At 42.8% G+C, this 50,802-nt stretch overlaps 3 protein-coding genes across 3 annotated transcripts in view; 2 read left to right on the top strand and 1 right to left on the bottom strand.

Annotated features, from left to right (window-relative positions):
* Positions 1–1,562: 1,562 nt before the first annotated feature.
* Positions 1,563–22,932, top strand: LOC311120352 (actin-related protein 2-A). Its single transcript, XM_084194969.1, has 9 exons — positions 1,563–1,668; positions 3,040–3,150; positions 5,827–6,042; positions 18,067–18,139; positions 18,359–18,495; positions 19,111–19,260; positions 20,284–20,429; positions 21,038–21,170; positions 21,576–22,932. The coding sequence occupies exons 1-9, from the start codon at positions 1,621–1,623 to the stop codon at positions 21,744–21,746; spliced, it is 1,185 nt and encodes a 394-aa protein (XP_084051095.1). The 5' UTR covers positions 1,563–1,620; the 3' UTR covers positions 21,747–22,932.
* A 5,366-nt stretch (positions 22,933–28,298) lies between these two features.
* Positions 28,299–31,780, top strand: LOC311120340 (E3 SUMO-protein ligase ZBED1-like). The gene is made up of 4 exons (XM_084194961.1): positions 28,299–29,677; positions 30,556–30,659; positions 30,814–30,892; positions 30,985–31,780. Exons 1-4 carry the CDS (start codon positions 29,278–29,280, stop codon positions 31,332–31,334), a joined length of 933 nt encoding a protein of 310 aa, XP_084051087.1. The 5' UTR covers positions 28,299–29,277; the 3' UTR covers positions 31,335–31,780.
* Positions 31,781–45,996: 14,216 nt separating this feature from the next.
* LOC311120344 (sprouty-related, EVH1 domain-containing protein 2-like) overlaps positions 45,997–50,802 on the bottom strand; it is a 26,621-nt gene continuing 21,815 nt past the window's right edge. Inside the window, exons 5-6 of the mRNA XM_084194963.1 lie at positions 50,181–50,348; positions 45,997–47,999 (exon numbers count right to left, since the gene is read on the bottom strand). Of these exons, the coding sequence (XP_084051089.1) occupies positions 47,187–47,999; positions 50,181–50,348 (981 nt within the window). The 3' untranslated portion in view covers positions 45,997–47,186. The remainder of the gene's footprint in view (positions 48,000–50,180; positions 50,349–50,802) is intronic.

Here is a 50,802-nt window from a genome sequence, read left to right as displayed (position 1 = left end):
GGCGAAGGAGATGGGACTGTATGGAAGGGAGTTTAGTCCAACGGTAGTTATTCCTGTAAATCCACCATGGCTACTCCCGCCTCCAGTAGTTGATCTAGAAGTGTTGGAGAGACTACAGAAAGATAGGGAGGGTGTTGATCCATCTGATTTGTTTAAGAGACGTCTGGATACCGTGTATCAGGATTTTGTGGCCATTTAAACAGATGGTTCAAAAGATCCAAGGACAGGACGTACTGGGTCAGCATTTGTAGTGCAGGAATTTGGGGTGGAAGTCAGGAAATGTATTACAGATCATCTGGCGGAGCTGATGGCCATACTGTTGGCCTTGCAGTGGGTGGAGGAAGTCAAACAGAGTAGTTATTTGCTCTGAATCATTTGCAGTGTTAATGAGTCTCCAGTCCTTTAGCTCACAGAGCAGACGAGACCTGCTTTATGATGTGCAACAAACCCATGGAAGGATTAAACAGATGGGGATACAGATAAGATTTACTTGGGTTCCAGCCCATGTGGGGGTGGAGGGGAACGAGGCAGTAGATGCTCAGGCTAAACAAGCACTTGGTAGTGGGGATATTGACGTTGAAGTGTCAATGAGCAAGGCAGAGGCAAAAAGACTGATATATACAGTGATGGTGCAGAGATGGCAGGAGCAGTGGAATAGAGATAATAAGGGAAGGCATTTATTTCAAGTACAGAGGAAAGTCGGGGAGGGGAGGACGGCAGGACGGGACAGAAGAGAGGAGGCTAATTTCACTTAGATTAAGGGTGGGACACAGCCAGTTGAATAAGACATAAAATGTGATAGGAAAGCATCCAACAGGAAAGTGTGATTATTGTCAGGAAACAGAGACCGTGGAGCATGTATTGCTATAGTGTGGGCAGTATCAGAGGGAAAGAGAGAGGATGAGATCTAGTATGAGGGAGAAGGGGATACAGGAAATTAGTTTAAAGAGTATATTGAGTAGAACGTCATTAGATATAGTCTCAAATATTTTATCTTTTTTAAGAACAACGGGGCTGGCAGGTAGGATTTAGTTTCTCCCTGTCTCTGGCCCACACTCCAGTACAGTAGGTGGCGGTAATGCAGTATAACGTTGGATGCCAACCGCTGATGAACCCCACAGAAGAAGCAGACGACGACATTGAACACCACACATTGGCTGCTGTTGTAGTCTGAGTGATAGAACAGCTATTTCCATGTTAAAATGTTATGGGATGCATTTTCTCCATTGTTTTTGATGGTAGGACACTCTGGTAGGCCTACATTATGATCAAATAGCCACAGTAGCTTACTTGGCCACTGTTAAAACTGTAACTTAAAACGTGTACAGCCTCAGTGTTCACAGTAAACGTGCGCTGGAAGTTGCACAGAACATTCAAGTTTGCGCTAAGCATGCCTGAAATTTGCTCAGTGCTGAAAAAAATTAGAGGTTACATTGATTGGCACTAAAAAGGGGATTTGATACTTATTTTCTAGGAAGGAAAGAAGGATGAATGCCATCGAAAAGTATTCGAACACCCCGCCCGCCCTCCGGAAGATGCCACAGACAGCCAGGGTGGTGACTTCCGGCTTGCCGAAGAAAGTTGAGCTGGGGAGGTTTGCTGGCTCCTGAGTTTTGCAAAATGGACAGCCAGGGAAGGAAAGTGGTGGTTTGTGACAATGGAACCGGGGTAAGTTTATGAGTGGAAAGCTGCATATTACTGATTTCTATTAATTCCGTATTTTTCCAAGGCAGAATGACAGAAGAAAACGTTTCTCTGAAACAGGAAGTGGATGATGTGTCGCTAGCACGCTAACGTTAGCTAGCTAAATCGGTAGGCGACGCTAGGCAGGAATGTCAGTCCGTTTCTACAATTATCTACTGCTAGCTATTTCATCAATGTCTTCCAATACATTGATGAAATACATTTCACGGTGCAAATTTTAAAGCGGCCTTTTAGCTCAAACCTAGTAAATCGTTTGATTTAGTTTTCATGTTAGTTAGTTGGCTAACTAGTCTTGTTAGGTTGGCTAACTAGCGTTAGCTAACTACATTTTCACAAAATGTTTTTGTCGACAGGTTTTTCAGCTGTTGAATGCATTATTGTTTTTATTTTTCACTTGTAAATTCACATTTGTTTCTGCTGGTCCCTATGCCTCACGTTCAACTACATAATTAGTTAAGCTAGCTAACGTTAACCATAACCCATGCCTTTGTGTTAATAGCTAGCTGGCAATATCCTGTAGGGTATCCAGTATTTTTAATGGAATGTTATAAAATAGTTGCATCTGGAAAATAGCGCCAGCGCTGCGTTCCTCATGATAACTGTGTTTCTAGGGATTCTGAGGTCCCTCCAGCATTTATACTGGTGGGTTTAGACTAGGACCTAGGTAGTGAAAATTGCTTACATATATAGTACTCAGATCCTTAAAATCTGGACACACCAAAGGGGTCCTAGTGGTTGTTTTTGGACTGGACTTCTGACTCTCAGCAGTTCGAGGGGATGCTGGCTTAGTGTGTATGTAGCTAAAAAGTGCTCACTGTGAAGGGCTAAAGAAATGAGTCAAGCGGAAGTGAGACCAGTTTCTGAACCACAGCTATGATTCGAAGACACAACACATTCACTGTTAGGTTAGAGCCTTTGACCCTTACTCAAGCCTACTGAAGCGAACATCACAAATGTTTTCAGTAATTGCTCTCTGATGCCCGAAGAAGTGTAGACTACAATTTTGCCATTGGTCATAACTTAATCTCTCGTTACTTCTGTGTAACCGAGATTAATCATAATAACTAGGCTATTTTGCTTTGGGGAGTCAAATAAACCCTCTCTCTTCCACGTTTGCCTCATCTCTCCACATCCTTTCCCACCTTTCCTCTCCACCCACTCTCACTCTCTCTTCCTCCTTTCTTTTAATTCAATCCAGTCCAATACAAACAATATTTATTGACATGGAAGGAACAGACCAGTTGCCAGGGCAATATACAGTGTTAATATAAAACATTTTAATATATGACCTCTCTCTCTGTATCTCTGTCTCTCACGTATCTCTCTCTCTCTCAGTTTGTGAAGTGTGGCTATGCAGGCTCCAACTTCCCCGAGCACATCTTCCCTGCCTTGGTGGGCCGGCCCATCATCCGCTCCACAGCCAAAGTGGGCAACATTGAGATTAAGGTAATACTACTACGCTCCCCTCTCCTGTCCAACACTCCATCGTTGGTTCAAAAGTTACCCCGACACAACAGCCCCTATTCCTGGACCATGAAGCATGGACTAGGCTTAGTCTAATCTATGTCTGTCATACTAGCTCCCTGAGTCTAGTAACACCTATTTTAAAATGGCTAGACAATTGAGATTTATACCCCTTCCTCTCTCTTTGTTTTATTGGCCGACTCTCTACTTTATGCTCCACCTCCTTCACCTGTCATCACATGATGAAGTAGAATAGTCGGAAGATGGTGAGTGCCGTGAATTCCCGGCTGGTGTGTGCAGGCCCATATCCGTGCCCTCCCTGGTTGCCTGACAGGGAGAGGGAGTGATGCTGTGTGTCTGGTCCTACTACATAGCTGCAACATGTTGAGGGACTTTTTAGTTTTTATTGTCCATGTTTTTTTTGTCTCTAATTTGTGTTTTATTTGTCTAAATGTTTGGCTAATTGTAACATTTTAAGTACTTCTGTGGGGGAAAATTGATTCTAAATGACTAGGCAGATAGAAACCTAGCGATTGAGAGTCCACTCCTTCACTGTTGCAGTTCCTGTTTTTCATCTGGAGTTAGTTTAGCAGAAGTAACTTGGATGCTGCACGGGGTGCGTCCCAAATGACACCCTATTCCCATATAGGGTGAGCGTACCCATTAAGCCCTCTTCCACCTTTTTGGGATTAAAATAAAATACACTTTTTCTGCTGTTTTAATGTTTCAACCAATTAATCTGGTTGTTATATCCATCACAGTTTTTATTCTTAGCCAATCAGATGTTGTAGTATTAAGTTATTGACAGTTGTGTAAGTTCCCCTAGTGGCCATTTCAAAGATGCAAAAAAAAACTTTGGTGTCGAGGCAACCCTTTGGTACCCTCTCAGATAAGTCATCATACTTTATGTAAAATTAAGAAATTAATGTGCTGATATATGCACATGCAGTGGTGGAAAAAGTACTAAATTGTCATACTTGAGTAAAAGTAAAGATACCTTAATAGAAAATGGCTCAAGTAAAAGTGAAAGTCACCAGTAAAATTCTACTTGAGTAAAAGTCTAAAAGTATTTGTTTTTTGGGCTAAGAAGATATATATATATATGTGTCTGTGTGTGTGTATATATATATATATATATATATATGTGAAACTATTTTCTATTCTCACTCTGGGCTAGCCTACCTCTTTGGTTCCAGACAGCTCTGGGTTAATGACAGCTCTGATACTTCAAAAGAGTCTGAGTATGGATGCGTGCGGTATCCAGGAAGTTAGCATCGTAACCAGGATGTTAGTCAGACCGCCAGTTGATTGGCGGGACAAACAGGATGGAAGCAGCAGGTCTTCATTGAAAACACATGGCACTGCCAGAGGGGGGCTCCCTCAGTGCCAAAACACACACTGTATCAACTGTTTCACTAACCTGGTCCTAGATCTGTTTGTGCCAACAATTGACCATAGCAGTTGGCACAAGTCAAGACAATACAAACAGATCTGGGACCAGGCTACTGTTTCTACACTTTTTCGGTCAAGTAGCTTTTGTAGGCACATGTTTCTAGTCTGCACTGATGAGTCAGGCTCAGGGTATGCCAGTGGAATATGAAACGTTGTAGTGTGTGGCTAACACTTGGCTAACCTATCATGTAGTGATTCCCAATGCTGGGTTTGCATGTAGCTCTGACTGAACCTTGCTCAAATGAGAATGAATCCTAACATGAAATGCATGCAGATTTTCAGGCAAACCTCCCATTGACGTCAATTAATGATCCATGCAAGTTACTTGCATGTATTTCAAGTTAGGATTGTGCCCGTTGTGAAATTAGATGAAAGAGTACGCTGGGCAGAAAAGGAACAGGTCTTAAGAGTGAATGCATGGAAACATGCTGTATTGAAGAATGCATTCTGGGTAATTGCTGATGGCCGTGACTGGGCTCTTTTGAGCACTGCATATGTGTACATTTCATTACTGTGTCTCATTAGGCCATCATGGAGGCAGGGTTGACATGCCCCTCCTTTACTGTCTCATTAGGCCATCATGGAGGCAGTGTTGACATGCCCCTCCATGACTGTGTCTCATTAGGCCATCATGGAGGCAGTGTTGACATGCCCCTCTATTACTGTGTCTCATTAGGCCATCATGGAGGCAGTGTTGACATGCCCCTCCATTACTGTCTCATTAGGCCATCATGGAGGCAGTGTTGACATGCCCCTCTATTACTGTGTCTCATTAGGCCATCATGGAGGCAGTGTTGACATGCCCCTCTATTACTGTGTCTCATTAGGCCATCATGGAGGCAGTGTTGACATGCCCCTCTATTACTGTGTCTCATTAGGCCATCATGGAGGCAGTGTTGACATGCCCCTCCATTACTGTGTCTCATTAGGCCATCATGGAGGCAGGGTTGACATGCCCCTCCGTTACTGCTGGGTCTGGTGAAAGGCGACTGTGCAATTAAGCTAACAGTCGGATTTCTCCAGGGTCATATTCATAAGGCACTCCACCGATCAAACCCAAACTATCCCACAGAGAACAACACCTGAGCTTGTCCAATAAGAAAAAGGCATGTTTTTGTTTACTGTTGCAAAATGCTTTGTCACGTTGTGCGCTAATGAATACGACCCAGGGGTGTCTATCTGACCTTAAACCCCTAACGTCTATAGGACCTGATGGTGGGCGACGAGGCCAGCGAGCTGCGCTCCATGCTGGAGGTCAACTACCCCATGGAGAACGGTATCGTCAGGAACTGGGACGACATGAAGCACCTGTGGGACTACACCTTTGGCCCTGAGAAGCTCAACATCGACTCCAGGAACTGCAAGATCCTGCTCACCGAGCCGCCCATGAACCCCACCAAAAACCGCGAGAAGATCATTGAGGTGGGTAGGGGTGTGTATATCGGTGGGGGGTGGAGGGGGGTGTGCGTGTAGGAAGTTGACTCCAAGTGCATAGCACCAGCTAGCTACCACTCTGACCTCATTGCCGTATGAGAACTGATGTAGGAACAGCTCTGTGAGGTTCAGTGTGTTCATCATTAACAGCGCTCTAAAGCTCTGTGAGGTTCAGAGTGTTTATCATTAACAGAGCTCTAAAGCTGTGTTAGTTTCAGTGTGTTCATCATTAACAGAGCTCTAAAGCTGTGTGAGGTTGAGTGTGTTCATCATTAACAGAGCTCTAAAGCACTGTGAGGTTCAGTGTTCATCATTAACAGAGCTCTAAAGCTCTGTGAGGTTCAGTGTGTTCATCATTAACAGAGCTCTAAAGCTCTGTGAGGTTCAGTGTTCATCATTAACAGAGCTCTAAAGCTGTGTTAGTTTCAGTGTGTTCATGTAGGATTATTTTATGTATCATTATGACGTGTAGGGAGATGCCAAAGGTAAAATGTAATAAACATGTTTGATGTTGTATAATTAAGAAATATGTTTAAATAAGAAATGTAGACATTAAGTGTATGCTATGTTTTAAATGAATGCATGTGTTCTTTCACAGAGGCTTTCAACAGTGTGCATTGCATTAGTTCTGTTTTAAGAAGGGGGCCTGCGTTACGCAGCCAATAGAATGATAGAATGAAAAGGCTTCATATAGAAAAAGCATTCATGACCTTTTGGAGTGGACATTATGTGACAGCTGGATGTTGAAAAAGAAGGGCGGTGCAGAACTAAAATAAGTTAGGAATGTGCGCATGTTTGTTTATTTGTGTGTATAAAAGAGATCTCTAAGCCAGAGAGAGACAGTTTATCCATGGAGAAAAAACTCAGGCTTTTTGTTATGCAATAAAGAGTCTAAATTCTTGAATTCACAGGCTTCCGTGTCTATAGAGATATTTTGTTTGAGTTGATTATTTCTTAGTCAAATGTTTCTACGACATATTTGGCACCCCAGACGGGACCTGATAGGGATCAGAGACGGTGTGCATCTGCGGTTGTGAAACGGCTTGGACGGACCATACAAACAAAAGCGGCCGCTTTTAAAAGGTAAGCCAAGTTCTTACTAATATAGTATAAACGTTTGTGTGGTCCGATCCGGGGCTCGGCAACATCTAAAGAAATACCAAGTAGGTCTCTCCAAATTTAAGAACCAGAAAGTTAGACACTAGGAGCTTTTGAATTTAAGAATACATGTCGCTGTTGTTTGTCAGAACCGTCTGTTCAATTGATTTGATTCATTTGATTCAGTTGATTCAGCTGATTCATCTTGCTGATTGCTCTGTCCGGGTCATTTCGACACGGGCGGCTGTCCAGCTGGTTGAGTGATCAGGAATAACATGTTAAGTCCTTCGAATACCGCTATGAACGTGTAGCAAAAGTATATCGTTTATAGGCTGCTTAGGAAGGCATAAATCCTGCGGATAAACGCTTTGGAAAGCTAAAATTCCAGAGGACTGAACGGGCAGGTCATCATCCTGTGTGTGGTGATGCCAATAAATCCTGCGGATAAACGCTTTGGAAAGCTAAAATTCCAGAGGTCTGAACGGGCAGGTCATCATCCTGTGTGTGGTGATGCCAATAAATCCTGCGGATAAACGCTTTGGAAAGCTAAAATTCCAGAGGTCTGAACGGGCAGGTCATCATCCTGTGTGTGGTGATGCCAATAAATCCTGCGGATAAACGCTTTGGAAAGCTAAAATTCCAGAGGACTGAACGGGCAGGTCATCATCCTGTGTGTGGTGATGCCAAACTTAGGTCTTGAGAAAGCTTAAGACCTAGGGGGCTAATAAATATAAATCCTGTGAATAGACGCTTTGGAAAGCTAAAATTCCAGAGGACTGAACGGGCAGGTCATCATCCTGTGTGTGGTGATGCCAAACTTAGGTCTTGAGAAAGCTTAAGACCTAGGGGGCTAATAAATATAAATCCTGTGAATAGACGCTTTGGAAAGCTAAAATTCCAGAGGACTGAACGGGCAGGTCATCATCCTGTGTGTGGTGATGCCAAACTTAGGTCTTGAGAAAGCTTGAGACCTAGGGGGCTAATAAATATAAATCCTGTGAATAGACGCTTTGGGAAGCTAAAATTCCAGAGGACTGAACGGGCAGGTCATCATCCTGTGTGTGGTGATGCCAAACTTAGGTCTTGAGAAAGCTTGAGACCTAGGGGGCTAATAAATATAAATCCTGTGAATAGACGCTTTGGAAAGCTAAAATTCCAGAGGACTGAACGGGCAGGTCATCATCCTGTGTGTGGTGATGCCAAACTTAGGTCTTGAGAAAGCTTAAGACCTAGGGGGCTAATAAATATAAATCCTGTGAATAGACGCTTTGGAAAGCTAAAATTCCAGAGGACTGAACGGGCAGGTCATCATCCTGTGTGTGGTGATGCCAAACTTAGGTCTTGAGAAAGCTTGAGACCTAGGGGGCTAATAAATATAAATCCTGTGAATAGACGCTTTGGGAAGCTAAAATTCCAGAGGACTGAACGGGCAGGTCATCATCCTGTGTGTGGTGATGCCAAACTTAGGTCTTGAGAAAGCTTGAGACCTAGGGGGCTAATAAATATAAATCCTGTGAATAGACGCTTTGGAAAGCTAAAATTCCAGAGGACTGAACGGGCAGGTCATCATCCTGTGTGTGGTGATGCCAAACTTAGGTCTTGAGAAAGCTTGAGACCTAGGGGGCTAATAAATATAAATCCTGTGAATAGACGCTTTGGGAAGCTAAAATTCCAGAGGACTGAACGGGCAGGTCATCATCCTGTGTGTGGTGATGCCAAACTTAGGTCTTGAGAAAGCTTGAGACCTAGGGGGCTAATAAATATAAATCCTGTGAATAGACGCTTTGGAAAGCTAAAATTCCAGAGGACTGAACGGGCAGGTCATCATCCTGTGTGTGGTGATGCCAAACTTAGGTCTTGAGAAAGCTTAAGACCTAGGGGGCTAATAAATATAAATCCTGTGAATAAACGCTTTGGAAAACTAAAATTCCAGAGGACTGAACGGGCAGGTCATCATCCTGTGTGTGGTGATGCCAAAATTAGGTCTTGAGAAAGCTTAAGACCTAGGCGGCTAATAAATATAAATCCTGTGGATAAACGCTTTGGAAAGCTAAAATTCCAGAGGACTGAACGGGCAGGTCATCATCCTGTGTGTGGTGATGCCAAAATTAGGTAGGGTGGGACAGGTAAAAAAGTTGGGTCATCTTGAGTAGGTGAACGGGTTAAATAATCACAGGGGCTCAAACTTTTTGATAAAGTGTAAACCAAGACTAGGTCTGCTCATCTGCTCATGAGTGGTTTACCTTGGTGGCTGTGAGTCATTCAACTGTCTGATTCATTTGGGCACAAGTGGCTACTCATCTGTGTGAGTGAGAATAATATGAAATCCTGCAAGTAAATAGCCTTTCTGTAAGGAAAGGAAATCTATTTGAGGTTGTTTGAAGCTTCTGTCTGATGGACAAAGGGTGTGCCCAATCTCACATTAGGAAAGAGAAGAATAAATGGTGCGTGGATATTCATTGACCAACTGAGTGTAGAAAATTCACGTTACCAGGAGGGGTAGAATAAATCCTGTTGGAGGAACAGGTCACATTTATTGGTGTGGTCATACGACGTCTATGCATTGTAATTTGATAAATCTGTTAGGGTATGTGTCTGACATTATATTTAGAAACTTTAGAGGTAATGCAGTATTATGATAAATTGACTACGTAAAATAATAACTAGAATAGGGTTAACACTTCAAATTTGGGCCTTTTGATAGAATAAAATATTCCTGTAGGTTATACAAAGTAATTAAGGGCGTTTAAGAACAACATAAATATGGAATAAGAGTGGTATAATGATGTAAATTGGTCACACTCTGAAGTTTGAATGATGAGATATAGAGGTGTGTTTGATAATTATATATACATTGAAATAATAAGCTTTTCTTGTATATGATATCTTGGAGTTTCGTACAACAATGCCTGTCATAGAATTTTGTAAGATCGGGGAATAGTGACCAGCCTATATGATTCTAGGAGGATTCTATGACTAAGGGAAAGGATTTGAGTAATTTGTTGTTTGTTCTGCTGAGACTAGATGGTGATTAACAGATTGTGGCAATAAAGAATAATTAGAAACATGAAGGGTTTGGTAGATATGAATAAATTGGAGTATAATGAATTTTATGTGGGTATGGTAAATATGAGGGATTGGATAAAATTATAGGTGTTGACTTGCTCAAACACGTAGACAGACGTGGAAATGGGAGAGAGTACATAGGACATGTGGTAGAATTAAGCAATATAATAAACTATCTATTATTTCAGAAGCATATATATAATTCATTTGGTTAGGTTGTTAGATCTGTTTCCAAATCAATGAATGTGGGGTTTGACTTGTTGACTGCTAAGTTGAGTACGTTGAGCGTGTGAGATCTGTGTCCTTCAAAGCTATTTTCTGATAAAGTGTGGTATGTGTTAGATACTAAAATTACTGACCATTATCATTGGAATAACAGAGGATTAACTTGTCATTTCGATAAAGCATAGATTCTGCATCGCTGAACAGAGTCTAGGGTTTCTAAGTATAGTTTAGCTATAGTTGTGGGGTGTTTAGATTGAAGGAACAGTCAGGATAAGATTGGAAGATCTAGTAGCCTGCGTCTTTTCAGACTGAAGGACTCACTTATTCAACGGGAAAGGAGGAGTGTCTATAGTCTAAATCAGAAAGGACAGTTACATTTGAATAGCGGACTGGCAATTTGGATAAGAGATTTGGCCATAATTTGAATTGTTTAGGTAGACTGGAATGAAAGTAAGGTAGTTTAATATATGAATATACATATATTATTAGTTATTGTTGGGATGTGAATAGACTTTACTAATGCCATGAATTAGTTTCCGGTTAAAAGAGAGTCATACTTGTTTGACTGTATCGAGCTGAAATAGTTATTTAAAGAAAGTTTGAATAGCTGGATGGAAAAAATTTATTTGACAAAATTCTAATTGTTATTACTTTATTCTATGGTTTGCGTGACATCAGTAATGTATGCGAATATTTGGTGAATTTTAGAATGATAATGTATTTTTATTACGTGAACTAGGGGATGCAAGGAGCGTTGGCTTTTTTGCTGAGGGAATAGCATCAATTTATAGTGGGTTCTGGATTTGTTGAATAAACAAACTTATATTTTAAACTAAAGTAATGCAATAGGCTACAATTATAACATTATCAGAAAAAGGCACTATATGCTCATCTGTGGTCCGCTGTAGCTCAGTTGGTAGAGCACGGTGCTTGCAACGCCAGGGTTGGGTGTTCGATTCCCAAGGGGGGCTAGTATAAGTATAGAAAGGTATGAGCTCATGAATGGAGTGTTGTTTGGAAAAAGAGCATCTGCTAAAATGATAATGGGTATGGAGAGGAGAGTACGTGGTAGTCATTGAATAAGGTTTTGTTAGATTAAACAAATGACAATGGTGGAAGGTGTAGTTAACTTAATAAAATGGGTTGTTATCTAGTGTCTTCTAAGTGGGAGTTTTCTTTTAAGGATTGATGGGAGTCTCCTATATTATTAGGTTAGGGGTAAAGTAGGGCGACGTATCAAACAATTTTAAATGGATGCTGGGGTTAATGATTGTTGATGAGATAGGACTGGGGATATGTATGATGTTTTGTGTGTAATTACTATCTTTGGATTGTTGATTATATGTTAACGACATGTATACTTTCTCTTCCAGGAACATGGGGATTTCTTTAGTGGGAGGTTTAAAAAGTCTGTAGGCTAGGGTGGAACTAGATAGTAAAATTAAGTAGTTTTATTTTTAGGTTGTCATAGGGAGCTACAAAAATAAATAAGGCCTGGCCATTTTTGTTTGTTTATTGTTTTACTGTATGGTGTTCAAATAACCACAAACAAACTACTTAGTATGAAAAGTTAGTTGTATAGGATTTTTATTTCTATTTGGTTTTTTTGACAGGATGGAAGTGAAATATCTTAAAGGGGCATACACATGTAATTTGGGTTATTTACTGAGGGATAAGTAAATATGTATGATTTATTTTGAAAAGAGCTGTACTAAGGAATTACAACATCTATGAAAGGTTTTGATGGTTGTTAGAAGTAGTAGACTATAGGATGAAACAATTCATTGAATGATTTCAATGACCTCTGAAATCTGTCCTGGCTTCATAGTGTGACCTGATCACCCGCACTATGAATTCTAGAGGCATGCTGAATTAAGGGGTTAGATAAAATAAGGATAATTGTGAAGAAGTTTACAAATTGGAAAAATCCTATATATAAATTAGTCTAAACAGGACAAGGATGAAGTGAGAGAGTTAGTCCTGAAGGAGAAGTATTCCTTGAATAGTGTTATAGAATACAGTTAAGTAAAGATATGCTCAAGGGTTGTCATTTTAAGGTTAGTTATTATGTTAGGTTTGATAGGCAACATTGTTTTGTTTTGTTTTTTGTACACATGAATCACGATGTGATGTATGTGTCCAAGGGGGGAAGTATGCAAGGAGTATTAAGGATGTGAGCAGTAGTAATAATGTGTTATGGGTTAGGTTAAATCATTTTTGTTTTTGTAATAGGAGGCATGGTGTAGAGGTGGTCTGTCTATGAAATAAGTGGATGACAACAAGCTGGAAGCAGGTGTGCTTCATAATCTCAAGGCTTCTCTTGACGGATGAGAGGACAGGAGTAGCATACTGTGTCTCACCTAACATAACAATGTTCTTAAGATTTTATTTTCATGAGTGAAGATAACTCTGCCCAACTGAGTAGGATAATCTGAGTATTTTCTGTGCCCTGGAGACTATGTGATGGCAAAAGACTACAGAAGAAAGAGCTGGAAAGACCCTATGTGGAGGGGCCTGCACCAGGGTTGTAGGCTACCTTAATGATGGTAAAAGTGGTGGAGACAGATACTAAGATCCATGTTCCCCACTATAGGAGTGTTCCAACCTCAGCCATTGGGTAGCATTGTTGTCTTTTGTGTGTGTCTGTGCTTGTGTCTTTGCAGCAGTAACTCTGAGCTTCCCTATGGGAAGGCTGAAAGAAGGACACTTTTCACAGACCGATGTTTATAGATTGAGAGGGACTTTGGCTGATCCGGAGACCCTAGTGACGGGGGAAGGTTAACAACAGAAGTGACCTACATATCGTTGTCCAGGTTATACCAACGATGGTACTGATAGAGGGGAGTATTGGGTATCATCTTAACCATTGTACCAGAGTGAGGGAACTGATGATTGAGAGATCCCAGACCTCCAAGACGCACCAGATATCCTTATCATTGATTAATATGTACTAGACTAGTTACCTGAGAATAAGGGGAATGGAGTACTGATAATAAAATAAAGAGCAGAAGAACAAGACATAGAAGGGATATAGGCAGGAGTAGAATGTAGATTCTTGCACAGGCAGGAACCATAACTAAAAATACAGGAAGGGATCACTATTAAAATACAAGGGTTAAATAGTATTGGTGTGTGAGAAACCAGCACAAAGAGTATGGGGAAGTCACATGGGGTAGTGTGACCTTAGGGTAATGAAAGAAAGAGACAGGTGAATCATAGACATAAGGAAAACAGTCCAATACTTAGATAAACAATTTGATGTAGTATTTGGTGTTAGATTTCCAGGGGAAAGTGTTATTAGAAGAGAGAAGTGTAAGCAATTGGTATGAGCAAAAATATAGGAATGTTACAATAAAACAATTGGGTTATATAATTTGGAAGAATTCAAGGGAGAATGTGAAACATAATGATTTGTCATGTAGACAATGTTAATAGGGATGTTTTGGATTGGAAATTAACTCAACTGAACTGTTATGATCTGTCCTTTCCTGAGGTTACAACGGATGGTGTCGTAATGCATTGCAGAGATCAATTGGCACAGAACGGTGTAAACCTCAATAAAAACCAAAAATCCTCTACTCGGCTGAAGAGGAACAACAAAGGCGTTGAAGATGTTCCTGTCTGACCCACCTCTGACCTGAATTCAACATCAAATCAAAGCAATCAAATGCTTTCTCTTTTGTGCTTTTTCTTTCAAGAATGTGAGGAAAGATGTCTATGCAAATGCAACATTCTTCCTAATTTGGGTATACTGGTTTGCACATGGACAAAACAGGATGATGGTGGAGGTGTGGTGGTTCAGGTGTGACATTGGAATATGAACTATGAAGAACTATGAAGGACATAATGAAGACGCCAGGAGATTGAGTGCCGGTAGAGGAAGGGAGTGTTTGTTGATTAAGGAGGTATTATACACTACTAAATTTATAGTAATTGGGACAATGCATTAGGGTACTGATCTGATGTAATTCTTGGTATGAGGAAGTTAATGCTAGAATTATTATAATATAAATGTACATTCGGCCAGTATCGATATGTGCCAAGGTGGAGTTTGTGTTATGTTTGGAGATGAATGTTGTACTTTTATCCCCAATAATACTGCCCCGGATGGTTCTTTCACGGAAGCAATGACTAAACTCAAGGGACTACGAAAAGAGGTTAAGGATAATGCTGGGTATGATGTTCATGTTTGGGACTGGATGGAATTAACTTTGAGAAAATGGGGTGCAATGTTTACAAAGATGGGAATAATGATAGGAATATCACTTGTAGTAATGGGAGTAGTGTTTTGTTGTATACTACCTCTGATCAAATCACTTTTGATTCAAACCACAGTAAAACAAATGACTGTACAGACAAATGTTACTATTTCAGCCAAAGAAATACACCCAGTTCAGGGAGTTCCAGGACAGTATGTTAATAAATTTGGGAAATCTTGTAATGTTAAAGGAGGACCAATGGACTGTCCATTTGGGAATCCTGAATGTCTGTATGGAGTTGTCCCTGGGGGTGGATGGGTCTGTCATGGTTACAAAGCCCAACAGGAAAATGTGGAGGTTAATTTAGAGGAGAACCTTCCTGACTTGTATCCAATACCTGACTGGGCTATGGGTCCTCATCAGGATGGGTCAAGTAATGAGGAAGATATATTGGGTTGAATATGTGTGTGTGAAGTGAAACCAAATGTGGCAAGGCTAAGAATAAGTAACTGCATATGCTTACATATATTTGGTAATTAATCTTTGTATTATTTGGGACAATATTGGAATGTCCCATAGGGGGGATATGTAGGATTATTTTATGTATCATTATGACGTGTAGGGAGATGCCAAAGGTAAAATGTAATAAACATGTTTGATGTTGTATAATTAAGAAATATGTTTAAATAAGAAATGTAGACATTAAGTGTATGCTATGTTTTAAATGAATGCATGTGTTCTTTCACAGAGGCTTTCAACAGTGTGCATTGCATTAGTTCTGTTTTAAGAAGGGGGCCTGCGTTACGCAGCCAATAGAATGATAGAATGAAAAGGCTTCATATAGAAAAAGCATTCATGACCTTTTGGAGTGGACATTATGTGACAGCTGGATGTTGAAAAAGAAGGGCGGTGCAGAACTAAAATAAGTTAGGAATGTGCGCATGTTTGTTTATTTGTGTGTATAAAAGAGATCTCTAAGCCAGAGAGAGACAGTTTATCCATGGAGAAAAAACTCAGGCTTTTTGTTATGCAATAAAGAGTCTAAATTCTTGAATTCACAGGCTTCCGTGTCTATAGAGATATTTTGTTTGAGTTGATTATTTCTTAGTCAAATGTTTCTACGACATTCATCATTAACAGAGCTCTAAAGCTGTGTGAGGTTCAGTGTGTTTATCATTAACAGAGCTCTAAAGCTGTGTGAGGTTCAGTGTTCATCATTAACAGAGCTCTAAAGCTGTGTGAGGTTCAGAGTGTTCATCATTAACAGAGCTCTAAAGCTGTGTGAGGTTCAGTGTTCATCATTAACAGAGCTCTAAAGCTGTGTGAGGTTCAGTGTGTTCATCATTAACAGAGCTCTAAAGCTGTGTGAGGGTCAGTGTGTTCATCATTAACAGAGCTCTAAAGCTGTGTGAGGTTGAGTGTGTTCATCATTAACATAGCTCTAAAGCTGTGTGAGGTTCAGTGTGTTCATCATTAACAGAGCTCTAAAGCTGTGTGAGTTTCAGTGTGTTCATTATTAACAGAGCTCTAAAGCTGTGTGAGGTTCAGTGTTCATCATTAACAGAGCTCTAAAGCTGTGTGAGGTTCAGTGTGTTCATCATTAACAGAGCTCTAAAGCTGTGTGAGGTTCAGTGTGTTCATCATTAACAGAGCTCTAAAGCTGTGTGAGGTTGTGTGTTCATCATTAACAGAGCTCTAAAGCTGTGTGAGGTTCAGTGTGTTTATCATTAACAGAGCTCTAAAGCTGTGAGGTTCAGTGTTCATCATTAACAGAGCTCTAAAGCTGTGTGAGGTTGAGTGTGTTCATCATTAACAGAGCTCTAAAGCTGTGTGAGGTTGAGTGTGTTCATTAACAGAGCTCTAATGCTGTGTGAGGTTGAGTGTTCATAATTAACAGAGCTCTAAAGCTGTGTGAGGTTCAGTGTTCATCATTAACAGAGCTCTAAAGCTGTGTGAGGTTCAGAGTGTTCATCATTAACAGAGCTCTAAAGCTGTGTGAGGTTGTGTGTTCATCATTAACAGAGCTCTAAAGCTGTGTGAGGTTGAGTGTGTTCATCATTAACAGAGCTCTAAAGCTGCGTGAGGTTCAGTGTGTTCATTATTAACAGAGCTCTAAAGCTGTGTGAGGTTGTGTGTTCATCATTAACATAGCTCTAAAGCTGTGTGAGGTTCAGTGTTCATCATTAACAGAGCTCTAAAGCTGTGTGAGGTTGAGTGTGTTCATCATTAACAGAGCTCTAAAGCTGTGTGAGGTTCAGTGTGTTCATCATTAACAGAGCTCTAAAGCTGTGAGTTTCAGTGTGTTCATTATTAACAGAGCTCTAAAGCTGTGTGAGGTTCAGAGTGTTCATCATTAACAGAGCTCTAAAGCTGTGTGAGGTTCAGAATGTTCATCATTAACAGAGCTCTAAAGCTGTGTGAGGTTCAGTGTTCATCATTTAACAGCGCTCTAAAGCTGTTAGTTTCAGTGTGTTCATCATTAACAGAGCACTAAAGCTGTGTTAGTTTCAGTGTGTTCATTATTAACAGAGTTCTAAAGCTGTGTGAGGTTCAGTGTGTTCATCATTAACAGAGCTCTAAAGCTGTGTGAGTTTCAGTGTGTTCATCATTAACAGAGCTCTAAAGCTGTGTGAGGTTGAGTGTGTTCATCATTAACAGAGCTCTAAAGCTGTGTGAGGTTCAGTGTTCATCATTAACAGAGCTCTAAAGCTGTGTGAGGTTGAGTGTGTTCATCATTAACAGAGCTCTAAAGCTGTGTGAGGTTCAGAGTGTTCATCATTAACAGGGCTCTAAAGCTGTGTGAGGTTCAGAGTGTTCATCATTAACAGGGCTCTAAAGCTGTGTGAGGTTCAGTGTGTTCATCATTAACAGAGCTCTAAAGCTGTGTGAGGTTCAGAGTGTTCATCATTAACAGGGCTCTAAAGCTGTGTGAGGTTCAGTGTGTTCATCATTAACAGAGCTCTAAAGCTGTGTGAGGTTCAGAGTGTTCATCATTAACAGAGCTCTAAAGCTGTGTGAGGTTCAGAGTGTTCATCATTAACAGAGCTCTAAAGCTGTGTGAGGTTGTGTGTTCATCATTAACAGAGCTCTAAAGCTGTGTGAGGTTCAGAGTGTTCATCATTAACAGGGCTCTAAAGCTGTGTGAGGTTCAGTGTGTTCATCATTAACAGAGCTCTAAAGCTGTGTGAGGTTCAGAGTGTTCATCATTAACAGAGCTCTAAAGCTGTGTGAGGTTCAGAGTGTTCATCATTAACAGGGCTCTAACGCTGTGTGAGGTTTAGAGTGTTCATCATTAACAGAGCTCTAAAGCTGTGTGAGGTTCAGTGTGTTCATCATTACAGAAGCGGTCCAGCTGCCCTACAGGCTCACGCCAGACCATATTTGATGCCAGTCTTTTAAAGTTCTCTCTCTCTGTTTCTCATAGGTGATGTTTGAGACGTATCAGTTCTCAGGGGTCTACATCGCTATCCAGGCTGTGCTGACGCTATATGCTCAAGGTACTAGACTAGAGGAACACAGCCTCTTCAACCCTCTCTGGTTCACTTTAAGCCCCAACTCAACACAGCTTACTCCTATTCAGAGACTGTGTGAAACTTATCGAGGGTGTGTGTTAATGATGTTATTGTGTGTGTCTGACCTCTGTGTTTGTCTGACCTCTCTGTGTGTGTCTGACCTCTCTGTGTGTGTCTGACCTCTCTGTGTGTGTCTGACCTCAGGCCTGCTGACAGGTGTTGTGGTGGACTCTGGGGACGGTGTGACACACATCTGTCCGGTGTACGAGGGTTTCAGCTTGCCCCATCTGACACGACGCCTGGACATCGCTGGGAGGGACATAACCCGCTACCTTATTAAGGTACCTCTGACCCTTCACCTCTGACCCCTGGATCTCGTACACATTGATTGACCCTCATTCACTGTTTTGGCTAAATGGAGTACAGCTATGGACAGAAGTGACTTGACTTAGCAGGTTAAGAGAATTTAACGCAACAGTTTAGGATAATTTTTCAGATCAAATTTTATTGGTCACATACACATATTTAGCAGATGTTATTGCGGTTGTAGCGAAATGCTTGTGTTTCTAGCTCCAACAACTCTCCCTGTCTCTCTCTCTCTCCTCTAGCTGTTGTTGCTGAGGGGCTATGCCTTCAACCACTCTGCAGACTCTCCCTGTCTCTCTCTCTCCTCTAGCTGTTGTTGCTGAGGGGCTATGCCTTCAACCACTCTGCAGACTCTCCCTGTCTCTCTCTCTCTCTCCTCTAGCTGTTGTTGCTGAGGGGCTATGCCTTCAACCACTCTGCAGACTCTCCCTGTCTCTCTCTCTCTCCTCTAGCTGTTGTTGCTGAGGGGCTATGCCTTCAACCACTCTGCAGACTCTCCCTGTCTCTCTCTCTCCTCTAGCTGTTGTTGCTGAGGGGCTATGCGTTCAACCACTCTGCAGACTCTCCCTGTCTCTCTCTCTCTCCTCTAGCTGTTGTTGCTGAGGGGCTATGCCTTCAACCACTCTGCAGACTTTGAGACGGTGCGTATGATGAAGGAGAAGCTGTGCTACGTGGGCTACAACATCGAACAGGAGCAGAAACTGGCTCTGGAGACCACCGTGCTGGTGGAGTCCTACCAGGTCAGTACCAGTGTCCTACCAGTCAATACCACTACCAGTCAATACCAGTGTCCTACCAGTCAATACCAGTGTCCTACCAGTCAATACCAGTGTCCTACCAGTCAATACCACTGTCCTACCAGTCAATACCACTGTCCTACCAGTCAATACCACTGTCCTACCAGTCAATACCACTGTCCTACCAGTCAATACCACTGTCCTACCAGTCAATACCACTGTCCTACCAGTCAATACCACTGTCCTACCAGGTCAATACCACTGTCCTACCAGGTCAATACCACTGTCCTACCAGGTCAATACCACTGTCCTACCAGGTCAATACCACTGTCCTACCAGGTCAGTACCACTGTCCTACCAGGTCAGTAACACTGTCCTACCAGGTCAGTAACTAACCTCTGTGCTGGTCGAGTCCAACACAGTCAGTGTTGGGCAAAATCCTAAATAGACCTCTAGTGACCAATTCACCACTTTTGGACAACATTTCTGGACCCTAAATAACAGACCAGGATAAATGGCGTTGAGCAGCTTTTTTTAGTCTGGAGCTTCAGTCCACAATAACATCTTTATGATAGATAGAACCCCCCAATGACCCCCAAGGAAGTATTTTATCCCCTTAAAAGTAGCACAAATGATGAGTAACAGAATATGCCACCACACCAGGCTAAACACTGGAGTGGGCGGAGCTTCAGGGGAACCAGGAAGTGCTGAGCAGCTGTTTCTTCCAGGGAGTGTGTGGGTGGAATATTCCTCCATGATATTATTTTCTTTCCATAAGAAGGGAACGCATAAAAAAACACGAGCACACCTTAAATGTGTGTGTGCAGCGTGTGTGTGTGAGACAAGGTGGGTAGTGTGGCTGTGGGGGCAGCCGGAGGCCTGATGCGGACTATGACATCATATCCTGTGTGGCCACAGAGCGGCGGTGGCTGGGCATCTCTCTACAAGACACTATACTACACATTCACCACACGTATGTCTGATCAACATATATATACTCCATCCTCTGACTTTCTCCCCCTGCAGCTCCCAGACGGCAGGTTGATCAAGGTGGGAGGGGAGCGGTTCGAGGCTCCAGAGGCGTTGTTCCAGCCACATCTCATCAACGTAGAGGGAGTAGGGGTGGCAGAGCTGCTCTTTAACACTATCCATGCAGCAGACATCGACACCAGGTAACTAACACACAGTACGCACACACTCTATTTCTTTTTTTATCGTCACCCCTTTTAATTTCCTCTTTCTCTCTCCCTCCCCCCCCCCGTCTCTCCCTCCCCCCCGTCTCTCCCTCCCCCCCGTCTCTCCCTCCCCCCGTCTCTCCCCTCCCCCCGTCTCTCCCCTCCCCCCGTCTCTCCCTCCCCCCGTCTCTCCCTCCCCCCCTCTCCCTCCCCCCGTCTCTCCCCTCCTCCCGTCTCTCCCCTCCTCCCGTCTCTCCCTCCCCCCGTCTCTCCCTCCCCCCGTCTCTCCCTCCCCCCCGTCTCTCCCTCCCCCCCGTGTCTCCCTCCCCCGTCTCTCCCCTCCCCCGTCTTTCCCCTCACCCGTCTCTCCCTCCCCCCGTCTCTCCCTCCCCCCGTCTCTCCCTCCCCCCGTCTCTCCCTCCCCCCGTCTCTCCCTCCCCCCGTCTCTCCCTCCCCCCGTCTCTCTCTCCTCCTCTCTCCCCCCCCTCCTCTCTCTCTTCCCCCCCTCCTCTCTCTCTTCCCCCTCTCCTCTCTCTCTCTCTCCCCCCTCTCCTCTCTCTCCCCCCTCTCCTCTCTCTCCCTCCCTCCCCCTCCCTCCCCCACAGGTCTGAGTTCTATAAACACATAGTGTTGTCGGGTGGTTCCACCATGTATCCAGGCCTTCCATCTCGACTAGAGAGAGAGCTCAAGCAGCTCTACCTGGAACGCGTGCTCAAAGGCGACGTGGACAAACTCTCGGTGAGAACAATTCTTTTAAAAATGTATTTTGTTTTATTTAACTTTTATTAATAAATGTAAGTCAATAACAGATTGTTATTCACAATGATTACTTGTCTAAGGGACAACCGGTCCCTAATGGACCTGAAGGGTGGGAGCAAGGATGTATGTTGAAAGTATTGGGACAGGGCCCACTTCCTCAACGTGGTGCAGTGTTGTAGTTAAACCACTAGGTGGAGACAGAAGAAACATCTCTGAAGTAGTCAGCTCATAGTACAGAACAGAAGTAGAACATATAATCACTGATCTACAAATCACCTTGCCTTCTGAATTACTACGCATTATATGACGAGGTCAAGATTAGCAATCCTGTGCCAAACTCCTCCCCTCAAACATGACGCTGAATTGCCCCGTCTCCCTCTGTAGAAATTTAAGATCCGCATCGAGGACCCTCCGCGGCGTAAACACATGGTGTTCCTGGGAGGCGCTGTGCTGGCGGACATCATGAAGGACAAAGATAACTTCTGGCTGACCAGGGAGGAGTACCAGGAGAAAGGTGTCCGGGTGCTGGAGAAACTAGGGGTCACCGTCAGATAAAGGCCCCCATAATGTTAGTTAGACGACCCCCCCCCCACCCCACACACACACAATCAAACATACATATATATACACACAAACACTGAAGGGTCATCATAGAGAAGTACTAGAATTGGTGACTAGAAGGGTGTGTGTATATAACACACACATGGTTTCCTCCCCCATGGCAGACTAGATAATCTATTTATCCATCTTCTTCCTCCTCTATACAACAGAATCACGGCATCACCAGAGGGAGTCATGACATCACCCCCCCCCCATGTCTTCTGATGGCCTAGTATAGTTTAGCTCATGGTTGATAGGGATTTTGTGGATGGTAGTAGAGTTCAGGGTGTATATCAAGTCTCCTGAAAAATTCACACGGTGAAAGTGATATGGTGGAAAGTTATATTTTCAGACTAGTGCAGATGAGGGTTGAGGTCAATTTCAGTGAAAACAGAATGGTCCCCAACCCTAATGCAGATGATGACTTTAGACTATTGAGGCCCACCCCTAGAACAGTTGAACCTCTCGTCTCCTTACCAATCACTTCAAACTTCCCTGTCCTCTTCATAAAGGAGTAGCTAGAAGCTGTCCCTAATCGCTGATGCAGGGTCAGATGTTATTTCATTTCCCAAATGGTTAAAGGGACCGTTGGAGATTTTGGCAATTTAAGGACTTTTTTCTACTTACCCAGAGTCAGATGAACTCGTGGACGCAAACTCCCTCCCACCAAAACAGGCTGAAATTTCAGGCGGTCTTTTCAAACAGCTCTTACATTAAAAAGGGCATATCATCATTTTCACAGTTAGACAATATTATTCCAACCTCCATAGTGTGGAAATGTATATAAAACACAGGAAAATCACGTTTTTGCCACACTGGGCCTTTAAGGTCAGGGTACGGTTAGGGTTAACTGATCCTATATCTGTGGTTATTTAGAGGCAACCATAAGCTTTCTAGGACGTCACAATCAGGATCTATCTCAAACAGGCATTGGCCAGTCCAGTATATACACAAACCATTATTAATTGAGGACTGATCATGTTTTTATATCGTCTTTTTTTTTGTATATCATGATTTATTAATTTCTCTTTTTGGGAGAGGGATGTCTTCTGTTGGATGTATACAGAGTCTCGTACCTTAATTTTTTACATAGTTTTCTTTTTTTGTGGTGCACGACCATTTTAAATGGAGTATATGTCATATGAAAATTCCTCGTTTTTAATGAAGAATTGATGATGAGGATAATGAAGTTGATTTTAAGGGACATGACCCCTGACCTTGAAATTAGTGACGGTACAAAGGGTTCAATGGTCGGGGTTCAGGGGTGGGGTGGGGTGGGGTGGCGGGAGGGTCATGATATTAAAACATGGTTAAATCTGAAGGTTGTACTATTAGGCGTGTTCCAGGTCGACTAAATTGCAGTCGCGCTGCACACAGCAACCAATGGTTACGTGCCACGTCATCGACTTCACAGTCGAGTATCAGATTGCTATATCCTACGGTAACAGTTTCCCAGACGCAGATTAAGCCTAGTCCCGGACTAAACATTTTTATTCAAATACGTTTTTAGTCCAGGACCAGGCTTAATCTGTGTCCCGTAAACCGGACCTATATGTGGTTAGCTGATATGTTGAACATCTAATCAGGCGTTGAGGTCTGGCAGGCGACTGCAGCGTAGGCAGCCTGGAACATGTCCACTGACACTGAGACGTAGTAAAAAGCTGGTATTTAAGTTCACTAGTCCGGCTCTCACCATCACAACATGATATACAGTTGAAGTCGGAAGTTTACATACACTTAGGTTGGAGTCATTAAAACTCGTTTTTCAACCACTCCACACATTTCTTGTTAACAAACTATAGTTTTGGCAAGTCGGTTAGCACATCTACTTTGTGCATGACATAAGTCATTTTTCAAACAATTGTTTACAGACAGATTATTTCACTTATAATTTCACTGTATCACAATTCCAGTGGGTCAGAAGTTTACATACACTAAGTTGACTGTGCCTTTAAGCAGCTTGGAAAATTCCACAAAATGATGTCATGGCTTTAGAAGCTTCTGGTAGGCTAATTGACATCATTTAAGTCAATTGAAGGTGTACATGTGAAAGTATTTCAAGGCCTACCTTCAAACTCCGTGCCTCTTTGCTTGACATCATGGGAAAATCAAAAGAAATCAGCCAAGACCTCAGAAAAAAAATTGTAGACCTCCACAAGTCTGGTTCATCATTGGGAGCAATTTCCAAACGCCTGAAGGTACCATGTTCATCTGTACAAACAATAATATGCAAGTATAAACACCATGGGACCACGCAGCCGTCATACCGCTCAGGAAGGAGATGCGTTCTGTCTCCTGGAGATGAACGTACTTTGGTGTGAAAAGTGCAAATCAATCCCAGAACAGCAGCAAAGGACCTTGTGAAGATGCTGGAGGAAACGGGTACAAAAGTATCTATATCCACAGTAAAACGAGTCCTATATCGACATAACCTGAAAGGCCGCTCAGCAAGGAAGAAGCCACTGCTCCAAAACCGCCATAAAAAAGCTAGACTATGGTTTGCAACTGTACATGGGGACAAAGATCATACTTTTTTGAGAAATTTCCTCTGGTCTGATGAAACAAAAATAGAACTGTTTGGCCATAATGACCATTGTTATGTTTGGAGGAAAAAAGGGGGGCTTGCAAGCCGAAGAACACCATCCCAACCGTGAAGCACCGGGGTGGCAGCATCATGCTGTGGGGGTGCTTTGCTGCAGGAGGGACTGGTGCACTTCACAAAATAGATGGCATCATGAGGAAGGAAAATTATGTGAATATATTGAAGCAACATCTCAAGACATCAGTCAGGAAGTTAAAGCTTGGTTGCAAATGGGTCTTCCAAATGGACAATGACCTCAAGCATACTTCCAAAGTTGTGGCAAAATGGCTTAAGGACAACAAAGTCAAGGTATTGGAGTGGCCATCACAAAGCCCTGACGTCAATCCTATAGAAAATGTGTGGGCAGAACTGAAAAGGCGTGTGCGAGCAAGGAGGCCTACAAACCTGACTCAGTTACACCAGCTCTGTCAGGAGGAATGGGCCAAAATTCACCCAACTTATTGTGGGAAGCTTGTGAAAGGCTACCCGAAGTTAAACCATTTTAAAGGCAATGCTACCAAATACTAATTGAGTGTATGTAAACTTCTGACCCACTGGGAATGTGATGAAAGAAATAAAAGCTGAAATAAATCATTCTCTCTACTATTATTCTGACATTTCACATTCTTAAAATAAAGTGGTGATCCTAACTGACCTAAAACAGGGAATTCTTACTAGGATTAAATGTCAGGAATTGTGAAAAACTGAGTTTAAATGTATTTGACTAAGGTGTATGTAACCCTCTGACTTCAACTGTATATTGGAGGCACTTACTCCCCCCCCCCCCCCCCCCCCCAAGCCTAAATATCATATTTTTTGTTTTCATAAATGTTCTCTCCAGTGCCAAGAGCGGTTATTGTTAACTGGATCTTTTCATGTTTTTATTTGACGTTTTGTCTCTTTTTTGTTTTTGATGTTCTTATCGTTCATTAGTATAACTGCCTAACGTCGCTGATTTAAATAAAGTGATTTATAAGAACGTTCTTGTTGTGTAGCTCTTTCTTCTGAAGGACTAAACAGAACGAACGGTTAGCAACAGAGGGGGACCTTTCCTGTCTCCTCCGACCGCAGAACATCGGACGTCATTTTGTTCATTCTCCAAAAGGAGAGCGAAGAGGGTGAGGCGTCGTCTGTATTATTAAAAAGGGAGGGGGGGGGGGGGGTTGAAGAAGAAGCACTTAAGACTTGAGAGCCAGTAAATGAGAAGCATTATTACTTCTGTCGTATATGGGTTTATAGGTCGTCCCCATGGTAATTGCAATACACGATCCCCAGGCCCCAGGAGGGTTAGCTGCCGGTGGAGGAAGGAAGGAAGCAATTTCTAGTCCATAAACAAAGTAGCCCTTAGGAAAAAATACTAAAGGGGGGGGAGAGAGAGAGAAGAGGAACTGAGCCCAGAGCAGAGGGACTAAATAGAGGATCAACACTGGAATGCATCATGGGTAAATAGTGACTGACCGATGTACAAATAATGAGTAGTTATTTATGATGCAAGGTTCTGTGGCTGAAAACAGTGTTGCACCACCAGAGGAAAAGGCTGTCTTTTCTGGTCGAACATACAGAGCTCACTCCTGGGTTGTGTTCATTAGGCATCAAATGGATTGAAACAGCCTGAAGTTGTCCAATAAGAAATGTTTGTTTTTGTTTTTCTGTTGCGTAATGTTTTGTTACGATGTGCCCTAATGAATGACTCCGATCTCAGTCTCACTGACTCCCCTCTGTTGGCCTCTCTCTCTGGTCTGGGTACTGTTCAGTAGGCACCAAACTGAAGGAAACACTGCAGGCTACTCCCTGTGTGAATAGTTTTCAGGACAATGATCTGGCTCAGTAAACCCTAGTCTATCTCCATTGGGCGCGTTCGCGCGGACCACTTTTGACAAGTGCCTTTCAAAGTGTTCCGTTATGGGGATAAAAATGGTCCCACTCCAGCCTACATGTCGACCACATTACGTTTCTGTAGTTAATCTTCACCTTCATCCTGCTCTATTGTCAACCAATCGTTTGGGTGTTTATGTTTGGCCCACGCGAATGTGACCAAAGACATGACAAACACACGTCCCTGAATCGATGGCAATACTATATTTCAGGGAGACTTACTTTGATGTGGGCGCTTGGGACAGGCAAGTTCTGCCCATGTTACATTAATGTGCGGGATAAACACATTTTGAATTCTGTAGTGTACAGAAAACGTTGTTTTATTTCGCCTGTTTCCCAAGTAGTCACACACACTAGTACATCCCAGAAATCATGACGGCAGACAGCAGGGTGGTTTCACTGACTGGTTTCTCTCCTTTTATTGGAGGCTGAAAGTAAAGGCACGACTGATTCCTTTGTCACACACCAGGCAGACCACCCCTCTGTGGGGACTATACAGTACAGGCAGACCACCCCTCTGTGGGGACAATACAGTACAGGCAGACCACCCCTCTGTGGGGACTATACAGTACAGGCAGACCACCCCTCTGTGGGGACTATACAGTACAGGCAGACCACCCCTCTGTGGGGACTATACAGTACAGGCAGACCACCCCTCTGTGGGGACTATACAGTACAGGCAGACCACCCCTCTGTGGTGACTATACAGTACAGGCAGACCACCCCTCTGTGGTGACAATACAGTACAGGCAGACCACCCCTCTGTGGTAACTATACAGTACAGGCAGACCACCCCTCTGTGGTGACTATACAGTACAGGCAGACCACCCCTCTGTGGGGACTATACAGTACAGGCAGACCACCCCTCTGTGGGGACTATACAGTACAGGCAGACCACCCCTCTGTGGGGACTATACAGTACAGGCAGACCACCCCTCTGTGGGGACTATACAGTACAGGCAGACCACCCCTCTGTGGTGACTATACAGTACAGGCAGACCACCCCTCTGTGGTGACTATACAGTACAGGCAGACCACCCCTCTGTGGGGACTATACAGTACTCAGGTCCTTATCAAAGCAGGAGCTACATCAGAAATGTTAAACACCAATAATACAAAGAAATGTACAACATACATGCAGTGTACAAAACATTAAGAACACCTTTCTAATATTGAGTTGCAGAACAGCCACAATTCGTCGGGGCATGGACTCCACAAAGTATCGAAAGCATTCCATAGGGATGCTGGCCCATGTTGACTCCAATGCTTCCCACCGTTGTGTCATGTTGGCTGAATGTCCTTTGGGTGGTGGACCATTCTTGATACACACGGGAGGAGATGGGTTAAAGAAGGATTTTCAAGCCTTGAGACATGGATTGTGTATGTGTGCCATTCAGAGGGTGAATGGGCAAGACAAAAAATGTTAGTGCCTTTGAAAGGGGTATAGTAGTAGGTGCCAGGCGCACCGGTTTGAGTGGGTCAAGAACTGCAATGCTGCTGGGTTTTTCACACTCAAAGGTTTCCCCAGGTGTATCAAGAATGGTCCACCACCCAAAGGACATCCAGCCAATTTGGCGTCAACATGGGCCAGCATCCCTGTGGAACGCTTGACACCTTGTCGAGTCCATGCCCCGACAAATTGAGGCTGTTCTGAGGGCAAAAGGGGGTGCAACTCAATATTAGGAAGGTGTTCCTAATGTTTTGTACACTCAGTGTGTGTGTATATATATATATATATATATATATATATATATATATATTAGGGGTGTAACGATCCATCTACTACATCGATGTATCGATTTATATTCCTATGATCCAACTACATCGATCTGTGCTCGGCGAGTTGGCCTTTTGGACAACATATATCGATCTAACATCGTTTTAAAATGTAATAAATCGATTGTATCGATACTAGGAAATAACCCATTGGATGTCAGACTTTATATGGATGTTTTTTCTTAGCACTTTTAATGATAAAGGCTTTAAACATTACTCGATTCAGTCTGCCTATCCGTGACGTCATCGCGCCAACAGCAGCGCAAAGGCGCAAAGACAACCAAACATAGCATGGCGGACTACAGAGGAGAAGCCGACGAGCGAGAAATTATCAAGCCACCATTGCGGTCCAGTGTGTGGAAACACTTTGGCTTTTGCAAAGACGGAGATGTTCTAAATAAGTCGCTCGCTGTTTGTAGGATATGTAAAGGTCAAGTAAAGTACAACGGCAACACGACAAATCTCTCCAACCACCTACTAAGGCGCCATGGGATTTCACACAACACCGACCGTCCAGGCACCTCTTGCAGCGTTCCCGCTGCTACAGCAGCGAAAGGTAAAGTCAACTCTGCAGAAGCCTCAGGTCTCGCCTGCATGTTTAGTCAGAGACTAGGCCAAAACTCAGCTCGGGCGAAAAACATCACGGCAACAATTGCCAAGTTTATCTGCAAAGACATGCGACCCTACAGTGTGGTTGAAAATCCGGGATTCCGTGAAATGATTCAAACATTGGAGCCAAGGTACACAATACCAAGCCGACCACACTTCTCAGAAAAGGTTATTCCTGCATTGTACTAAGAATGATGTGAAGCTGTCGCTTTCTCAAGCTGAACGAGTAGCGATAACGACAGATGGCTGGACGTCATGCTCAAATCAAGGGTATGTGACAATTACCTCTCATCACATTGATCCGGAGTGGAAAATGAAGACCTTTGTTCTGCTAACCAGAGTTTTAAATGAAGCCCATACTGGTAAAAATATTGGCGCGTTACTGCGTGAAGCCTGCATGGAGTGGAAAATCTACGACAAGAATCCTGCCATCGTCACAGATAACGCCAGGAATATGATTGTGGCCGGTGCAGAAGCCCAGTTCAGTCCACACATTACCTGCTTCGCACATACACTCAACCTTGCCTCGCAGAAGGGTTTGGGGTGGACCGTGCTTCCAGGTTGTTGGGGAAAGTGCGAAAAATTGTTGGATATTTTCACCGCAGCCCGATTGCATGTCACGCCCTACAGGAAAAACAAACTCTGATGGATTTACCAAAACATAAACTGATCCAAGACATAATCACCAGATGGAACAGTTCATTCGAAATGCTTGAACGTTTTTTGGAACAACAGCCAGCTATAATGGCAACTCTGATGTCCAAGGATCTACGAAAGGGGGTCACAGATGTAGGCACGCTGAGTGAGAGTGATATTGCCAACATGGATGACATTGTTCAGTTGATGGGTCCTGTCAAAATGGCAACCACTGTGATGTGTGAAGAAGACCAGCCAACTCTCTCTGTAATTGCTCCTCTTCAAGCAAAACTGCTGAAACACCTACAGCCATGCGAAGACGACTCAACCCTGGTTGCAGAGATTAAGAGGGTGATGGCCAGTGACCTCTCCACACGCTACAGAGGCACCCAAGATGCTCTCAACATAGGTAATTAATTTGGAGTCTTAATTAAAATCAACTTGGTTAATATTTTAGGTTATTAGACTGTATTAATTTGTAAAATGCCACACCTTTGCGTTTTCAAGTTTGAATTTGAGTTGTTTTTTCATATGGAAAAGTAAACAAGATATCTGCAATACAATTCTTAGTTCATGGTGGCTTTACATCATCACTGTGCCACATTTCTTTTAAACATACTAAAGTTTAATCTTCTGATTATTTTGTGTATGAGGAGGTGGTCATCACTTGCAATTTCAGGTCAACTTAATTTAATAATGCAATGAATGCAATATGTAGTGGCTTCCTTTCCTCTTTACCATAGCCACTGCCCTAGCCTGAAGCGGGGTTGTTTCGGACGCATACAGTCCACACTCAACGTTTCCAAACGGCCAAACATTCAATGAGATCCAGGGATATAGTGCAACAAAAATGTTTATTCTTCTTATCTAACAAAAAGGTATTCTCCAATCAACTTAAAGCAGAGATTACTTGAAATGCAAATACATAATATAATATGACCTGTCTGTCTGTATTTCTGTATGTCTATATGGTCAAAAAACTATACCGCTCCCGCATCTAGCAAGGACTCCTCCCCCCGAAGGCCCAACTTCCTGCCTTTATACTAACACAATTAACACAGTACAATGAATGGGCAAGAGGGGGGGGCCAAAAACTGAGTTACACTAATAACAAATGAATATATCTCAATCCGGTAAATAAATCATAAAGGTACGTACCTAATATTTCATCATATACATTAATATTTAATATATTTACACAAATGTACATGGAGCTCAGTATGTTCAGTCTTTTATACAAAATATGCCCAAATCGGCTCTAACACAATATTCTTGTTCTTTAAACAGCTTCAGCGTTGGACCCGCGATTTAAAGAACTGCCTTACCTGGAAAAAGAGGACAGAGAACAGGTCTACACAAAACTGGTTTTTGAGGCAGAAGTGTCCCACCAGGTAACTATTCTCTCCTCTTTCCTCTGCTCTTTTCTCTTCTCCCCTTTCATTTGTCCTCTCTCAAATCTCATCTGTTCTTTATCTTCCTCTAAATTTATGTGTGCAGTATTACAGAGCAGAAATTTGAACAGTTCACACATTCTTACATCAATAGATGCAAGCAATGGGAAATCAGGAGGAAGACGAGGGAAGCTCAAGCACAAAGCTGTCAGGATTCAATGAAGAGACCACAGGTGTGTTTCATGTGATACCAATAAAAGATTGTTGTTGTTTTGTATTAATGAAAAACATGACTATATTTTGAAATATATTTCTTATATTGTAGCTCCAAATGAGTCACCTCCTTGTAAGAAGAAAGCCTTAGATGCGCTGTTTGGCGATTCCTTCACCCAAAGAGAAAGAAAATCCACAAGCGAGACAGCCAGAGCAGAGGTGTTAAAGTACCGAGCAAAGGATGCGTTGCCTTTGACTGAAAATGCCATGAAGTGGTGGAGATCTCAGGAGAAAGAGCTACCTGTACTTTCCACCCTTGCTAAACGGTACCCGTGCATTCCAGGCACCAGTGTGCCAGCAGAACGAGTGTTTAGTACTGCTGGCGACATAGTGAACGCACAGAGAAGTGTTCTGCAGCCAGATCATGTTGATCAGTTGATATTTTTGAAAAAAAATCTGTAGTCATTGAAGAGTAGCCTAGTATGTTACACTTGATCTTTTGTTGAATATTGTTTGTTTATTAAAATGAGAGTAGTAGCAGGTTCATCCACTGCTCATTCAACCTGAAGAAATGTTGGTTGCACTTTATTTTTGATATTAATACTGTATTTGTATTGTAATGTTGAAAAACAAAAGCAGAAGTAGCAGGTAAACCTACTGTTAATTCAACCTGAAGAGATGTTGGTTGCACTTTATTTTTGATATTAATATTAATATTTTTATGTTGAAAAACAAAAGCAGAAGTAGCAGGTAAACCTACTGTTGAAATGTTGGTTGCACTTACTGTACTTTTATTGAAAATGTATTGAATATTGAAAATGAGATCAGACAATTTTAACTTCCTGTTAATTCAACCTAAAGTGTTGTTTGCACTTTATTCAAATAAAATGTGAATGCATTTGCCATTCATTGTTGTTCACTTGTTTATTTATATTCATAATTAATTGATACCTGATTCCATTACAAGAAACAGGAATCTAGGAAACTTCACCTGCACTGTCCAGTATCCAGGTATTTATTTCAGTCACACTGGTTGAATTTTTGGCTAAAAGGTTACTGAATCGATTTCAAGTCACTGAATCGTTTCGGATCGTATCGTTCTAAATGAACCAATATCGTCTTTGAATCGTATCGACAACCACGAATCGTGATACAAATCGAATCGTTGTTAAAACGAATCGTTACACCCCTAGTTTACACTGATACGTTCTCATACTTACAGCTATACATACTCACACTTTCATACTCACATTCACACACGAACCCCACCTTCAACAGGTCTGATCACATACAAGGCCCCTGGATAGGCAATCGAGTAGGCTACTTCCTTACATCAAACTAGATGTTGCTCCGGCGCTGATGTGCTCTGGCATTTGCAGGACAGAGCGTACTCACCAATTCTTTCCCTCTCACTGTTTATTCTCTTCCCCTGTCCCCCTTGCGCCTTATCGCTCTATATTTGTATCTGTTTATGCAACCTATCTTCCTTGGCCATGCATGTATGTGATAGAGACAGAGATCCTAATACTTTATGGGAATTAACCCTGTTCTTAGAATCAGCACTGTAGAACATAGCGTGTATAATAAGTATAGTGTTAATTGCAGTGTAGCCTAGGTTGCCTCTGGCTATGAATGTTTCTGTACTTGTATCAGTCAATTTTTGGCTAATAACATAGACCTAACAATTATTGTAAATGTGTGTTTACCTTGTGTTATAATAACCTATTTTCAATATAAATGATAGGACTGACTGAAAAGCTGACTTCCTCCATTATAGGCTCCTGGTTGTAATTATTACATGTGTAAGCCCACAACAGCATTGCTGTTAGATAGCTTCATTTATTTAGTTAGCTATACGAAATTAATAATAGCCTAAAACTTATATTAGCTGTATGGCTAGCTTTATTCAAAATAGCAGAACATACCTGCCAGGCGACAAGTCAGCTCTCCCGCGCTGCCTCTCTTTACGCTAAAATCGTCATGCAGACTTGTGCCCTCATGGAGATTCCGTGCAGTGGATAATTAATACTGAGGTATTAATGTGTGATACTTCACTAGGCTAAAACAAGGTTTACTCGTTCATTCGTGTCGGTCAACCACTGAAAACATAAATGTGTCAAACTTTGTCTGCCTCTTCTTATCCATTTGGTGGAATTTCAACCATGCTCCGTCTTCTCTGCTTCCCACCCCTCCTCGGGCACTTCTCCAATCCTTCCTCTCAGTCTCACAACAAGAGGATAATGCTAGTGTCTCGTTTCCCCTAGCAACCAGTTGCTATAGGAATATTCCTTAGTAATTCAAAGTGTTGATGATGATGATGAAGAGTCCAGATGTATGACCACGATAGTTAGATTAGGCTAGTTATTCAATCAAACACATTTATTTTACAATTATAGACCCCTAACCTAGGAAGAAATGTGTCTCTTATAAACGTATGTGTGCAGTTACAGGTAGCATACTCCAAAAACTAGAGAAAATTCGACAAAAAATATATTAAATCCACCTTTTGCACAGTCCTCGGCATTTTAGCTGTGCACATCTCACATTTCCCAACACCGTTGCAGTAACTAGTCGTTTCTATGCGAAGCGGCTGCGGCCGCTTGTAGAAGTAGCCTTAATGACAGCACTTCCCACAGTGCGACCAAAAGAAAGATCTACACATATGAAAGCGGTATTTATCGCTCAATACAAAAAGTGGATTTAAAATTTTTCTGAATATTCTCTGTTTTTTGGAGTTCCACCTGCAACTGCACACAGATGTTCATAAGAGACACGTTTCTTCCGAATCGAGAACAAAGAAAGTATCGCCAAGGTTTGTAGAAAAATATCCTGATTATGGTAAACAGCAGCCTATGCAAGATCTCAGATTAGCTTTAGCTCTGCCACTGAGGTTCGTGTTTACATGGCTATCTAGCAGTAATGTTAAAGGCTACTGGCTTTGATTCAGTTAGTCTACTGGGAGGAGAAGATTGGTCTTTCCCCAGGATACCCTTGCTTGTGGAGATAATGCTAGCAACCGAATGCTTTAATAAAGGATGAAGGTATAGTAGACCCAAGTAGCCTATTGTAAACTGTAACACATCTCACAATTAGAGTAACATGCAATTTTATCATTGGGGTCATCACACTTTGTGCTATAGAGTATAGACTGTTGGGTTTAACAACATTTCCAAAACTCCATACCTGATCATAGGCTTTTGTTTTGAAATGTGTATGCCAGTAATGTTAATTTTATCACCAGCACTTTTGGAACCATAGCACCACTGTAGCTATATAATCCAACCACCTTGACTGATGACTGTCAATTCCTGCTGGAAGTTTCTAACTTTCACAGACTAACCAACCTTTTCTAACTTTCAGACTGACCAAACTTTTTTCACAAACGTTTTTAGAGTAAGATTGTTGGTCATGAAGATGTCCCTTTCCTAAAATACTGTAGCAAACAAGGGGCGGGGAAGCGAACCCAGGTTACATGCGTGAAAGGCACACACCCTACGCATCGCTCCAACAGATTTAACCCACTTGGTCAGAATTGTAATGTGGCTCACTGTATTAGCGAGGATCACTACACCGTTTCGACCACTTTGACCACCAATATGCAGCCTACAGTTTTTTAGAGAGACAATAGATTTGTGGGAGTCCTTCGTAATTAAAACACTAACCAGCCGTAACATACGCATTCGATTTCTATTGTCTGCCATTTTCTTTTGCCTCTGATTACTTTTATCTCCTAATGAAGATTTGTGTTGGTGTACTGGTTTTCCTCAACAGCCACCCTCTTTGGATGTATTATTGTTGCCGGCTGTACAGCCAGAGCTTGTGTGCTCGCCCAGGGTTTCAATTTTAGTCTATTTTAGGATTAGGGTTATGTCATGAAACGTGGGCTACTAGGCCCTACATTATAAATATGACACAATCAGCATTTCACTTTGGATATGAATAATCAAAATTATCAATCAGTTATCAAAACGCTCAGATATAACCACCAGGGCAGGAGGGCGAAGAGATGAGAAGAGTAGGCTATCTCAGCTGATTTATGCAGGAGATTTAAAATAATAATGTAAAACATATCTGTAGGCTTTTTAGTAACTATTTGAATGATGTTTTAGTCCAATGCATGTTGGTTGAACGCTTTGACACCTTGAACGTGAAAGTGAGTGGTTCAGTGAGTGTCTCCGCCTAGAACATCACAGAGCTGATGAACGCAGCAACGTTCTTTTTCAGAACCATGGCGAGCGCATTGTGACGCTGTCCCTTCTACTCCTACTCAGAGCCATAGATACAGTATTTTCTAAATGGTTATACTCCTACTGTTCTCTAAACAATGGTTTCATAGTTTACAATTGTATAAACTCCCAAATCATGCTCAAAATTCAATTTAATTGATGTCACTGTTGAGTGTTTTTTAATCAGTTTGATAAACATGTTTATCCCATTGTGACATAGCCAACCATGACTTATGGAAGACTTTGACGTATTAATGGTCCCTATAAAACCCTGTAATTCTAAGAAAGAATTGTCAGATGGTTTTTGAACTCAGTCAAAATCACTGCAGTATGTAGAGCGATAATGAGTAGGTCTATGTTCAGTCGTTTGTTGACAGCGACCCCGCTGAGATTCCTCCGCGAGAGGCCGCTTCTGAGTGCAGCTGGCCTGTTGTTTGCGACGGGTTCGGCAGTCTACTTTTATAGCAAATATTACGGTATCGGTGAGGATGCACTGGCCACCGTGGAGAGCGTGGACCGTGTTGTCACGGTTGAGGAGGGTAAGTTTACATATTTGACAATGTCTAAATAGTAATAGTCCCAAATGCCACCCAATACCCTATTTCTTATTTTGACCAGGACCCATAGTTCTATGGTTAAAAGGCGCTGGTCAAAAGTAGTGCACTAAATAGGGAATAGGGTGTCATTTAGGTAGCAATCATGGTGATTACATTTTTTATAGTGTAGCCCTAGATTAAAAACAACAAACAAACTTGCTCCTTTGAAACCAAACCGTTGCTTTAGGTTTAATTGAACATGTTGGTACATTATGCAGACACATAAATACATTTGATGTCATACAATATAAAACACAAGTAAATATATGATCAGCCTAACTACATGGACAGATGTCTGGTGTCTTGTAGCTAGTATTTCTTAAACTTAGAGAAAACAATCCTTTATTGTTTTTCATAAAGATAATGAGCCCACCCTGGACCAGGAGGACCCAGTCCTTGTTCAGGTAAGAATGCTGCAGGCCTATCAATAGCTTGGGTGCCAGTCTTTCTGCTCTCTTGCCAATTCCATCGTGGCAATATGATATTGGCATCACAATCCCATAAGGAGTGGACAGAGAGCTGAAACAGACTGGCACCCAGGCTATAACAATACTGCTTCATTAGCAGGATTGGTTCAATAACAATCTGTCATTCAAACTGTCATTTTACTGACTCATAAATTGATCCTGATTTTCTTCCTTAGTATGTGGTTGAGGAGGTTGGGCACCGGCCCTGTCTGGCTTTAATCCCTTGGTCTGGACCTCTGTGGGTTCCCAGCTCTGTAAGTCCATCCATTCTGATACTCTTTGGTCTTCTCTCTGGTCTTAAAACTGGTTTATGTACTTTAAACATAAACATGACGTTTTCTGAAGAACAATATGGAAATACATTTCTGTAAACATTTTCCCTATTTTTTATAACTGCAGCCAACATATTACCTTACCCATGCTGGGAGGATGCTGGTGAGAGAGCTGGCAGTGTTAAACACGCAGGTAACCATGCAGATTATTGGACAAAGCTCATCTGATCTAATAGGCAGGATTACCTTCAGTATCCACTACGGTAGTGAAATACTTTGATGTTCGTTCCCTCATTTTCTCACAGATTTTCACAATGGAGCAGCCCATTATAATCAATTTCACTCCTGCTAGGAGGATGGTATGGGAGGAACTGTCCTCTCAAAATGAACAGGTAGCCATTCATATGCAGGTACCTCAGATGTTTCCTTAACCTTTCAACACAGACCTGTGTAGTGTCTCAGAATCTATCATGCAGTAGCCTCCTCTTGTGATCCTCCCTATAGCAGTCTGTCAGACCTATAGGCTACCTGTCTATCATTCAAACGGACTTTTAATTTGATCCTGTCTTGTTCCTTAGTATGTGGATGAGGAGGTTGGGCAGCGGACCTGTCTGGCTTTAATCCCTTGGTCTGGTCCTCTGTGGGTTCCCAGCTCTGTAAGTCCATCCATTCTGACTCTTTGGTCTTTAGACTGGTTTATGTAGCTTAAACATAAACATGATGCTTTCTGTAGAACAATATGAAAATACATTTCTGTAAACATATTCCCTATTTTTGTAATAGTCTGTAACACTGCAGCCAACGTATTACCTTACCCATGCTGGACGGATGCTGGTGAGAGAGCTGGCAGTGTTAAACACACAGGTAACCATGCAGATTATTGGACAAAGCTCATTTTATCTAATTGGCAGGATTACCTTCAGTATCTACTATGGTAGTGGGATACTTTGATGCCCTTAAAACTGTTCCCTCATTTTCTTACAGATTTGCAAGATTGAGCAGCACATTTTCATCTCTCGTGCTGGCATGATGGTATTGGATGAACTGTCCTCTCAGCATCTGCAGGTACTTCAGACATGTTCTTAACATTTATATCTCAGACCTGTGTATTTCAACTATTATCATTGCAGTGGCCTCCTCTTGCAATCTTTCCCTATGCCAATATTTTACTCCTATACAGTACCAGTCTATCATTCAAACTGACTCTTAAATTGATCCTGTCTTGTTCCTTAGTACGTGGATGAGGAGGTTCGGCAGCAGCCCTGTCTGGCTTTAATCCCTTGGTCTGGACCCTTGTGTGTTCCTATCTTTGTGAGTCTATCCATTCTGATACTCTCTGGTCTCTAGAGGATATTAAAGATTAACATCAAGTCACTAGTTTTCTATAAAACCACATAATGAAAAAACATATTCCCTTGTCTTCATAGCCTGTCTTCTCCAAGGCCAAACCAGTCTACTACCTCACTCGTGCTGGGAGAATGCTGGTAACAGAGCTTGCAGTGTTAAACACACAGGTAACCAAACACATTATTAACCAAAGCTCATCTGATCTTATAGGGAGAATTTACTTTACCCTGTTCCCTTTTTTTTCACAGACTTCCAAATTGGTTATTGAGGAGCCTACCATTCACCTCACTGAAGCTGGGAGGCTAGTGCTTGACCAACTGTCAGCACCTTCAGATAGCCATTCACAGGTAGTCAATCACATTATTAGACAGGCATAGCTGATTAGTAAAAGTACACATTACCATGTCCTCTATCTCCACAATTGTGTGTCTTATTAATCACAGAGCAATCTCTATAATTAGGGGGATGTCTTTGTTTTTCAGCCAAATAGGGAAGACTCTGGTTTTCCCTATGAGAAGTTGCAGCTGGTTGGGAACTGGGGTTCGTTTCATTTCCATTACTGGAAGATCCATCATAGACGAGTGCAGGTACTTCAGACATATTCTTAACATTTATGAACACACCTGTGTATTTGAACTCCCAATTGTCTCTGGGTTTTCTTTTGTATGTCTGTCCCTAATTGAAACCTAGGGGAAACTTGTCGTACGAACATCATGTGGGCTCTATATCACTGCCAGGGATTATACTCAGAACTGAAATCGCCTGCCAAATGTTATAGACATCTACAGCTAACATATAGAGAGAGGTCTGGAGACTGAAGGAGTTTTTTCTTTATAGCAAAATGAAGAGGACATGCATCACCTGTGCATTGTGAGGGGAGTGGAGAAGCAGCTGTGGTGGAGCAGAGTCATCCAGGAAAAAATCCTGGACCCATGGGTGAGAGATTCTCAACTGGTCTTTCGTCTCAAATGCACCTGATTTGTGTCAAATGACGCACATGCTATAGGTCTACTTATATTTCCTGGATGAAATGTAATGTTTCTCTGTCTCTTTTAAAGGGTCTCGTCCAGGTGGTCCTCACCAACAACAAGGTGACTGGTATTAAGGTACAGTCAGGCAATTTTTCACAGAAAAAATTTAAAGTGGCAAATGTCCATTTACCTATTTGAATAAATACATGTTGACAGAAAATGAAATTACACGTTCTAATCTCTTGCCTCATTTTTAGTTCCTTGGTAGAAGGATCCATGGACTCATGTCCTGCCTCGTCAAGAGGAGGTCTGAGTTCACCTATTATGAGGATGCCCAGGTACACCCCGTTGTTTCTCTGTGTTATGATTTATTTCAGTGTTTGGTTGAGGGGTTTTCAATATGGTGGTTTTCAGTGTTGGGCTGACAGTGTCACATGTTGTGTGTTAAACAGCAGGTGGATATCTCCACCACAGTGGAGGGGTACCAGGAGAGGGGGGATGAGATGATGGCATATCAGTTCTCCACCTCTGACATCATCACCACCCCTCATGAGCCGTCCTCTGGCTCCTCTCACCAGTCCCCCCAGAATTCTCCGCCTCCCCCTTTCCCTTCCGATTCCCCTCCCAGTCCCCCTCCACCTTACCACTCCACCCAGGACCAGGACCAGACCCCTGACAGCACTCCTCAGGTAAAACTCTTTCTACAGTCAATAATTCTTATTTCATTTGTACTTGTGTGTACAGGTGTGTGTCATTGTTTTTGTATCGATAGGTTTGTGTTGTCTGTCAAGGGTCAAGTTGTTAGGTCAAGATGAAAGTATTGTTATGATGTCACTGAATGTTTTGTCTGCTTCAGTTGATGTTGCAGGTGAAATGCAGTTTAGTAGAGTTTAAGTTAATGTGATGTCTGTTTTAGGAGTTTGAGGAGGAGTTTGTGGAGGAGCAAAATAATGCTGCAGATGTGCCCCAGTTGCGGTGGGTTCGCTTTCATGTGTTCATCTATAGTAAAAACCTTTGCTTTGAAATAATCTGCCCAATATTGTAGTTATACAGATGTAGGATCTTAATTTGAGACAGTTTGCTACAGCAGGAAAATAATCCTGCAGCAACAGGATAACTTTTTCGTTAGGGCAAATCGAGTCTAAAATTTCAAAGTGGAAATTACAAACTTGAAAATTCCAAATACGCTACAAGTTTGCATTTCCTGCCGTGCAGGAAAATTCTCAGCAACAAAAGAGTGATCAAATTAAGATCCTACATTGGTATGGTCTTTCTGAATCCTGCAGTTATAATATAGGCTAACATAAAATGATTTCTTAATTTCATGGCACTGATGTTTTAGCTTCTTAGGTTGAACATTTGTTATTGAACATTTCTATTTACAGGCGTTACTTTGAAAAACAAGGGACAACCAACTTCTCTCTGAGGCTGGCCGGTATCAGACGTGCTATGGAGGTGAGAAAATGTGAATTTAGCACCTTTTGTATTTCACTTCATGAACATTTCTGGACTATTTGTAAATGTACTGTCTTGTTCTCACAGGCTCTGACATCCTCAGACAGTACCTCCCTCAATTACCTCACCCACGCTGGGAGGATGGTGTTGAGTGGACTATCCGAGCTCAACCAGCAGGTAACCAATTACATAATTGTGCAACGTTCATCAGACCAGATATATAGTTCCCACTGGGCACAGATGTCATTTCAACGTCTCGTTTTGATTTACATTTGGTTGAGTTGTCAACTAATGTGAATTCAATTTGAAATCCCCCCCAAAATGAACGTAATTGGATTTAGGTTAAAAGACGAAATTCCCTTACGTTGATGACTTCTTTCAAATCCAATCAGTTTCCCACTTTGATTCAACATCATCACATTGACATTTTTTATTGATACAACATTGATTCAACCAGTTCTTGCACAGTGGGTTACCTTTAGGCAACAGTGATTCATAGGGTTTAGTTGAAAAGTTTCAACGTCATACTAGCCAAACAATCGGAGGCCCTTTGAATTACAGACCTGAATCTTTGAGTTTATGATCTAAGTTTTAAGGAATTTTATGATTGTTTTGTTTTGAGGATGTGAGGCAGTTTCAGCAGGCCTACGACCTACTGGTGAACTTCATTAATGAGCCAGCAAACAGGGAGCGACTAGAGCAGGAGATGGCTCTCGTAGGAGTAGGTCTACATGCAAGCTTGAGCGTTAGCTGCAGGCACCGTCTTCTCATCTAACATCTACTCAATGAGACTTTCTAAAGTGCTTGTCAATGAAGATTATGTAATTATCCTATTTGTTTGACTTCAGATCGACCGCATCAACTTCGCAGATGTTTTTTATGAATTCATTCTACTAAGCCTTCTAGAAGGAAAGACATCTCTTCCTATATCTGTAAGTGGCCCTAAGAATGGAACATCCTGTTGTTTATCTATGCTATACACACTGTTGTCATATCAGATCTGTAGACACTCACTCATGTCCCCTGTTCCTTCTCCAGGAGCCTGGTAGCTTCCTTTATCTGCTCCTGCAAGTCATAATGAGGATTGACCCTCCTGGAGGAGCCTGGACAGAGGCTGCTGAGAACTTCTACCTCCTCGTTAAGGTACATTTGTTTGTTTCTCTCTCTCTCTCTCTCTCTCTCTACTCTCTCTACTCTCTCTACTCTCTCTACTCTCTCTCTCTCTACTCTCTCTCTCTCATAGTTGATGATGTGTCTATTGTCAACAGGGCCAGATGAAGGTATGGCTAGAATCCATCTTCAACCTCAATGACTCAATCTATGAAAGCCCAGAGAGGCTCTCGGGGGAGGTGATGAGGAATCTAGAAATACAGGTTGAGTTCCTGCTGTCCAGCCTGGATTAAGGTTCCCAAACTGAGCTGAGGGCCCCATCACAAAATAAAGTGTTTTGCATTTAAACATTATCTGTCAATCGTAAACAAATGTTACATCATGTGTAGGGGAGAGTGGGGTAAGTTGAGCCATTTTTTACATTCAGCATCACTCTGTCAAGGGAAATATATTATTCTTTCAAAAATATACAGTATCTGTCACGACTTCCTCCGAGGCTGCCCCTCTCCTTGTTCGGGCAGGCTTCGGCGTTTGTCGTCACCGGCCTTCTAGCCACTGCCGCTCCTCATCTCATCATTCCATTTGTTTTGTCTTGTTTATTACACACACCTGGTTCATATCCCCTCATTAGTACCTGTATAAGTGTTCCCTCTGCCCCCTTGTCTTTGTGTGTGATTGTTTATTGTGGAGGAGAGAGAAGCTCGGTGGAGCTCCATGTATTTTGTATCGCTGGGAATATTCCCTGTGTGCCTTGTATTTTCCAGTGGCCGTTTTGCGCACTGGAGTGTTTTTACTAGGGGTGTAACGATCCATCTACTACATCGATGTATCGATTTATATTCCTATGATCCAACTACATCGATCTGTGCTCGGCGAGTTGGCCTTTTGGACAACATATATCGATCTAACATCGTTTTAAAATGTAATAAATCGATTGTATCGATACTAGGAAATAACCCATTGGATTTAAGCACGTCAGACTTTATATGGATGTTTTTTCTTAGCACTTTTAATGATAAAGGCTTTAAACATTACTCGATTCAGTCTGCCTATCCGTGACGTCATCGCGCCAGCAGCAGCGCAAAGGCGCCAAGACAACAAAGCATAGCATGGCGGACGACAGAGGAGAAGCCGACGAGCGAGAAATTATCAAGCCACCATTGCGGTCCTTACAAGAAACAGGAATCTAGGAAACTTCACCTGCACTGTCCAGTATCCAGGTATTTATTTCAGTCACACTGGTTGAATTTTTGGCTAAAAGGTTACTGAATCGATTTCAAGTCGCTGAATCGTTTCGGATCGTATCGTTCTAAATGAACCAATATCGTCCTTGAATCGTATCGACAACCACGAATCGTGATACAAATCGAATCGTTGTTAAAACGAATCGTTACACCCCTAATATATACAGTCATGGCCAAAATTGTTGGCACCCCTGAAATTTTTCCAGAAAATGAAGTATTTCTCACAGAAAAGTATTGAAATTACACATGTTTTGCTATGCACATGTTTATTTCCTTTGTGTGTATTGGAATAACACAAAAAAAACAGGAAAAAAGCAAATTTGACATAATTTCACACAAAACTCAAAAAATGGGCCGGACAAAATGATTGGCACCCTTAACTTAATATTTAGTTGCACACCCTTTGGAAAAAATAACTGAAATCAGTCGCTTCCTATAACCATCAATAAGCTTCTTACACCTCTCACCCGGAATTTTGGACCACTCTTCTTTTGCAAACTGCTCCAGGTCTCTCATATTGGATGGGTGCCTTTTCCCAACAGCAATTTTAAGATCTCTCCACAGGTGTTCAATGGGATTAAGATCTGGACTCATTGCTGGCCACTTCAGAACTCTCCAGCGCTTTGTTGCCATCCATTTCTGGGTGCTTTTTGAAGTATGTTTGGGGTCATTGTCCTGCTGGAAGACCCATGATCTCGGACGCAAACCCAGCTTTCTGACACTGGGCCCTACATTGCGACCCAAAATCCTTTGGTAATCCTCAGATTTCATGATGCCTTGCACACAGTCAAGGCACCCAGTGCCAGAGGCAGCAAAACAACCCCAAAACATCTTTGAACCTCCACCATATTTGACTGTAGGTACTGTGTTCTTTTCTTTGAAGGCTTCATTACATTTTCGGTAAACAGTAGAACGATGTGCTTTACCAAAAAGCTCTATCTTGGTCTCATCTGTCCATAAGACGTTCTCCCAGAAGGAATTTGGCTTACTCATGTACATTTTGGCAAACTGTAGTCTTGCTTTTTTATGTCTCTGTGTCAGCAGTGGGGTCCTCCTGGGTCTCCTGCCATAGCGTTTCATTTCATTCAAATTTCGACGTATAGTTCGCGCTGACACTGATGCACCCTGAGCCTGCAGGACAGCTTGAATTTCTTTGGAACTTGTTTGGGGCTGCTTATCCACCATCCGGACTATCCTGCGTTGCAACCTTTCATCAATTTTTCTCTTCCGTCCACGTCCAGGGAGATTAGCTACAGTGCCATGGGTTGCAAACTTCTTGATCATGTTGCGCACTGTGGACAAAGGAACATCTAGATCTCTGGAGATGGACTTGTAACCTTGAGATTGTTGATATTTTTCCACAATTTTGGTTCTCAAGTCCTCAGACAGTTCTCTTTTCCTCTTTCTGTTCTCCATGCTTAGTGTGGCACACACAGAAACACAATGCAAAGACTGAGTCAACTTCTCTCCTTTTTATCTGCTTTCAGGTGTGATTTTTAGATTGCCCACACCTGTTACTTGCCCCAGGTGAGTTTAAAGGAGCATCACATGCTTGGAACAAACTTATTTATCCACAATTTTGAAAGGGTGCCAATAACTTTGTCCGGCCCATTTTTTTAGTTTTGTGTGAAATTATGTCAAATTTGCTTTTTTCCTGTTTTTTTTTGTGTTATTCCAATACACACAAAGGAAATAAACATGTGCATAGCAAAACATGTGTAATTTCAATACTTTTCTGTGAGAAATACTTCATTTTCTGGAAAAATTTCAGGGGTGCCAACAATTTTGGCCATGACTGTATATATATATAAAAAAAAATCAGGCGTAAAAATACAAATCATAAAAAAATAATCTAATTACAAGGGTGGATTAATTCATTACAATTTCTTTTTAAAATACATTCGTAAGGAGATCGATGAACGCTATGCTTTCAGGCAATGAAAGGTTTCCGTGTGCTGGATGGTACATACGGTAACGGTACTGTTGCACCAGAGACAGACGCCAGCTTTTGGTGTAGCTTCACCACAGAGTGAAGGCTAACCGACACACAGCTCTCTTTAACCCATGATTGATGAAATACTTCAGGAGTGGAGAAATGACACACAGACTAACCTCGTCCCCAGACTTTCTGTATTGGCTAACGAAGGCCAAGTTTGACGCGATGGTCCACCAGTGTCTGGGAACGAGATGACACATAGACTGACAAAACATCCCATAGAAACAGAATAGTGACTTTATAATATGCTCATATAAGCTTATAGCAAGTTTAAGGCATTATAGCGGTTGGCGTTACCCATGATGAATGATTAATATATTTCTGGAGTGGAGTAGTGACAAAGTCATCCCATATAAACTTAATAAACATAAAGTGCCTGTAACACTTTTATAAAGGCGCATACATGCTTATAACAAGTTATAAGGCATTATACCAGTTGGCTTTACGTAAAGTGTTACCGAACAACTTTCCCCATTAGAAGCTTTCAGACAACAACAGATGGGTCAAATGACATTCTACAGCAACATTACTTATGTTGAGTATCATGGTATGGAACAACACATTCATTCAACCATTTAGGTTTGATAAAAGGAGCATGTAAACTGCATACATGACAATGCACCATTTATATTTCTTTGGATTCTAAACGTTATATTTATATGGAACAAACTGACATGTTGGGTGACAGGGTTGTATTCATTAGCATGCAACTGATTTATTTTTTAAATATATTTTTTAACGGAAAACGATAATTTCTTAGATTTAGCAGACGCTCTTATCCAGAGCCACTTACAGTTAGTGAGTGCATACATTATATTTTATTTTTCATACTGACCCCATGGGATTCGAACCCACAACCCTGGCGTTGCAAACACCATGCTCTACCAACAGAGCTACATCCCTTTCGGCCATTCCCTCCCCTACCCTGGGCCAATTGTGCTCCGCCCCCATGGGTCTCCCGGTCGCGGCCAGCTACGACAGAGCCTGGATTCGAACCAGGATCTCTAGTGGCACAGCTAGCACTGCGATGCAGTGCCTTAGACCACTGCGCCACTCGTCCAGGTAGTCTCTTCTAGTTGCAGTCTGTTGTTGTTCCGTTCGGTGCCTAATGAATACTACTACGTTGTGTAGAACAGACATGCCTCTCGGACAGAATCACGTCCACTCTGGCATTTCTATCGGCAACATTTTGTCAGAACATCGTCTTATCATTAGTGTTGTGCTTTAACATTGTGGATGGAGTGTTTGGAAGTGGATAGCTGCAGTGTCAATCATACGAGAAAAGGTGTGTGACCGGATGAAGGGGGCGGGTCTAAGGTGAAACTGCTTCTTATAGGTCCTCAGAGAGATTATACGATGCTGATAAACTAATAATAATAATAATCATCATCTATATTTGACTCATTCTCTCAATAGAAAAGTCTTATTGAGTTTAAGTTCCTTTCTCATATATTATAAACATATTTATTTTATTTCCTGCAGGTACATTTAAACTTTGAAACTGTATAAATGTTAATAACACAATGTCTCAAAGTAGTTCTTCCCAAAATCTACGTTTGTCAGACATTTTCAAACCTCAAGTGGTGTAACGTTGAGATAAATCCCAAACTGACACACCTCAGATTTGACCTAATCTTTTAAAAGGCTAAGGGTGCATCCCAAATGGCAGCCTATTCCCTATATAGTGCAGGGCTTTTGACCAAGGCCCTATGGGAATACGGTGCCATTTGGGACTCAGCCTAAATGTGTTCCTGGCTTTAGTGAAGGTATCTAGGCACTGTCTATCTATCTCCTACCAACTGGCATGTCTGTCTGTCCACCCTGCCACCCTGTGGCTGGTGGGGCAATTCTGAGAGAAAAATAAATACAATCAAAAAATACATCTTTGGATTTAAATGTCAAGACCCAAGTCCCTGTTGATTCTCACTGGAGAGCTTCAAGTTGAACCTTGTTTTAAGGACTTGGGACAGAAGGCCAGTTTAGTTTCGAGGGGTCTGGGATCGGCCCTGGCGCCATATAAACAGAACGATCTAAACAAGACCTGGGTTCAAATACTATTTTAAATAATTTCAAAGACTTAATCTGTGCTTGATTGAGCTTGCCTGGCTTAATGAACCAATAGAAGTCTAAACACTGCAAACCCCGCCCTTTCTGGAACTCCAGGCCGGCTAGAACAAACACTGAAATTATAGAAACAATGTCAAATAGTATATGAACCCAGGTCTAATATCAAACAGGCACTCCTAGCAACCAACCACACAACATACGCAAACTAAACAATTCAAGTGGTTCATCACCAAGTCAGTGTAAAAAGTAGAAAGTACCTGGTTGCATGTGATACATTACATATTAGTGAGCTATAAAAAAAAGAGTCCCTCCTCAAACAGGAATGGAGCGAACAAGACAGCCACGTGGAGAGAGGAGAGAGAGCGACAGACAACAAGGAGCTTATCAATCTGTACGCCATTTCAAAATGTTAGCTACAACACGCCAACGTTTCGGCTGTATATACACGTCCGTCTGTAGAGTAACAAAACCACAACATCTAAATGGGGCATAGGACCACTCCCCCTCCTCTTCTCTCCCCACCATGTATTCCCCTCCATGTGTTTTTTGGGGTTGTGTAAGGTTTATGTCATTGAGGCTTTGTGCCTGCCCCCGCAGCACCCGCACGCCACCCCGGCCCGGTGGCAGCCGTGAAGGGGCGGGTACAGACAGAGACATGGCGCCACTAGGGACAACCCCAGCAGAGCTGGCCAGCGTGTGCCCAGCCTCCCCTCACCACCCCCCTCACAGGAGCAGGGGTCCGAGTAGTCCCCCTCCGGGTCGGACATGCAGTGGTACAGCAGTGTGTCGGCCAGCCACATGCAGCTGACCCGCCTGACGCACGCCCTGATCGGGTCCGGTGCATCCTGGCAGCGCCCCCGTCGGTTGTTACCACGGTAGAACGATTCACCGCAGTACTGGCACTGCAGGCGTTCACCGACCCCGCCCTCCTCAGACTTCTTGTCGTGCCCATTTGACGAGCCAGGGAGGAGGGGTTGGGGCTGGGTAGAGACCATGCCCCCACCGAAGCCATGCTCCCCTGTACGGTGGTGGTGCGAACCCAAGCCGGCGTAGTGGTGGCTCTTGGGTAAAGGTCTGAAGGTAGGTTCGGAGTCGGAGGAATGTAACGGCGCGGACACCAGGGGATAGCTATAATGGTGTTTGTGGGGCTCGCTCTTAGCGAAGTGGACATAGGACTCGGAGTCATCCGGCGGGTGGACCGTGGCCTGACGGTAGTCATCATAGCCCGTGAGCCAGGAGCGTTCTAGTTGGTCCACGCCGCGTTCCGAGCGGGATGAGGATTCCGAGGGGAGCTCCCAGGAACGTTCCCGAGGGTTGATCCTGACGATCTCCTCGTCCTCCTGGAAGCTGACGTGGCGAGGGATGCGGGGCAGAGGCTGCAGGGAGAGGGAGAGGGGGAGAGAGAGAGAGGGGGGGGGGGAGAGAGAGAGAGAGATGAAGGTGTGACTCAAGCATTGAACAAATGCTATTGGATAACACGGTGTGGATGATGCTGTGTAACTTTCATATTTATAGTTCCACTGTGTACATTTTACTACACAGTACGTTCTAAATATACGCATTACTATTAGTAAAATGCAGTGATGAAGTGGTACAAAATGAGGTGGGTAAAATGCTGATTGCTGTTTGCAGTGAGTAAAGTAACGCTCCCTATACTTTTAATGTGGGTTCAACGCTCACGCAAAATAAAGTGGGTGTGTAAACGGGCTCCACAACACCACGGGTAATGTGCAGTATATTCAGACCATAGAGATGGAAAGAGGTCTCATCTTTGTATCTGTGCCATTATGGTGTCTGTGACAGCATGCGCAGCGCCGTTTGAGAATATCTCGATTTTTAATGGAGTCCTGTACCAACTCTTGTGGCATTAATTTATTGTGCCCACTAGATGGCGGTGATATAGCTTAAAGCCATTGACAAACCATAGCACCCAATTTGAAGAGGAAGACTGCTCTGCTAATTGGCTAATCGCTCCCAATCCATAGGAATCACCACCCAGTTGACTACTTTAAAATGGTGAAAGCCCTCAATGGCATTGTCCATGCTAAAACAAGTTATATCCAAGTTGAGTCCTCTAACCTGCTCTATGATTCAGACACAAATCAAATTGTATTTGTCACATTTGTACTGAATACAACAGGTGTCGACCTTACCGTGAAATGCTTACTTACAAGCCCTTAACCAACTATGCAGAGTAAGAAAATGCTAAATAAACTAAAAGTTTTAAAAAAGCAACAAAATAACAATAACGAGGCTATATACAGGGGGTACTGGTACCGAGTCAATGAGCGGGGGTACAGGTTAGTCCAGGTAATAACGAGGCTATATACAGGGGGTACTGGTACAGAGTCAATGAGCGGGGGTACAGGTTAGTCCAGGTAATTGAGGTAATATGTACATGTAGGTAGAGTTAAAGAGACTATGCATAACAGCGAGTAGCAGCAGCGTAAAAAAGGGGGTCAATGTAAATAGTCCGGGTAGCCATTTTATTAATTGTTCAGCAGGCTTATGGCTTGGGGGTAGAAGCTGTTAAGGAGCCTTTTGAACCTAAACTTGGCGCTCTGGTACCGCTTGCCGTGCGGTAGCAGAGAGAACAGTCTGACTTGGGTGGCTGGAGTCTTTGCCAATTTTTAGGGCCTTCCTCTGACACTTCCTGGTATAGAGGTCCTGTAGCGGTCGGATGCCGAGCAGTTGCCATACCAGGCTCTCGATGGTGCGCTCTCGATGGTGCAGCAGTATAACTTTTTGAGGATCTGAGGACCCATGCCAAATCTTTTCAGTCTCCTGAGGGGGAATAGGCTTTGTCGTGCCCTCTTCACGACTGTCTTGGTGTGTTTGGACCATGATAGTTTGTTGGTGATTTTCCTGTGGTCCGCGTCTTACTCACATTGAGGGAGAGGTGGTTGTCTTAGCACCACACTGCCAGGTCTCTGACCTCCTCCCTATAGGCTGTCTCATCATTGTCGGTGATCAGGCCTACCACTGTTGTTTCGTCAGCAAACTTAATGATGGTGTTCGAGTCGTGTTTGGCCATGCAGTCGTTGGTGAACAGGGAGTACAGGAGGGGACTAAGCACGCACCCCTGAGGGGCCCCCGTGTTGAGGATCAGCGTGGCAGATGTGTTGTTGCCTACCCTTACCACCTGGGGGTGGCTCGTCAGGAAGTCCAGGATCCAGTTGCAGAGGGAAGTGTTTAGTCCGAGGGTCCTTAGCTTAGTGATGAGCTTTGAGGGCACTATGGTGTTGAACGCTGAGCTGTAGTCAATGAACAGCATTCTCACGTAGGTGTTCCTTTTGTCCAAGTGGGAAAGGGCAGTATGGAATGCAATAGAGATTGTGTCATCTGTGGATCTGTTGGGGCGGTATGCAAATTGCAGTTCATGTCTACAGACGTGAGTGCTACGGGTCGGTAGTCATTTAGGCAGGTTACCTTAGTGTTCTTGGGCACAGGGACTATGGTGGTCTGCTTAAAACATGTAGGTATTACAGACTCGGTCAGGGAGACACATCCAGTGTCAACATCACATCCCATCCCTTACTCTCCTCCCATTGGCTTACCAGATCTAGGAAGTAGTGGTCTGACAACCTATAGGGTTTGTGGAGGTCGTGTCCCAGGATGTAGTTGTTGTGTAGGTGGGATGAGTCGGCGAGGGGGGAGGAGTCCAGTGGCTGCAGACAGGGCTCCAGTCTCTCGGAGGAGGAGTTAGACGAGCTGTCTGTGACGTTCTGATTGGACAAAAGACAAACCAGAAGAGTCAGTCAGTAAAGCTCTGATTGGACAAGAATGTGTCGGTGGGCAGTTTTGGTTTGTACTAAATTCAAGACATTTGAGCAGATCGTCTACATTGTTGTTTGAGTTGTTTAACTGGCCATCAGTGACCGAGAAGTAGCTTTCTCTTTGATTCTGTTTCTCTAAGGCTTCTCTTTATTTCTCCCTTCACACAGATCTACCTCTGCTGTTCCAGGACAGGCCTCTGTGCATTTCTCTCTCTACATCTCCCCTCTCTGCTTCCCCCAATCTACCCCCCCCCTCTCTCTCTACATCTCCCCTCTCTGCTTCCCCCACTCTACCCCCCCCCCCCTCTCTCTCTACATCTCCCCTCTCTGCTTCCCCCACTCTACCCACCCCCCCTCCCCCCCTCTCTCTACATCTCCCCTCTCTGCTTCCCCCCCTCTACCC

This window comes from Coregonus lavaretus, assembly GCF_964263955.1.
Source record: "Coregonus lavaretus genome assembly, contig: HAP1_SCAFFOLD_628, whole genome shotgun sequence".
NCBI lineage: Eukaryota > Metazoa > Chordata > Actinopteri > Salmoniformes > Salmonidae > Coregonus > Coregonus lavaretus.
The sequence above is the reverse complement of the archived record's forward strand: the minus strand, read 5'-3'. Positions and strand labels throughout refer to the sequence as shown.

What these genes read in the sequence shown, in the direction of transcription:
- LOC311120340 (XM_084194961.1), top strand. Translation starts at nt 29,278, where the DNA reads ATGGATTTACCAAAACATAAACTGATCCAAGACATAATCACCAGATGG. An exon ending in CCAAGATGCTCTCAACATAG is followed by an intron (nt 29,678 to 30,555) that starts GTAATTAATTTG and finishes TTCTTTAAACAG; the next exon opens with CTTCAGCGTTGGACCCGCGA. An exon ending in AGGCAGAAGTGTCCCACCAG is followed by an intron (nt 30,660 to 30,813) that starts GTAACTATTCTC and finishes TTACATCAATAG; the next exon opens with ATGCAAGCAATGGGAAATCA.
- LOC311120352 (XM_084194969.1), top strand. Translation starts at nt 1,621, where the DNA reads ATGGACAGCCAGGGAAGGAAAGTGGTGGTTTGTGACAATGGAACCGGG. An exon ending in TTTGTGACAATGGAACCGGG is followed by an intron (nt 1,669 to 3,039) that starts GTAAGTTTATGA and finishes TCTCTCTCTCAG; the next exon opens with TTTGTGAAGTGTGGCTATGC. An exon ending in TGGGCAACATTGAGATTAAG is followed by an intron (nt 3,151 to 5,826) that starts GTAATACTACTA and finishes TAACGTCTATAG; the next exon opens with GACCTGATGGTGGGCGACGA.